Below are 68,403 nucleotides of genomic sequence, written 5' to 3'. Positions count from 1 at the left end.
ATTTAAAAATCAAATATTATGATTTTGTGGAGTTCAATGACATGATGTTGTGGGGTTCAATGAAATGAAGTGAAGTGGAATTCAATGATTGGTATACATATATGTTATTTGATGTTTGTTTGTGACTTGAGTACAATGATAATCTCATACATGCCTGTATAATGAATATTAACATGCTATGAATATTACATTTTATGCATTGCATGATCATGTAAGGTAGAGTTCACCTAGGAAGAGGAGTAGTAAATTTAAAATTCACATGGTAAGGCTTCCATCAAAGCTTGATAGTTTTCTTGGATTTGTTTATACTTATTGTCTCACTTATTCGATGAGGGACTGTCCCACTTGTTCTATGAGGAACTTGAACCCATTCTAGTTTCCACATATTCGATAAGGAGGCTAGTTTAAGGAGAATGACATCCCACAGTGTGAAATTTAGAAGAAATCGTGACCCACAAGTGAGTTAGGCAACCTTAGTCGGGTAGCGCCTCATGCATGAATGGTTAAGTTAGTCTTATTTTATAGACATTCCTAATGCGTTATAGCCCACAGCTTCTGTTAGAGGCATATGGAGGGTATAAAGGAGTTGTAATCATGCACATGATGATATAAAGAGCACATGGTTGTCTATATTGTGACCCTCATGATAAAAAATGTGATTAGTGGTATAACCTTGTGAAAATAAGCTATTATATTATCATTTCCCGATTATATGCTTGTAATGATGTAAAATATGATTATATGCTTGAACATGTTGCAAATGACATGTGTATGACAATGATTTGCCACTTGCATTTACATTGATTAACATGCATTAGTATAAGTTAGATAGATCTTAGTTACTGAGTGGTTGTACTCACCTCTTTTCTCTCTCTTTAATATTACAGAAACTAGCTCATCAAGGCAAGACTAGGGAAAATATATTGAGGCTTAGGATTTTGATCCTAATATTGTAGGCCTATTTTATTTTGAGTATTATATGTATATAATCATTGATGGTACTTCCAATTAGGAGTTTATATATGTACATACTTGCATTATGTACTAGTTAATATTAAATTGTGTATTTTGGGCCTTAGGTTGGACATATGTGTGAATTGTAAAATCTAAAAAGGGCCAAAATACTAGTGTAAGTAAGACGTAAGTAAAAATATGATTGATGTGGATTAATTATGTTAATTGTGATATTGATGCTTCCTTTTCTATTTTTATGATTAAGGGGTAAAGCATTGAAAAATGTGTTAAGGTGTTAAGTTTATAATGTGATATATTGCATAGGTCTACATTAGTCCATTGAGCATGGTTTAAGTTGTATTTAAGGCATTTGGCACTTAGTATGAAATTATGATACCAAAGATGTGTTTAATTTGTGAAAAAGAATGAACTGTGAAATGGGTGTCTAATTTTTAACTGAAAAATAATTTGATTATGAAATCAATACCATTAGTCAGAGCTAGGAGAAAAGTTTCTATGGATTATTAGATTGCCTCATTCAAACATCGAAAAAAGAAATGGGACATATTAAAAGTTTGCCCCTGTTGTTGTCAAATGACAGCAGCAATACTAAAAAAATGTTCAAAACATCGCGGCACATGGCACAAAGATAAATATGCCTCGACACATTGTCTACTTTCCTACATTGTTTTGTTAATTTCACTTATTATGCAAATGCTTTAACTTGTAAAAGATCCCATGCTTTCACATATCGCTATTACTGTAATTTTTGAATGGTAAATACATGTTGCAATGCTTTAAATTTTCAAAACTTGAGATCCCTATTTTGTAAAACTTATAAACTTAGTAATTTGATTTTAGAGTTAATCTCGTGATTACTTTGAATTTGGAGTTAATTGGAGAATAGTAAGGAGATTTTACACATCTTCAGATGGCCTACCATACAATGATGGAAGGTTGTTCAATGGTGAGTCTTAAGTTCATAGTTTCTAGCTTTGATGCTCAACAAGATGGCTAAAGGGTTGGAATTCATCTGAGGAATAACAATATCCTTCCATCGAGGTACAACAACTAGCATGTGATCCTCTATTGGTGTCTCGGTGTTAAAGATTTCCTCTAAAGACTTTGATTGATTAGAGTTTGCTTGCTCAAGTTGCTCTTGATTTTTCTCCTACCTTTTCTTTTTCTTGTTGGTCCTACACAATCATTCAATTTCTTTATTATTAGGATTCAATTCAGCGTTAGAGGATTTTTTAAAGTGTCTAGTTTGCATAAAAAAAGTCAAGGAAAAAAAATTAAAAGTAAAGAACAATGAAAAAGAAATAACAAAGTTATATGTCTTCCTTGGCAATGACTCCTTAAACTTGATCGACCTCACAGGTGTAGGAAATTGATATAGTAATAAATCCAAAGTATTCTAGGTCAAACCTAGAGGAAGATATAAATATTTGTTATTTAAGAAAAAAAAGTAAAAGATTTAAATTAGATAATTAAATAAAGCAATTAAATAAGAAAATGATAAACACGATGAGAAGATGAATCAACCAATCAAACAAATGCCAAGTGTCAAGATTCACATACCAAGATGAATTATCCTAATTCAGTTAATTATCTTCTCTTCTTTTATAAATCTCTAAGGTTTCCTAATTACCTTTAAATATATTAGGATGTATTTAATTAGAGTTAAATTTGGCTTTCACTAAATTATACTCTCTAACTAAACTATCAAGATACGATCTAAGCCACCACAAATTCCTAAATTATTCCTAATTTAGTTGTCTATGTCTATCTCTCTAGGTTTAAGTAAGTTCTTCATCTTTCAATATTAGATAGGGAGGTGCAATAAAAAATTAAATTTTTAAAATTTCTATCCTAATATGGATTGAATGAACTTATTTATGTTAAGGTAGATAGAAGAGTTACCTTTTAATTCTTTGAACTTGACGCATGTTCTCTTCAAAAGTTTGGATCTCAGGAGCTGACAATATTGATCTACTCCCTCTACCGGTATTCACAAGAATAACTCTCTAACTTGAATAGCGTACTAGCGCTCCCAGTGTCCGTTCTTCTTTGAATGTTGGTTTTCCTTTCACTAGGGCATTTCATGGCTCTCCAAGTGTTTGGCCGTCAAAACTTTTCTAACTTTCTCTCTACACGTCCCCTTATATCTATTATATATAGATTAGGGTTTTTGCCTTCCTCTTGAAAAGCCAATCGAAATTTAGATTAAATTTATCTCATAAATAAAATCTATATTATCATATTTAATTTGAATTTATCTTATAATATCATATCTTATAAATTTAAATTATAAAAATGATATGATATTCTTTCATATCATGTTAGTTATTAAATTTAAAACTAACACAATACAATACAATATATATATATATATATCGCAATATGTATATACACATATATTTCAAATATATATATATATATATTTAATTTTATATATTACACACACACACACACATCAGATACACGCACACATGAATATATATATATATATATATTTCAAAAATATATATACACATAAAATTATATTTTGAATTTTATATTTCATATAAATATATATATATTTTTATTAAATAAATATTCAAATATCTATATATATATATACATATGTATATATATAATTCATTGAGCCTATATTAAATTCATTGAATCTAAACATATTCTAGATTCAATGAACTTAGAGATTATAACTTGAGTTAGCTGTTCTTGTGTGCGACCCTGTAGACCCATATGAAGTTGGCATTAGGCTAATTACGCTATTAGCCCACAAGTTACAAGTGGTCTCTAGTAAGACATTGCAACTACCCAATTTATATAGAGATCGATGATCCGATGTAACATATCATGCAACCGTATCACATCCACTTTGTCACGTAATATTTCGATCAAGTATAAGACATAGAATTATCATTCTCCTTTACCTGATCATTACTTTCTCAATCTCTGAATGGACTGATTGTAGCAATGGAAAAACTCTTCCCATTACAGTAGGGCCATATATTTCCTTAATCTTACTCATCGAGGGGCCTAGTAATATCTCTCACTTAATGTGAGGGATAAATTCTATCTTAACCACTCATATTCCTCTACCCGGTCAAAGGTAACTTTTGACGAAGTCAAAGTTCAGTAGTCATCATGTAGAAATCCATGATAATCTCAAGTCAAAAAGCTTAGTGATATAGTTACATATGAGATAAGCTTATGACTTGCATCATGTAGCTTTCTCATAGAAGGTCAGTCCAGCACCTTATACTCTTTCAAGTGCCTATAACTTTGATTTATATCTCTATAATTAATCAAAGTCATACTAGTCTTATTTCATTTATGATCCCTTATAGATAACCGACTAGGAACATTTAAGACAGTTACTATAGTTTGTCAAAGGATACAGTTATCATAGTGAACATGCAATTGATATGATAAAAAAAGAGAAAATCATTAAATAACAACATGGCATAATACAATAATTGACCCTAGGGCACAATTTCCAATATTTAATTCATCAAACCACCTACAAACAATCTATATACTAGCCATATATATAAAAAGTGATTAAAATGAGAGAAATAAATATAAAAGAAAACATGAATTCTTATAGACAAAAATCAATGTTCAATGAAGAAATTAATTAAAACCAAATAAAGAACAAAATCTATCACAGTCGGGCTATTCCCTACCCTGATTGAAAATTTAGCAAGAACTTATAGATTCAAAACTACAATCTCAAATAAAAAACAAAAAAAAGAATTTAAAGAAGAAGAGAAAAAAGAGAGAAAACTCTCAACTCGAAAAACTCATCCAAACTTCACAATATACCTCTTAGCCTTCAAATATGAGATTTGATGTGTTGAGACAATTTTGGAAAGTTTATTTGTAATAAATTCAACCACCATAGACTTAGAATATATCCAAATCATGCCTTATCTCATTAGATATGTGATATCAAATATACAATATTTAAAATATTTTCTTGCCTATTTTTCTTTGTCTGTGTGTGATTGTGCTCTATTTTGCCTTGTCCAAATGCAATCAAGATTTTTGTCCATAGGCAAATAAAGGGTGTGTATTTTCATCCACAGGAAAATGAATTGGGACTCTACAAAATCACCAGCATATGCTTTGCCCATGCACGGTTGGGGCCTTCATAAGCTTGTCCATGTGTGGATAAGTCAATTTTGGTTTGATTCCTTTGTCTTTGACTTTAGGCTTCACATTTTAAGGTCTTTTTCATGTTATTTTTCTCCTCACCCTAAAAATACACCAAAATCTCTAAGTGAGGCATTTTATGTCATTTTATTTTCAATTCATGCATTAGACAATCAATATAAGAGTAGAAATGATATATAAATATGTGTAAAATACCCTCTTATCAATCATCAATAATTTATAATCAATTTTTAGCTATTTACAACTCTATCTAATATGATATTATTAACATCAGGTATCTTTTTAATTATAATAACTTATTTTTAACAATTTACCAATGTTAAGAAAAAAACCAAATTTGCCAATAAACTGATCAAGGTACTAATTCATGATTCAATAGTCAAATGTGGTTTGAACTGTGGTCCAACTGGTCATGAATAAATTGATATATTTAAAATATTATATGTTTAAAATAAAAAGAAATAATCATATATAGTAACAAAAATGAATGTTTAAATTTCAAACAAAATAATATATAATAAAAAAGATAATATCCATAAATATTATGTTTGGTTCAACCGATTTACCTATCATTTTTACAAGTTCGGGGCTAGTTTGCTCAATTTTTAAAACTTCCAAATTCTTGCAATGACCAAACTAAACTTAGAACTGGTTATTAGTTCAACTGGTTGAATTGGCTAGTTCGATCCAATTTTTAGAACACTACAATTTACAATTGATATGTAAGAATTTACAATACAGTCCTATTGAGGACCCAGGTCCCACAATACTTCTCCAAATTCTACCTTCATTCATGTGTTGGTTTTTTAATTTCAAGGTCCGTCGACATCATTTCCCATTTTTTATAGGTCATCCTTATTACAAAATTTTACAGTTTGAAGATATAACCATTTTTATAGGTCCTCACTATTAAAAAAAATACAAATTAGTGAGAGACTTTAGCGAGAGATTGTCTATTCCTCTCTAAAATATCAAATTAGTGAGGAAATTAGTGAGAGACACTAATTTCGTAACTTGACTTAAAATTGGCAAAGAAAATAGTGAGAAACTATCAGTCTCTCTCTAAAATAAGAGAATTAGTGAGAGATTGTCATTCTCTCTCTAAAAAAAGATGATTAGTGAGGCAAATAGCGAGGGACTGCCAATCCTTCTCTAAAATAAGATAATTAGTGAGAGATTTAGCGAGGAATTATATCCCTAGCTAATTACTACAAAAAAAAAATTAACTTTTGACAATGACTTTTAATTATATATTTAATTATTTTTATTTAAAAATAAAAATTAAATTTAAAAATTAACTAAAATATTCATAATAAAATTATTTAATATTTAATATTTTCTTTATTTTAAGTTGATTTTCATTAATAAAATAATATTTTATTAAAAATAAAATATAAAGAATAATTTAAATAAAATATAAATATTTTTAACATATTAATAATTGAAAATAAAATTTGATATGTATATATGTGTGTATTTTTATAATATATTATTTGATATATTTATGTAGTTAAATAATATATATTTAATTTCTCATATAATAATTGCAGGTGCCTTTCAGTTCAACTGGCAAAGAAGGAGAGCATAAGACTTAAAAGGCATGAGGTCCAAGAGTTTAAATCTTGGCTTTAGTATAAACATAATGAATTTATGATATGGTAAGGAGCAAATGACATGGCGCGAGGTGGATAATGACATGTTATGAGTTGTCATACATGTGGAGGGTGATGAAGCATAGGATGGTAGGTGACATGGCGGTTGACAATGGCACAAGGTTGTTGGTGACATGTCACAAGTTGACACACACATGGCAGGTAATAATGTGGCATCACTATTTTTAAATATAGGCATATTTAGTGAGGGACTAGCGATGGACTAATCTGATGCTAAATTATTGAATTTTAAATAGTATTAATGAGGGATTCAGTCTCTTGCTAATTTTAGCAAGAGATTTAGCGAGGAAAATATGATCTCTCGCTAAATTTAGTGAGTTCTTTTTTAACTACGAATTTAATGAGAGACAAAATTTCTTACTATAAACGTAATTTAACTAGAAAAAATGGCATTTAGTGAGGGATTTATTCCTCATAAATTCCATTTTTCTAGTATCCTTTTACAAAATTTTTGCAGTTTGAAGATATAACAACACAAAAGCAAATCTATATGAGATCCAGATTCATTTCTACCTATGTGTCACCCTATCTTCCAATGTTACTTCACAAAAACTTAACAATAAAAAAAACTTTAAAAATTCCTTACATCATCATTCTCTTAAATAATAATGATTCCAAATAATTGTTTCCACCAAACTAAATCAATACAAAAATTAAATTTCAGTATTATGTTTCTGGAGCCCTTTCTATACATGTTGCTATATAAAAAATTAAATTTACTGGTCTTCCAATTAATTTAGTGGCGATATCATTCATCTGGTGGTTGATTTCTTTAGGTCAATTATGATCCCTAGTCCATGCATTGGGATGATTATTTTAATTTTAATTATGACTGTCTTACAAAGTTTAATTTATTTACTAGCTGTAACATTGATCCTTATAATAGTATAGAGCACATTCATTACATGAATTGATTAGTGTGTGTAGATCATATTCTTCTGGATAAGTTAGTGGAAGAAATAGTGACACCCTGTGAAAAGTAATTTGATTTTTCAGCGTAAAGACACTCCATTTTATTGATTCTGATCATCAGGTGCGATCTTTTTGTATGTTACGTGTGCTTTGCGGATAATAATGACCCTATCAATTTCAGTTTTGATTTATATATAATAAACATGCTTAATATTAGGCTGGGAAATAGGGGGGGGAACATGGCTGGGCTCAGTGGTTCTAAAAGGATGTATATAAGCGAGTAGGACATCATAGAACCTGGAGGCATTGAATTTACAAATCTTTTTTCACTTGTACATCTTCTCTAGCTAGTCCAATCTCTATCCAATAGGAGACTTCTCTCACCACACCAAAGTCAAATCCACTTACACTTGACATTCCAAGAATATTTCCCCTTCAAGTGTAAGTCCACCTTTTACGGTGCTCACCCACATTTTAAAAATATTTATCCTGCTATGATAGTTTAGCCCAATAACATCTATGAGCTTTCAAGACTTTTTAATCATTTTTACACTATGTATATAAGTAAATATACGATTGCCATTTTAACTCAAAATCTGAAGACATTAAATTTATTAGTCTTTTTCACTTATCTATACACAACTCTTTTTCAATTCAAACTCCATTCCAATTTGGGCATTATCCTCACTCCAAGCCCAGATCATTCAATCATATACTTGACATTTCAAGGTTTAATGCTCTCTCTTTCCCTCTATTAAATGACTATATGTTATCTAGCATTATATGTTATATGATAAAGTTGAGTATTTGTTAATCAGTTAAAGTTGGTGTGAGTGATAGGAGCTCTCATTACTTAAACAAATGGTTGGAGGTCCAAATCTCAATTGAATTGTATGTAACAACTTTGTTAGGAGAGTTTTATCATTCTCCTTCAGATTAATAATCTGTGTCTGCTGTCGGCAGCGAAGCCTAACTCCTTTTGCCATCAAAGTAAATTTGAATATTATCGTCAAATCTAATTAGATTATCCACTAGGTTTGAAACATCGACATTATATGACTTATGAAGTAATTAATTAAAGTGAGTCCGTTTCACTTAGCTATTGGTGTGAATAAATCAGAAACACGAGATAATTAAAGAGAGAAAGAAGAGGAAGAGGTGACTTGAATATCTCCAATGGAATTGAAAGACGAAAAATACACGGCAGGCATGTGAGGTGGCTGATGAGAGAATTTATATATGATAGTGATAGCTAACAAAGTGAATTTTTCTGATCTCTTTTCAGCTGAAACCAAACAAATGTCATCACGTGCATCAAAGAGACAAAACACACACAACTCTAATCATTCTTTGAGACTGTCTGTGAAATATAAAATTAGAGCAAATATAGATTTGTGTTGCGCATGTAAAGATTCCTACTTTCTCATCAGCAACCCAATTCAAACACCAAACCACCTTTTTCTTTTTGTTTCTTTCTGATCATCAACTTCTCAAATCAGATGTCCCGATAATATATATAATGAGAGGTTATATATATACATATTAAATTAAAGGCGTTAATTTAATTTTGTTGGAGATAAAGAAAATTAAAGGAATTGCTTCATTAAGCAGTGGGATTTGTTTTGAATGGAAAAAAGGTAACAAGTCAAGTCCTATCTTTACTTGCGATCTGTTGATGTACTCAGTTAGCTCTCATCCTACTTTATCGCACACTACTCATATATTATAAATATATACGACTTTCTGTGTTTAGCGTATACCCTACTTATTCTACTCCTACCAATTGCCCAACCTTTACTTCTATGCATCTTTAATTCGTGTGTCTATGTTTGTGTCTGCTTTTCTTTCTTTCTTTCTTTTAAAAAAAAAAAAAAAGATTATGAGAATCATAGTATACATCACATAAAATTATAGTATTGAAATTCAAGTCAACTCAACTAGTTAAACAAATAAAATGTTGAACCAACTAACCAATTCAATAAAATGCTTCATTCATAACTAATCTAATTACAATTCAACTATAATTTTGACTATAGTATGAAAATCTAGGTCAAACCTATTCATTTGAATCGGTAAATCATTAAATCAGTATCTTAACAGTTTAATAAAATATTTTTTATAGCTTGTTTGATTACTTCAATTATATATGTTTTTTTATTATTATTAACCCCTAAACCAATACTTTGACCAATCCGGTTTTTAGTACCTTTAGTTTTAATAATTAACCCATGAATCAATATTTTAACTGGTTTAGTACTTTGCATAAAACACATGGTGCTTGATATTTTGCTATAGTTTTCTTCATGGATGTCCAATAACAAAGAATAGAAAAGAACCAGGAACTTGTGATGGCCGGCTACATTATTGGCTGCAGATAACGTTAATTATCCATTCGGTTCTGGGTTTTAGGTATTGATATACATACATATATATATATATATATATATATATATATATTAGTTTATTTGATTGATAAAAAGAAAAGAAAGGTGAGAATAAATTTATATATATATATATATATATATAAGATGGAAGGTGTGAAGGATAAGCCGAAAAAATTGGAGAAGAGAAATGTTTTGGTGGAAGTGGAACGTGGGGAACCCTAAAAATAATGTGTCTATATAAGCAATGATTGCTTTCCAACTCACTCTCTCTAACCTTTTCATTCTCACATCACTAATCATTCTCACTATATTCATCATTTCCATTACAATAACGCCACACACAAGAAAAAAATACTCGTGTTGTAAGTTTATCACAACATTTATAACTCAAAAATAATAAAACTTGTTAGAACTTTTATACTCCTTGTATTTAATATTATAAGACACTTTGAACTGATATCTTACCCCCATTAATAAGTTAGTTTAATTATATTGTCTTTAAAGTTACACACTTTTGTTATGTTTACCCGTATTTAATAGGATGTCTCAATTAAAAAAAATTTATTCAAAACACACATAACAAAGGTATTTTTAAAAAAAGACATTATTAATTGCACCTTAAAAGATTTAAAATATCTTATGTTTTTAATATCTTATCTAAAAAATCATTTATTTTTGAATTGAGGGAGTATTATATATAAAATGGTCATAAAATGCTGAATTAATTAACAAGCTATTTTATCAATAAATCATGCAAGGGGATTCATCATTGAAATTTAATGTAACGTATGAAAAACCATGTTTAGTTATAGACAAATGGAACTCTTTTATGAGACCTTTTTTTTCAAAGGATCATGTTGAAAAATATAAAGCATTTGTATCTTTGAATGTGTAATTAATAATTTTTTGAAAATACCCTATTAAATAAGAGTAAACCTAAAAATAATATGTTATTTTAAAGATAATTAACTAATTTTTTTATGATTTAATTCAGATAAAAATACTTTATAATACTCAACGAAGAAAGTATGACTTATTCTAAAATAGACATATCTAATTTTAAATTAAATAGTCATAAAAGATTGAATTACATGGTTGTTATTTGATGGCTTTTGAAATTAATATGTAACACCATTTGATTTGAACAATTAGAATTAGAAATTAATTTTACTTCTTTTTAATGTAACACCATCTATTTTGAGTTTTGCACTAAGAAAAGAACAAGGCTAACAGAAAAAGACAAAGGAGAAAATTCCGGTGCTAGATAGAAAAAAATTCTATAACTAAGTATATACTCAACTTAACACTGTACCAATGGGATCGACTCCAGCAAGAAGGGTTAGTTTATTATAACATGATGAATTAAAATTTAAATTCTTATAAAAAAAAAGTGCCCACTTTTAATATTCAACTATATTTTTAATAGGATTGTATTCAATGAGAAAATTCATATGAACAATAAAAAAATATATCACTTAACACTCTACGATTAGATATTCATAAAATATGTGTTTGAGTAGTGGTGAGTATGACTGAGTCCATCTGCCGACCAAAAAAGTAAAGAGAAGAGAGGATGAGAACTAAGTAGAGGGAATTAATAATAGTTAGATATTTATAAAAAAATTAAAAAATAAATTACAATCTATTTAAATAATTAAAATAAAATATTTAAATTTTAAATATAATTCTCAATTTGCAATTATAACTCCTTTATAACTATTTGAATTAATATTTATAACTTATTTTTAAAAATTTTTTGATAATCTAATAACTATAATTTTTTTTATTTTGAGACTTTATTATTATTCTCTCAAAGAAAAAAGGAAGAGTGTCAACCAATATTTCGAAAACCGCACTTTCAAACTAGTCAAGGTATATTAATATATTTTAAATAATATTTGATTAGTATAAAAAGAACCAAAATAATATGTGAGTGTTGGGGGGTAACATCTATCAATATTCTATTATTTTCATCCAAAATTTATACACTTATTTTATAATTTATAACTTATGGTGTTGGAACACTTACACACACGAATATATATATATATATATATGAATATTTTTTGCATGTTTATTTATTTTTCTTCCTTTTTCCCTGCTTATTTGATACAAGTAAACATAAATTGAACCTTAGAAATATAAATTTAAACTAAAAGTTAAAAAAATTAAATGGATGGTTTAACCGATCTAGCAATCGGTTCTCTAATTTCCTGTTTTCAATTTCCTCTTGTTCGGACCAGACATTGGACAAGTTTCCTATTCAATCGGTTTAGTTGACCCGGCTTGTCAACCTTGTCCGGTTCTCGTAATAGTAGGAAGAACTGGGCTGAAAACTATGGGCCGTGGGGCCCAGAGTCCACAGAAGCAGAGTACTATATTGTAATTAGAAGGAGGATTTACTTACTGAATAGTTTTTTTGTGAAAAGGAATACTAATGATGATAAGGTATTGATGAGTAATTAATTTGGTGTTGGGGGAGGAAAGGAATGTTGTATTTGGAGAGGTGTCGCTTTCGTATTGTCCAAGGTCGGTCCTTGTGGGGCCCATCCCCGTGCAGGCTTTTGGACCATTCTTCATTATTCCCAACCAACCAGAGACCGCGTGCGGTTGCTGCATCTGGAAATCTATTTTATTAATTATTAATAATAATATCATATATTATTATTTATTTATTTCCCCACTAAACCTTAACACCACTTAGATTTGAATCTGATGAGCACCTTAAATAAATTCATTCATTAAGTATTTTATATGTCATAATAATAATATTTTAATTTAATCAAATAACTATTAAAGATTGTATAATGTAATAATACTCAAAAAAATATAAAATCTCAAATTTGTTAAGAAGATAATATGAGTAAAGAGTGTTTTGATTGGGATGATTTTTTTGAATTTAATTTTGAAAGAAAATATACCTTGATAATTTTTAAATATTAATAAGATCTAACGGTTATAATTAAAACACGTATTAAGTCTAATTAAACTACTAACTAAATCAAGTCCTAATCCACCCACCTTCCACCGTCCCCAGTCCCTGCTTTATTTACTTATTTATTTGCACTTTTTCAGTACAAACAACCTGTTCCTTTTTTTTTAATTAATAAATAGAAAAAATTAAGAACTTCCCTTTAATTGCCTTGGCTTATTTTCTCAGAGCAAGTTATTCGCCAACCATTTACACAGTTTTGGTTTGCTCACGGCAACACAGTTACAGCCTACAGGCCTGCATGAGTGACACACTCAATTATTTTCTATATATAGAAAATTCAAATGTTGAAATGGTCAGAATGTAATTACATGTCAACAAATTCAGATTAATGAATTTTAATTAGCTGGCTAGCTGATGATGTAATTGTGACGATATGGTTAATACAAAGAGTTAAAGGTTACCATGGTTAATATAAAAAATATAACTTTTAATTCCTGAATTTTTTTTAATTATCAATTTAATTTTTAAATTTTGACTTATGATGATGCGATCTCTATAGTTTACTAACATAAAACTATTGAGTTTTTATAATTATTTTTAACTTAATACAACTTAATTTTATAATTTTTTAATTAAGTCAATAATAATTAAATTGTATCAAGTCAAAATTTAAGAGGTAATGGATAGATAGTTCCGTAATAGAAGTTATAAAGTTATATTATCCCTTATAACACAATTATATCTAATTCAGATTAATTAGATGGGAAAGAAACGAGAATGCATCTAGAAGAACCATCCTTATTAGCATGATTACAAATTTACCATATGCTAATTAATTAAATCTGATCGTGTACACCACGCAGTGTGTGGACTCGAGAGGGGAAAAAAGGTGACGAGGCTACAGTGAAGAACCAGAGGGAGAGAGAGAGGGAGGAGAAGAAGAAGAAGAAGAAGAAGAAGAAGCTAGACGAGTGACTTTAGGTGGGAGGGAAAGATCCATGTGTTGTAACCTACAAGAGTCACTACCAAAACAAAAATATCGTTCATCCATTGCCCATCATCATCATCATTATACACATACATTATATAATTATACTACTATATATATCCTATACATTTTTTTTTAAATTTTTTATCTTAGTTTTGTCCTTTATTAAAGACCTTCCCATTCGTCTTCATCACCGTTTGATCTTTTCCTCTCACTCTTTTTCCATTACATCAATCCTTCTCTCTCGTCTCCATCACTTGCTGGTGGCTGGTGCTACACTTTCACATCTCTCTCTCTCTCTCTCTCTCTCTCTTTGTGTGTAACTCACACAGATAAGGAGAGAGAATTACACTATTGTTGAGAAGGATGGATCACTAGGTTCTTCTTCATCTTCTTCATTGAGCTTTTGCTTCCTTACTATTTAACCCTACTCTTCATCTTTCATTTCCTCATTAGCTTTGCCTTCTATTTTTGGTCTCCCTCGGGATCTGATCTCTCTCTTTCTTTCTCTTTCGCTACTAGCTACATGCACAGGACTCCTGAAAGCAAATAAGATTCAGTTCAATTCCCGAGGATATATACCACTTTTCACTTTATTGTCTTCTTCTGTGTCTGTTGTGGGTTTCATTCATTCCCTGTCTTTCTTTCAGTGCTTTTGGTTTTTTGTCTGTTTATGTTGGACTCCACCAAGCTATTATTAAGCTTGTCGATGCGATTGCGAAGGCAAAAACAACGTCAGAAAGATTCTCTCCTATCCACCCATCTCCATCCTGCGGCATATCTTTAGTGCTTCAGACGAGGCTGTTTAATTTTCATCAGATCTGCTGAACAATTCTATTTGCGAAGGTCGTTATTTTTCTTTCTTTCTTCCTTTCTTTTTTCTTTTTTTTTTTGTGGTGTTATACACGCACGCACACACACTTGTGGTCTCTTTCTGTTTGCATCATCTGGGTTTCTCTTCGTGATTCATCATGTTTACTTATTTATTTACTATCTTCTGCAAATGCTTTAGCAAGCGTGAGCATGGTGGATGAGTTTTGTTTGTTGAGAGTCAATACAAAGATCAAGTCTAAGAGACAACTAAAAGACAAGAGGGAAACCCTAGTCAAATGCTAATTAATGTGTCACACATAGAATCTTTGATATGACTTTGATCTGAGTTTGGGTTGTGGATTATATATATATATATATCGATCTCATCATCAGCATACCAACCTCTATATCATGTTTGCTTTCACTTTTTCCCTCATCTTTTTTGGGTTTTATTACACCAAACATCATTAATTAATTTTGTTTTATATTAATTGATTTCAACAGACCATTTTGTCTCTGCGCAGAGTCAGGTGAAACTGTTTTCCCCCCTCAAATTAAATCTGCTTCCAAACTTCCGAGTTATGTTTGATTATTTTCATGAGTCTGATAAATGTTTGATCGATCCTTATATTACAGACAAGTAGACAACACAACAGGACTCTCATTACACATTATTGCATTACAAGAAGTGGACATTCTCTATCCTCTATCATGTACCATATATATATATATATATATTTATATAATGTAGTTTTAGTTTTCTTCTTCATGGGAAAAAAAATAGAATCTCTCTCTTATCTAAGTAGTGATTTCTAATCATTTCTTTTGTAATTTCATTCTCCTTTTCTCTCCATCTTTCTTTTTCTTTTTCTTTAAGGTCTCGAGCATACCCGTTTACCAGCAAATGGACGTCTTATGACGATAAATTGCTTTGATTAAACGTCCAACATGTGAAATAAGCTCTTTTTTTTTAAAGTAAAAAATCAGCTTTATATTTGTAAAATGAAGTCTAGTTTATCTGCTTTCTTTCTGAGAATAAATCAACGCTTCGGTACTGTCTTAGCAATGTATGTTATGAAATCTTCGTGAAGACAAGCTTTTTAACAAAGTCCTTGTTTGGTGGTTAAATCTTAATTATATTAACCAATATTCAATATATCAACTTAAATTTCCATCAATCCTATATATATAACGCAAGATCATACATACATACATACATACATATATATATATATATATATATCAAGCAGTGCTAAATTTTTCTTCTGCTATACCAAATCCAGGTTTTGAAACTCATCAGACAGCAGACATGAATACATTTTCACATGTTCCTCCGGGGTTTCGATTCCATCCCACTGATGAAGAACTCGTTGATTACTACCTCAGAAAGAAGATAGCTTCCAAGAGGATTGATCTTGATGTAATCAAAGATGTCGATCTCTACAAAATTGAGCCATGGGATCTTCAAGGTACTTCTTAATAACTTCAGATTTAATAACTAATAAATAATAATAAAAAGGAAGAGCCCATAAACTTGAGTCTTCATATAGTTATCCTTCCACTACTCTTGTCCATCCGTTCTCTTTACCTGTTTCTGGATGGTTGCTTCCCGTTCCTAATACTATAAATTCACATACATGCTCTTGGGGGATGATAGAGCTATGCAGAATAGGAAGCGAGGAACAAAATGAGTGGTATTTCTTCAGCCATAAAGATAAGAAGTATCCAACAGGAACACGCACGAATAGAGCCACAAAGGCAGGATTCTGGAAAGCCACTGGAAGAGATAAAGCAATATATTCAAAGCATTGTCTGATTGGTATGAGAAAGACTCTTGTGTTCTACAGAGGAAGAGCTCCTAATGGACAGAAATCTGACTGGATCATGCATGAGTATCGCCTTGAAACTAATGAAAATGCAACTCCTCAGGCAAGTGTGTGTGTGTGTGTGTCATTAATTTCATTCCTTCTTCATTTTCTCGCCTATTAAGTACGTCCTTGTTTTATATATTATTATAGTATTGCATCTTATAGTACAATAATGCACACAAACTAACTCGGTCAAAGCCTTCAGATCTCAGATCCACTCCCTTTTATTGATATCTGTATTTTTGTATCATCAGTTTATGATTAAATTATTATATTAGTGCATCTTATAGTTGGGTTCATTCAACTTCTTTGGTTTCATTATTTCAAAAATTGGATTTGTAATTAGGTGCACAAAGTTTTAGAAAGTTTTTATTTAATTATTTATATGGTTAAACTTTTTTTGATACATTGTGGGGTTAAACTTCTGTGGGTACCTGGTATGTTCTTTATGTTAATAAAAGTAAAAGTAGACCATGAATTGCAATATATAGACATCAACTATCACTAAACTAAAAAAAATGCTACTCAATGTATGACTTATGATCAACTTAAATAATTTAAGCGAGTTGACTTGAACTGCCAAGAACGAACATGTAGTTGACTGGTCGTCGTAGAACTAATTTCAAACTAAGATTTTAATGGTATGAATATATTTAATAAACTTTGTCAACTGTAGTGACAAAATTAAAATAAAAGAAAAAAGAAAACAAAAACTTAGGTAAAAGAATAATTTAACCTTTTCACAAAGTACAGAGAGCATTTTTTTTTTTGACAGTCCTAATTTATTACATGTTTTGCCAAACTATTCAAAGTTAGGTGGAATATATGTTATCCCAAACTATTCATAGTTGTAACCCTCTCTTCCCAGATTTCCACATATGCCTAGCTAGCTAGTTAATTAATAATTATTATGATTAAAAATCCAATTAATATAGTTACTAATCTCTATGATCTATCATCTACAGGATATTTAATTTACCTGTATGTATATAAACATGCATTTTTCTTTTCCAGGAGGAAGGTTGGGTTGTATGCAGAGTGTTCAAGAAGAGAATTATGACGACAATGAGAGAAGTAGGAGAATATGAATCACCATGTTGGTACGACGAGACAACCTCGTTCATGCAAGACCTTGATCATCAATCTCCTCGACGTAGTAATATTTCTCCACCTAATTACTACGCATGCAAGCAAGAGTTTGAATTCCAATACAACATCATCAATAATCTCCCTCCTCACGATCATACTGCTTTCCTTCAACTTCCTCAGCTTGAAAGCCCTAATAAAGTCCCTATCTTCGGTAATAACGCCTTTGATCATCATCATCACAGAAACAACAATATCAGCAGTAATACCATGAACTCATCATCAACATCGTCACTACTGTATGATCAGGCAGCAGCAGTTTTAGTGGATGATCAAGTTATTACTGATTGGAGAGTGTTTGATAAGTTCGTTGCTTCTCAGCTGAGCCAAGATGATCATCATCACCAACAACAACATGCTGCTTCCAAGGAAACCACTTTTGATAATTCCAATAATAATAATAATAATAATAATAATAATAATAATAATAATGTTGACGTGGTTGCTGTCCCTGAACAAGTTACTATGATATTGGAGAATCAGTCGACAACGAGGTCGTCGGAGTTGGAGCAGGAATATGCATCAGCATCCACCACCACTACCTGCAACAATATTGAACTGTGGAAGTGATCATCATCAAAACATGCAGTTTTCACATACTAATTAATCATAGGATACTGCAGTTTAACGTTGGGGAATTAAGGAGGGGTTTCGAGTATGATATGTATATATATAGCTCCATCCATATGTTTCTATGTACATAATAAGACCCAACGTATATACATATATATAGTTGGATGATTGGAGCTCTGGTGGCCCATGGTTACCCTTACACTAGGCCATCAGATCGATGCACACCATATATGATATATATGCTTATATAGGTTATATGGAGCTAATACATCAGTGCTTCTCTGAGAGAACTACTGTGGGGTCCTCAGTGTCGATGGATATGTAGTGATATAATTCTGTGAATGCAAAAGGTTTTATATATATTCTATATAGTTTTTGTTGTTTTCCATTTTTCAGCCTTTTATGTATACATAGCTCCCCCACGAAAGTATTGATTTTGTCTGCTTTGCCAACATTAAGCAACAATTTGAAGACTCTTGGATTGGCTAGTTTCAAATTGTTCGACCATGTCCATGTAACAAATGTAAAAATATGATGTTGAGAATGAATACACACACTCCCTCTCCTCTATATTATAAATTTTTCTCTCTCACGATAAATGAAGTTTTGGAGTAAAAGATCAGAGAAATACAACATTCAAGGAGCCATATAGATACACTAATTAGAAATAAATTCTCCTCTTAGAAATTGAAAAATGTTAACTAATAACTAGCTTACATTAAGGACCAATAAATTTTCCTAGAAAATGCCTTATAATAAGAACAAGAGAGAATGTATATATGTGTAGGATCGCCACTCAGTACTTGGTTAATTAGCAACTCGTTGGGAAAGTAATTTTGCAATTTTCAGGTAAAGATATTTTCGTATTATTTTGGTTGACCAAATCCAACTGATTTCCAAACACACATAATCAAAACTATTTAGTGCCTAAAATAGATATATTAATCATCCAAATTAATTGAAAAGGAACCTTTTCTATATTTCAATCATTTGTTATAAGTTATTGAACTGTCATATGTATAACCTATTTATTGTATAGTATATCACAAGTCTTTTTTCTTATAATTTTACAGAACATATTTAATTTGATTATTTAAAAAACTTTTACTATTTTTTTGTTATTATTACATTTGGTAAAATGATATTATCATTAGTAAATAAATATCATAAGTTTACAGTTTACTAGATATCTAGCAAATATATTAATACATGGAATTTCGTGGGTTATATCAACGAAGAAATATTTAAAAAGGGGGGTGAAAAAGCAGAGGGCGAGGGTGGTAAAACTTTTGGGCTCTTGGCTATATGTTGTATTAAATTTGAGTCTCGTCAGGGGAAATTAAGGGTGAGAAAAATGTTACGACGTTAACATTACGAGCCGATTATTTTAATTAACAAACAATCTTGCCAGATAATCAATAACTTACAGCTTTATTACTGCTTCGAGACGAATTTCTCTTCAAGATATAGAAGATATATAGAATGAAAGGAAAAAGATCTCATCGAAAAAACGAATGAAAGGAAAAAGAATAAAAAATAAAAAAAGATTTTATAAATGTGAAATATTTATTTTTCCCTTGAGTTAACAAAGACTAATAACTAAAAGAGATATTGATACTAAGAATGAATGAATATAAAAGATATTACATATCACAATGCAATGAGATTTCCTTTACGTTGACGCTACCAAACTGGTTCACCTACAAAATAAGATAATCTCTAATCATATAATTAAAGAGAGACATTTAAACAAAGTAAAAGATCCTCATATATGTCAAATAAATTAAGATCCTCATAATTTAAACGGATATTAATTTTCTCTTCATAGTAAAAAGCAGAAAATTTGACTTGATTACAAAGGACTTTGAAAACCGATCAAAAGAGTTCAACTCACATTCATCTTAAAGCTTTGTTACTTAATCAGCACGAAGAATTAAGAAATGGGAAAAAAGTATAATTTTGCCTATAATAAAAACTTTCCTCATATCTGCATGTTAATTATCTCTTTTTCTTTGTATGAGTTTACCGGTGCCAACCCAAGCCTGAGGATGCAAGGGACACCTCGTGATGTTAATACCAGAACGTTAAACAAACAAACAAAAACAACATTCAAGTTTAATTCTGTGTTGTGCGTCTGATGTTGTGCTGCTATATATATAAGCTTAAGATGCTGGACAAAACAAGCAATAATGCAACAGTACGCAATGGCTAAACTAATATAATTAACAAGGAAGAACAATACCTGTATGTGAAGAAGAAGATGTCTTCTCTGCTGCAGAATGAAACATGAACATACATGTCTGTAGCTACTTGATAAAACAACCCACTTGTACCTATTTCTTTTGAATTCTGATAATATGGAAGCCGTGGCGCTCACTTATGTAGTTTTGTGGTTATTGAATTATATTACTTGGATATTGGACTTGTGAGTATATATAATGCTGACTTGCAGGAACAGTAGAGCAGATATCTTAAGAAGGAGCAAATGAATATTGTACGAGGAAGTGTAATTCAAGGGAAACAAGAATGATGAATCATGAATCAAGTAGATAATAATATCATGTGGGTGTCATTAAATGTAGTAACTATAGTAGCGAGTGAGAGTCAAAACTCTGAATTATCCTTTAAAGCAATGGCACACTCATTCACGACACAATCATGAGGCGTGCTCCTTTCAACTTATCATTCATGTTTCAACCCTTAGCTGAGATCTCTGATCAGTCTGAGATTGGCAGACACAGAGAGAGAGAGAGACCATCACCAGCATGCTTGTCAAAACGATGATTCCATGCATGGTTCAAAAGGGCAATTCAACCCCTTTACAGTTCAAATTTAACCTAGCTAGCTAAGTACATAGTTTGACTTCTCTCTCTCTCTATATATATATATATATGTATATATACACACACACCTCCACTCTAGACTCTATCCAATAGCCTTTCTTTGATAGTATTCTACGTACATTCATCTGTTCGTATATTTAGGCAGAAAATAATACAGAGGAATATGACTTCGTGTGCGTGCGTGTGTGTGATGCACACTAACCTTTTTTGATCTGTAACAACCATAGAGCATGTGTACTAGTGCTACATTTGAACTTAAGTTAGAACTCAAAATAGGATATAGTTTTCATCCAAAAAGGCTTAAACCCGGAACATTTTCTACTTTAAGCATGGAGTTATTTTCTGGGCTCAACCTAACAAAGTTGATGAAAATATATATTTGTATACTCGCCCAAGTTTTATATATACTCCCTCTATTAATTATTATAAGGTACTTTTAACTTAATTGCATCTCCCGATGAGCTAGTTCATTATCTTTAAAATAATATAATCATTTTTATATTTACTCTTATCCCTTGAATAAGGATATTTTTAGGAAAAAAATCTTATTAATTGAACCTTGAAAGACCCTAACATGATACTTTGAAAAAAAAATGCTTTATAATATTGAATGGAGAGAAGAAGTCACTTTTAACTATTCACTACAACCAAAAAAAAGATAGTTAAATCATTACTGTTGTCTGAAAAAGAAATAAATCTCCTAATTTATCCTTATTATATGTATCATTTTTAAAGAAATTTTCTTTCTTATATCTAACATTTTAATCAACTCATAGAAAATTGTAATTAAAATTTGAAGAAAATAATTAATTATCCACCTTTTTATGAAAATTAACTTACGATAAAAACAATTTCAGTTTATTCTAGAAGGTGACTCTACTTATTCTCCCTTACGAGCCAAACTTTGAAAGCCTTTTCATGTCCTTTATATAAAGCAAAGTTAGAGCAAATTAATATTTTTCCAATTTTACCTATTGTTTATTTATTATCATTTGAATTTCTAAAACAATTTATTATGATTATTAATTACAAAAAAGTGTAAAATTATGAAGTTATATATTTTAACAATTTTAACAATATAACTATCAATTCTTAATAAGCATAAGGCTAGTTAAATTTGCTTTATATAAAACTAGAGGGAATATAATAGAAAAGAAAAGAGTATATATTCTCTTCGGTGCAAGATATAATCAAATTTTAGAAAAAACTTGCATATCAATAATATCCTTATTCTAATAATATATATATATATATATATATTTATTTACTCTTAATTTTACTTATCAATGCACTTCATGATAAAAATAAATAAGCAAGATAAATTTATACAAGAATCCAACGAAGTCACTAAATACAATAGGTAAAACTAAAATAAAAAAATAATTTTATATATACTAAATTATTTATATTTTAAATTAAGATAAAGTGAAAAGGAAATGTTAGAGAGAGAGAGAGAGAGAGTTGAATGACTTTGGGTCTGAAAACCAAAACAAAAGGACCATTCGCCATGCCACATGGGAGACAGGGAGCGTGAATGAATAATTGGAGGAATTAAAAAAAAAATTGTTGTTTGATGAGTAAGATAACATTATTAAAAAACATGTGAACCTTAAACCAACCACATCATTATCAATCAGTTTCTTTAGTTTCCAAATCCCAAACCTCCATACTTCCTGGATTCCCACTTCTTCTCCTACTTATGTCCTTTCTTTATATATATATATATATATATATCTTTTCTGTCTTAATCACAATTACAAAAGGGCCTTTGATTTTAGTCCTCAAACAAACATTAATTCTTATGATACTTCGACATGTACAATACATTCAGATGCTTTCTATTTCAAACTTTTATGAGAAATTAGTCTTTTAGTCCTCCAACTTTAATTCACTTATAACTCATCCCTCAACTATGACTCGCTGTAACTCAGTCCTTCAATTATGACTCGCCTATAACTCAGTCCCTCAACTTTTGAATCACTTACAATTTAGTCCCTCAACTTTTGTTAATTTTTTTTTCATGTTAGTTTAGATCTCAATTAATGAGCAAGAGGAGGATATTTAGAATAATATATAAATATTTTTTTATCCCTCTCATTTGATAAAAAAATTTTAAAAAAAATTAAAAAATAAGGATCAAATTATAGGTGAATCAAAGTTAAGGGACTGAGTCGCAGCGAGTTATAGTTGAGGGACTGAGTTACAAGTGAGTTAAAAGTTGAGGGATTAAACGATTAATTTTTCCAACTTTATCTTTTTTATCGATATTGAGGTGTAAGTTGAGTAGGGTACGTTGCCCAAAACGCATTGCAACAATCATTGTCGTTATTTTTGTACTATACCACAGTATACATCATTCCATCAATAAGTCTATATATAGATATATATATATATACTTATCTCATCAATTGATGCTCCCCTGTTTCGTATTATACGATACTTTTTCTGAAGTATTCCTTCTGTCATAATTTATAAAATATTTTTAATAAAGTTATACATATTAATAAAATTTATTAAATATAATTTACAATCTTAATTTTTTTTATATACTTTCAAAAATATTGTTTATTAATAAGAGAGAGGGGTAATATTAACATAATTATCATTAATAAAATCTTTTTTTCCAAATGTCTAATATTTTGAAATAGAAAATCACCTCAAAAACTTCTAAAATGGAAAGGAGGGAATATTGTGTTAAAAAAATATATTTATATATATATAAGCTATTTTGGATCCTTCAAAGTGTACTTAATAAGATTTTTTCCAAAAAATTTTATTTAGGAATATAATGATAACATTTTTAAATTGAGATATGGATACTTTATTAAAACAAATATAAAAAAATGTATAATTTTAAATATCATTGACTAACCTACCAAAGTTGTAAATTAGCTAAATATACCTTATAACTCTAGACAGGGGTATATACTTATTAGTTATTATATTTTAACTAGTGATCTCGATTTTAAGGCCTAAATTTGTAATCATGATTTAAAAAAAAAACTCATTGAATTTGAAAGAGTTTCGTTACCTTTGTGGTTGTATATGCCCAATTCCTTTCAAATTAATAAGAGTCCAATGTGTAACTTCCAAATACCTTTGCTAAAGTAGATACACACACCATTGGCAATATACATAGTGAGGTACGAGAAAAACAAACAAATCAGCAACGTAGAATGGCAGGAGTTGGAGATTTAGGACATGTTGAAATTATTTTTATTTTATTATTATAAAATTATTATTTTACAGAACATGGTTTGAAAATTAAAAAATAATGAAAAAGTATATATTTTTTTTTCTTCCTTATTAATAACTTCAAACATTTAAAAGATTTTTTTTTTTCAGAACAATAGTTTATTTTTTTATTTTCAAAACATTTTTTAAAAACACATTACCTAATAAATTTTTTATTTTTTTATTTTGAAAAACAAAAAAATATTTTTAAAATAAATTACCAAGTAGCCTCTAGATTCTTTGAACTAAGAGTTACAACACAATTATAACTAGTAGTATTGATCAAAAGTGAGGGGCACTAAATGATGATAGAGAAAACTTTGCGGTGACGAAAGCACATGAAGTGTCGGTGTTCATATTTCAGGCCTGGATCATCATTCATCATATATATCATCAAAAGATGCACCAATTAATTAAAACCTATGTCACGCCAACACTACACATTTTTTTCTGATTCCAATGTCTTGGAAACAGCCGTAAAGGGAACAAGAGAATCTCAGTTTATCATGTCATGTTTCATCCTTTTTTGGTTATGAGTTTGTGGATCGACCGGAAAAGGGTTATTAATTCAGGGGTACTGAAATTACGAGAATCTCCTTTACAATTCAACAAGGCAAAGAAAAGTAAAGAGCAAGCAACTTGATTGATTTCTTCAGGAGAGGTTCTTGCTTGTTTCGAACATCGATCACTAGTTTGTGTGTCATGCCAATAGTTATCAGGTCGTTTTGTTACCTTCTCTTAATTTGAGCTTGGCTTCTAAGGACTCTCTTGTGTGTATCATCACAAGTTCCTACAGAAAGTCCAGCGGATTTTAATGAACACTCACCACTTTATAAGGCTCCAAAAAGGGATCTGACATGATCGATAAACTTGCAAGTTACTCACCTTCGGTCGTTGATCTAAAATTATGATGTGCCTTAATTAATCTTTCGTGTATATATTACTGATTGATAAATAACAATACATGTATTTATCTAGCCCAACCAACTATGTCTGATCTCTTGACACTGTTATTATCATTAATTACCTGAGAGAGACTTGAGGTAATTAAGGTTATCAAGCTACACCCATATGCACTGAATTTTCTTCTGGTGTTATCTTGTATTTCAGCATCAAAATCTCTCTTCTACAATTACAACTCTCTCTCTCCTCTCTCTCTCTCTCTCTCTCTCGTGTTTTTTTTTCTTATTTAGACGATAAAAAGCAATTATATTTACATGTTATTAACTTCTTATCACAAGTTTTTTTAACTCCCATGAAATGTTAGTAAGATTAAAAAAAAAAATGTTACACCCCTATCTCATTTTATGAGACATTTGTTGAAGTAATTTAATGTCCTAAAATATAAGACGTTAATTGAAATCCTTTCCATATTATATCTCATTGTTTCACTCTTTATCTAATTTTCTTTCCTCTCACTAATGAAAAATATTATTAAAAATTTATAACAAATTTAAAATTGTAAATTACATTTAATAAACTTCATTAATGTAATTTTGCCAAAAAAAAATCTTATAAAATTGGGATGGTTTGAGTATTAAAATATGTATTTAATAAGGATAAAATTAAAAATATATTATATTTTTAAATAAAATTTATGACTTTTAAGATTTTTTCCAGTTTCAATTAAACAAGTTAAAATTAATTTATAAATAAGATGAAAGAAACTAGATTTGGGCTGTTTGAAATCAATCAATGTGAAATGTGAGACTCTCAAGAGGCCAGGAAGCAAGACATAATTTGGCTTCCAAAATTTCATATATAAAAGTTTGTATTATTGTATATGCTTCCACTATCAAGTCCCTAGCACCTAACAAACAGAGACTCCAGGTTGGATGAGCCCCATTTGTCTCTCTTTTCACGCAACAAAGAGAGACTGGTGGACCCTAAATCCTAATTAAGACAGTAATAAACAACACAAACTCTACAAAAAATCAACAAGTATCTCAGTGGTTTCAATAACGGTAGTTTGATTAACACGCACCATTATTACAGTGGACATGATATTTCAAAGCCCTCAGATGCTTCAATTGGGATCTCTAACAATACATACGTATGTACACAATATGTGTATTGCCGCAAATTAGTATAATTAATGCTCCAATCAAACAACTATTTTGCATCACAAAGACCCGTTGATTCATCACAGAAACCATCTCGATCGAGCAGTTTCTGAGGCGGCGCGCTTAACAATGGAGAAGATGGGGAACCATATGCACTTCTTCTTTTGTTCCCACAACCTAAGCTTGCCCTCGTGCTTACTCCTGTTACAGGATTTGTGCCGCTAGCATACTTGCATAGAGCCTACACAAAAGCAAGCATGCTATTCATTAGTTGATTCCTTGTGGGCCGGCTTGGTTGTTAGAAAGGAAGGAAACGGGATGGATCAAAGAAACAAAGGCAAAAATAAAACGACTAAGATGTGGATGGAAATAAGTTAACAATGTTTATGAATAGGGAAGTATAATTTAGTTTATAGTGCGATGATTCCCACATTTATGTCATGTGGTATTGGATTTTATCATTCTTGTTATGAGAGGAGGGGGTAATTAAGTTTATTTTTGTTTTCATTTATTTAACTCATTACATTCATATTCTTTGAAACAACCAAACGGCTCCTAAGTATCAAAATGCCTAAGAACCAGCACGATCAGAAATCTGGCTGACACATTTCAAATCAATTGCAATGGACTCTTCCATAAGTCAATGGCATTATATGAAGCAAAAGTGGGAGCCATGAATGATGGCCAAACAGTGAAAGTACAGTCAATGGCGTTACCAGCTTTTGGGGAAGGTCCAAAACAGCATCACTAAAGTCAGCCCCTTCAACGACGGCACCTCCAAGATCACTACGTGTGAGGACTGTTCTAACTAGAATGGCATTTGTGAGATTAGCTTCATTGAGAACCTAGAGACCCCAGAAAATCAGATAATTAATTCAATACACACACACACCACACACACACACACATAAACGAACATTGATAAACATAAAAGTTTAATGCCAGATCAACTCACCATTCGATCCATCAATGTATCACTTAAATCAGCACCTGCAGGATATCAAAACAAAATTTAGAGTCAAGATAATTCATTGTTTAGGTAACAGAACTTGGAAACACATACCCGCACACGCAGGATCACTACATGTATATGCATATGTACATAGAAGAGCACTGAAAGGAAAAGGTTGAATATTGAAGCATGATTTCCTCATCAACCAAGGCTTGTCATCCCTCAAACATGTTTGGCGGATAGATAGGACGAGAGTCAATAATTGAAATTCTCTGATGTACAGTTAATAACCCAAATTTCTCACCACACTCAGTTTCCCAGCCCCAGCCAGTTCAATCCTTCAATATTTCACATTCACAGAGGAGACGGCCCGGTACCTCCGGTACCTCTTCCTACAAATCCACCATTTGCATCTTGAATATGAACATCCTGGTCACAAGCCCCACACAAGAGAGATGGAGTAGTATTTGTTGGCAAGCCTCAGTTCTATGAAGCACAAGGCTTTGGGAGGGAGCGAGCAAGAGCGTGCACGCACACACGGGAGAAGGTGTAGCATTTGTTGGCAAGCCTCAGTTCTATGAAGCACAAGGCTTTGGGAGCATGATGTTGGTTAGGAGTGTTTGCAGGATGGGATAAGACCAGGACACTCCTGTCCCATGTCCTATCCCAAAAAATGACCTGCCTAAATTTTTATCTCGTGTCGCATCTCGAAAGTCGTCGCACAAGGCTTTGAGAGCATGATGTTGGTTAGGAGTGTTTGCGGGATGGGACGAGACCAGGACACCCCTATCCCATGTCCCATCCCAAAAAATGACCTGATTGAATTTTTGTCCCGTGTCGCATCTTGAAAGTCGTCCCATCCCGTTAGGAACTAGGACAAAACCGAGATGTTGGAACGTCCCACCGATTCAATAAAGCAAACAATGTAAGAAAAAAACCTAGATAACATTTATTAAAATTTAAAAAAAAACACCACAACACCGAGTACATAAATCACAACAATTTAAAGTCAATTATTAAATTACATCATCATAACTATAAATGTATAACATATAATGATAGCAATTACAAGTAATCTCTAAACTATAAGAGCAACAACAATAGATAAGTCAAACACGATATCAAGTTATTATTTTTCTTCTTTAATTAAGATATATTAAGCTAGTGACTCTTTTCAAAATAAAGCAAGATGTGTGATATAAACAAAAGTTATTAAATAAATAGATATACAAATAAATTATATTAATATAACGAATATATTATAAAGAAAGATATTACCTTATATTGCTTACTCTATGTCAGTGAAATTACCAATATAAAAAACTTTTAGTTTTAAACAAGAATTGCACATATTGAAATTATAATTAATATAAGTATAAATTAAATTAATATCATTAATATATTAAATTATATTTTTTAAAATAAAAAATAATATATTAAATATATATATAATATTTAGGGCAGGATGGGACAAGACATTCTGAGGGCAAACTCGTACCCCATCTCACAAAGTCTCGTCTCGATTATTTTTAAACAAGGACAAGACCTATCCCAATATGATCGAAATGAAATCAGGCCTATTCAAACAAGTACAAGTTGAATGCCTCTTTTGGTAGTGGGATCAAAACAAAGTGGTCGAGATAGAGCACATGGAATTTGTTGTGCAATGGATTGTAATTAAGACCTTGCAAGAATAGAGGATATATTGAGGCACTTGTTGCACAGATGGGTGTTTGAATTTTGACTGAGCAAGTAAGGCACATAAAAACAAAAACAAGAAGAAGCACGGCACATAAGTGGCAAGTGTTAATCATTCTATTGGACATATATGAATGGAGTTAACAAGGAACAGAGAAAAGATTTAAAGGCAAATTTGAAAAAAATTTTAGGACAAAAATCAGTTTTTGGACAATCTCTTTATTGGGAAAAATATACAAATATTATAATGATAAAGAAGTAAAGGGAGACTTATACTTAGGTCTCCCACAACACAATTAAATATCACAAGCTCCATTAACAATTTTGGTTATCCTTTCGCTAACTTATCAATGAACTTTGTAGTATTTAATTGTGTTATGAAAGACTTAGGTGTAATTCTTCCTTTTTATAATGATCATAAAAGATGCGTTACTATCTCTGTCCGTCAGCATACTTCCTTTACCATTTGGTGTGGGAATGAACGAAAGAATCTTTAAGCAATATTATCAATTTTCATCACTCTTTTTGTATTCATCCTTCCTCGTAGTTTGGTTCCTCCCAAGTCATCCCACAACCCAAAGTCATGTTACAGTTTTTTTTTAATACATCTTACATAAATATTACACACGCACACATATTTACATGCATGTATGAAGCAATGATTCTTGGGAAGCTGTTCAAATATGATGATGAAGTCACAACCTTTTATTTACAAAAAAGCAGTGTATACCTGTAAAATTTGCCTTGTACGCAACAGCTTTCTCAAGATACGCACCATTAAAAGTTGAACCGCTGAAATCAGATTCCCTCATATCAGCAGCTGTGAAATTGGCTCTTCTGTATCAGTCATTTGGAATGATTATAAACAGGACTTCACTAAATTCCCACTCTGTTGGATTCCAAATAATATGCTGTAAATGTGATTGCTAATAAAAGTTGGCGTATCTCACTTTTCTGTTCTGCTGATCATATATATATCCCTTGATTCTTTTTGAAAATTTGTTTGTGTTTATAAAATTCAATTTTAAAATAATATCCCTATATCTCCTAAAATTCTAAATCTATTGCATATACCCAATTCATTCAATTTACACATACAGTTCTTTCTATTATTTGGAATTAAGCCTTTGAACCAATTAAATCCACATATATACTTTCTTCTTTTTTACTTTTAATTTTCTCTTACAAGATCCTTTTTGTCCCCAGTTTCCTTTTTATTTTCATTTGTAGATGCTTTTGAGCCTCCGCATCTACTTATCTCTAAATAATAAATACCAATAATACACGGCAACGACATGCTTTCAGTTCTCACTCTTAACTTTGAGGGTGCTAAAGAAAATCTCTCTTCATAAGAATGTTAGAAATAAAGTGCCTTCAAATTTGGGAGCTCAATGAGTCATTTTAATCTTAAATGTCAAGTTGCTGATTTGTCATTTTTCAATTGTAGGTAAGCGTTAGTTATTTTAAAATATTATCATCTACCGCTAACATGAAGTAAAAAATAATAGGTAAATTATTTGAATTTCTAATACTTCATTGAATTGTATATAGTAAAAATATACTCTCTCTGGTCCAAATTATAAGCAATTTTTGGGGGGGGAAAATACCACATACCAATACAGTTCAAAATATGAGCAGTTTTTGTGAAAAAAAAATCCATATACTTATAAAGTCCTCATTCCCATTAACATATATATTGTTTCTCTTTTTTACCTTCAATACTAATTACCAATGCACTTTATAATAAATAAGAGATATATTAGCACAAACATCTAGATTAATAAGTATAAGGGATAAAATGGAAAAAAATTTACATATAATAGGTTGCTTGTATTTTGAACTAATATTAATTGAGGAAAAATGCTTATATTTTAGAGTGGGGGGAGTATTCAATAAGATACGAAAAGAGGGGGAAAAAAATTACCCTTCATCTAAACATCAGCATCTAGTATCCTACATCAAGTTTCATGATAAAACAGAACCCTTTAAAACAAGAATAAATTGGGATTAATTTAAAAATTTGTTATGAACCTTAAAAAATTTTACTCTTCCAATCTAATAATCAAGAAATCATACAATAAACTTGCCCCCAGCTAGAGTCTTGACTATATCACAATGGCTGGCTGGATCATTTACCTGAAATTTTCGTTCACATGGACAGCTTTCCTGCAAAAAGTAAACACAAATCGAAGCGACATATTCAGAAATTCTTGTTTCACATGACACAAAAGAGGAAATAATCCAGAATTTCTCCAGAAACGAACTTGAGGTCAGCAGAACCAAACTGAGCAGCAGATCCAATCCCAAATTCACCCGTGTTTCAGCCTCAAATTTGTTCAGTTCAGCAAGAGCTGTTAGGTCGGCGCCGAAGGTAATAACCGCCCGCCGCCGCCAACGTGGCGGAAACCAGTTTCCCCCCCCCATTTCTTTGAATCTGCAATATCAGAAGGCAATCCATTCTCTCTTTCAGTCTCAAAATCAGAACAATCTCTTCCTATTTTAATGAAACTGGACAAATTGAAAACAAAATATTGCAAATATGTCGTTATTAGATGTACTCACCAGTGTTTGAGTTGATTTGGCAGACAGGAGAAAAGGGCTTTGAATGAGACTTTAAAGTGGAAGAGACGTGAAGAGATTTAATAGATAGTGGAGATATTGAATTCAAAGCCATGGCGACAGAAGAATGGAGGAAGGTGAAGCGAGGTGATGGCAGCAGTTCACTGCTTTATCTTTGGAGGGAAGGACAATGGTGAAATGGTGGAATGTTGATGAAAGCGTCGCTACGTTATCTGGTTCTAGAGATGCCACGTCACTCTTTTTTTGGGCCTGTGAAGCACATCATCAGCCCAATTTATAGTGTGAGACTGTGAGCCCATTAGCTTGGTTTCGCTACACGTGTTTGTGTTGTGTGTGAGAGCCCATTAGCTCGGTTTCGCTATACACACGTGTTTGTGTTGTGTGTGAGAGCCCATTAGCTCAGTTTCGCTATACACACACGTACGCGTGTGTGTGTGTGTTGGGGGGGGGGGGACTAGCTTCCCATGACCAAGCCTACGCCTTCATCACTGAAAAAAACAAAAAAAAAAATCTAAAATATGCAAATAATAAATAAATAAATAAATAATACCATGTGTGATTAGAAGCATCAATTAGAGCTGGTTCGGTTTTAAAAAGAACAGCCTTTGAAGGATGAAGGCCTAAACGAGTTAACCTTGTAAAGCTCGATTATACTTCAGAGCTCAATTTTGATCAGCCTGACTTTAGCCCTTAGAACCTAAGCCCTATATATTTTTTATTTTTTAATTTAAAAATCTAAAAAATACATTTAAAATTCTAAAAAATTTATTACACATAACATTAAATTTATAAAAACAAATTTAAATCTAATAAAAAACAACATCACAAAATTAATATCGATAACAATCAAACTTTGCTGCCATCATTAAAAAAATCTTAATAATTTTTATTATCATCAATATCAATATAATCTTATCACTCTCTTTGTGGAGTTTTAATAGTGGCAAAGAGATTAAACTCTTCATATATTCTTTCTTCATCTCCATGAAATGAGGTTAAGGTTTTAAACTTAGTGTAGTATTTAATTTTTTTAATATTAAAATATAAAAAAATTTAAAAAGGGTTGGCCTTTTTGTTTTAGGATTTAAAAGATCAACTCTTTTAAACCTAAATTATTATTTTACACTCTAAAATAGCGACTTGATTATAAATTTTTGTTGACCCTAAAAGGGTCGTCCTAATGAGCTTGACCATAATTAACAACTCTAATTGTAATAATTATTTTGTAGCTTCTTGGGACTTGTTTGGCATTTTATTTTTTTGCAAAAAACACATTTGCCCCCAACTATTAAAAACGATAGCAAGTTAAGATTGGGGAATGGCTATTTTATTTGAGGAAATGAATAAAATAGAATAGAAAATAGTGTCTCTTTGTAAATTTATATATCAATGAAATACTGAGAATCAGTGACAAGTTAAGATTGTAAGATGACTACTTTGTTTAAGTAAAAGACTAAAACGGAATATAATAAACGACAAGTGCCTCTTCGTAACTTTATTTATCAATGAAATCCAACTAGTAAAAATCTGTGACAAGTTAAAATTGAAAATTAACTTTATATTGTGAGAAATAATTAAAATGAAATAATAAATGACAAGTGTCTCTTTGCAAAAAAATTTATTAGTACACTCAACTACTTAAAAACAGTGATAAGTTAGGATTACGAAATGACTACTTTTTTTTTGAGATGTAATTTAAACAAAATAACAAATGACAAATGTCTCTCTGCAATTTCTTTTATCATGAAATCTAACTACTAAAAATATGTGACAAGGTTGAGAGATGACTACTTTCTTTAAAAAAATGACTAAAATAAAATAAAAAATGCTAAATGCCTTTTTGCAAATTTATTTATAAGTGAAGTTCAACTGTTAAAACTCAATGACAAGTTAAAGAGTGAGAAATGACTTTTGTTTTTTCGGGAAAAAGGACTAAAAAGGAATAGCAAAATGTTATGCAGTTTGACAAGCGTTTTTTTTTTTTTTTTTTTGAAGGGGTAAAAAACTCCTACGCATTAAAACTAGATGATCAAGAAGCTAAGTTCTCAGGAATTACAAAATAATTATTACATTTTGTAATACTTATTTATTATTTGTTTATTTCAAACATATTTTTTTGTCATTCTAAAAAAAATTGATCTAAGTGGTCGAAATTTTTCATTTAAGTAAGTAAATAGCTAGGGGTTTAAATCCTAGCAATTGTATATGTAATAAATTAGTTAAAAAATATTTATCATTTGATCTTAGTACTTAGAGGAGATAATACTTGTTATCGACGGAACACACCTTTTATTATAAAGGGGAAAAAATCAAGAAGAGATTACATGGGAATTGGCTCAGCGGAATGAGCCAAAAGGAGATGTTGAATGCCAATGCTTCCTCCAATTTAGTGAGGAGCAATTAAGAGACTCCTTCATCAGAAGTAATAGGTAGTTACAGACCGTGCTTACGGAGCTAGTGAGCAATCGCATTGCCGACTGTTTGCTAATTAGGCATCAATCAATTGCCTTGTTGCACACCATGACTCTGTTTTGAGTAAGGTGTATTTCATGAGGATTTCTTGTAGTTTTGTCGATTTATTTGAATCTTTCTCATAAATAAATATGTGTTATGAGAATTTTCTTCAAGCTTTTCTTAAGGCTCATTTTTCATGAGAAATCTGAGGTATAATTTTTGTTAGGGATTTTCTTCAAACAACTTTTTTTTTTTTGTTTTTTCCCATTTGGAGAACAATTTATCAAACTTATATGTCTTAGTTTTATATATAATTTTTCAGAACATTTATTCAAACAAGTGTTTTTCTATTTTTTTTCCAAAACTTGTTCCACGAAATACAACAATTTCAAACAAGCTATGTCGTTTTGGCACGGATGTGTTTACCTCTAGTCTATTAAGATAAATTATCTTAACCAATAAGGTTGGGTCTAGTGAAAGGAACTAATCCTTCATAATGAATTAATGTTTAAATTCCTATGAGGAGAGGCATCTACATTTAGTATCCAATTGTATCTCAAACAAGATTGTCTCTAATAAAAAAAAACTAATGATCAACACAAGAAATTAAGACAACCCATGTGAACACTGTATTCTTTTCAAACATTTTTAATAATAATAAAATAAAAAAATGAAATTTTAGTAATATAGATAAAATAAAAAAATTTTAATAGGGTTTGATTTTATTTTAACTTAGATGATTTTTTTGTTAATTAAGATTTTATTTCTTTTAATTCATCAAAACCACCGAAAAATATATAAAAAAAAAAAAAAAATAAAATTTAATTCTTTTTAAGATTATATTTTAAAATAATAACAATAATAATAATGATCTAACAAATTTTTAAAATCTTACTTAAATTTTAAAAAATCTCTCCCAAATTATCTTAACTATTTAAAAATATTGAGAATTAATTTTAAAAGTTAATTTTTATTTCTCTCCTTAAATCTTGTTATTTTTTATTTAAAAAAATATGTCTGTTAATTTAATTTTTAAAATCAATTAACAAAAACATTAAAAGGCAAAAAAAAGGGGGTCACCAGATGAAACGCTAATCCCTAGCCTAAAAGGCTTTTCCCTCAGCAAACGCAGAGAGCGCACACACACAAGTCAGGGCAGACAGGGATAGAGCAGAAACGTAGAAGGTAAACGCCACTGGATGCAACAACCTGAGAGGAGTGAGAGCACACAATCAGTTTTCCATCTCCCACACAAGCCTCTGAAGCCAAATTTGGTAATGAATCTGGTAAGATTTCAAAGATTAATGGCAGTCTTCATCTACAAAAGAGGGTGAGAGGATTTTCAAGCAAAAAAAAAACGCACAAGTAAGGGGGTTGGGTTTGAAGAGAAGAAAAACTGAAAGATTGAGGAAGTAAGGAGGATTTTCTGGAGATTGACCAAAAAAAAAGAGGTTTTGAGTGATGGATTTTCTGGAGGTTGAGACTGAAAGAAAGGATTTCTAGGAGAAGAGATTGAGAAGTTTCTTAAAAAAAGGAGAGAGACCGAGAGTTTAAACCAAAGTATTGAGAGGATTTCTGGGAGAAGAGATCGAGAAGGGGAGGAAGAGAGACAGCTTGCGGAGAGTCTAAGGAATAGAGACCGAAGATCTAAGGAATTTCTAGGAATTTTTCAGAAGAGAGGCAGAGATTGAAGTCTTTGTTCATTATAGTACGTTCGAATTCTATGCTTTTATCCTAAATATTCTAGTTCTTCTTGTATCATATATCATAATGCTATTGTGCAGAATAGAGATTTTCAAATCTATAGAGCTAGAAATTACATGGAAGTTATATTAGTTCTACGTATACCTGTCCTGTATCTTTGTAGAGATGTTGATCATTTTATTGGAACATATAATGGTCAATCAAATTCTTTCCTTTATGATTTTCTATTTGTCCAGCTTATCTAATCCATTGAATCATGCGTGCCTTTAAGTGATTTCTTTGCTATAAGGTTTTTGATTTTCTTTTTTGGAATGACTTGTCTTTTGAAATTGCTATGGATTAATAGTAACTCAAGATAAAGGATTTCTACATGTAACCTTAATTTTTTTTTATGAGGGAATCTTTGTTGTAATGAGCATGAGATTTTTGTCTTGAATCCTGTGATAGAACTATGTGTATTCTTGAGTATTCTTGTTGATGTATTGGTTAGAGAGCCACACATCATTTCAGTTTATTCGGTGATGATAAAAATCATAGTTAAATCAATTTATTAGCTATCATACGTTGATCATGTCTCAATATTAAGATTTCCTTGTTCTGGACATACTATTTCAAAAATGAGAAAATAGTGGAGAAAAATGTAGTGATGATTGTTAAAATGAAATGAATTTCCAAATGAAAACTTTGCTTGCTGTCCTAATTAGCTTGATCTGATTATCAATATATTCCTACCATGGATTTGTCTCTAACAATGAAGAAGTTATCCTACTTATTAGAGCATGCATTTGAGTTTGATTTGTAAGATGTGTTTAGTATAAAAGATCTGCTAGTAGGTGGCAGTAGAGTTTTGATCCTTGTGTCTCTTTAAGGGGTCTTTTACGTAGATTACCACTGTGTTTATTTTTATAAGTTTCACTACGCCTTCCTTCATTATTGTGGATTAATATGCTATTATTTGAGCTTTTCTTATAAAAGGTTGAGGAGGGAATTCGATTTTTAAGGGGATTTCATTTTTACAATTGGAATACAATACAAATATATATATATATATATATGAAGGAGAAAAAAATTATTCATTATTTGCTGTGTGAGAGTTTAAATATTTCTGCGAGCATTAAGAATGATCTCATACTGTAAAAATCAATAAGATTTTGCAAGTGTGAAGATCAATTTTGTGTACATTAAAAATGGGTTCCAATGACTCACTATTAAAATTAACTTTCTTTTTATCATCAATAAAATATTTAAGTTGTATGTGAGATTTTAAGAATTTTTATGTAGACTTAAATTAATCACATCATCATGTGGGATAATAAGTCTTTATAGATGTTTTGATTAATTTTCATATATTAAATAAATAAATGATTTTTGTAAATAAAATAGTAAATGTTTTTTTAATGTATTTTAAATTATAATTACATTCACTAATGACATTTTTAAGTCATGTGAGATTTTTAAATTTTCATAGACCTTTAAAATAATTATATTACCACGTGAATTAATAAAGTTTCGTAGGTATAATGATTAAGATTTCATATAAAAAATATATTACATGCATAATAAATCTAGTAAATTAATAAAAATATATTTAAATAAATTTAATTTTTTTATCGTGTGAGATTTTAGAATCTTCGCAGATATATAGAATAATTATATTATTGTATGAATCAATAAGGCTTTGTAGGTATAGCAATTTAATTTCAATCATAGAATATAAAAAAATAATAATAATTTAAACCCTTTCCCTTATCCCAAAAATTTAAAAATAGAGAAATTAATTAAAATTAAATCACTTTTTGCAATTTCAAACATACATATCAAAATTTTAGAAAATTATTTTATTTGTAAAATGAGGAATTATTTTTAATTAATTTCTCTTTAAAAAAATATTTTTACTAAAAAACTTATAATCCCGAACTATGTAGACTTTAATTCCAATCACAAGGTACGTAGATCTCAAAGTTAAATTTTGAGTCAAGTTCTCCCTCATAAATAAATAAATATTTTTCACTTAATTCTTATCATTTTTATATCAAACACATGAACATAAAAGGAATAATTAAAATAATTTTAAAACTATATTAATATAGTACGACAAATTTCAGGTAACCGTTCTCACGAACTGGTGTTGTGGGGTGTCTAACACCTTTCCCTTATTCCAAAAATTTAAAAATAGAGAAAATAATTGAAATTAAATTACTTTTTGTAATTTCAAACACACATATCAAAATTTTAGAAAATTATTTTATTTGTAAAATGGTGGATTATTTTTAATTAATTTTGCTTCAAAAAAGATTTTCACCAGCAAACTTATAATTTCGAACTATGTGGACTTTGATCCCAATCGCAGAATACATAGGCCTCAAAGTCAGATTTTGAGTCAAGTCCTCCCTCGTAAATAAATTAATATTTCTCACTTAATTCTTATCATTTTTATATCAAACACATGAACATAAAATAAATAATTAAAATAATTTTAAAACTATATTAATATAGCACAACAAACTTTAAATAATCGTTCTCACGAACTGGTGTTGTAGGGTGTCTAACACCTTCCTCACACTCAATCGATTCCCGAACGTATTTTTTATTTTCACAGACCATTCTTATCCTCCTTTAATTGGTTTCCTAAGATTTTCTTCAAAATTTTAGTGGTTACTCACGTTCCATCCGGTTCCTGCCTCGAAGGCCAGAACCTCTGCTCGCGTGCCATCTGTGTCACATTTTTTGGGTGTGACAAGCCACCTTAGGCCTCATATATTGAGAATATATAATGAGGTTAATTGACAATGTAAACCTTAAACTCTATTTATTACATTTGGAATCTTGAACAATTAAATTTGGAGTAATTTTCCCCTACAATTAACATGTGATAAATGCCAATTACTTTTTTTAATAGTGGGACACATCATCATCATTCCTCTCTCCTTGTCTCTTTCTCCACTCTATCGCTCTCTCTCTCGCTCTCATTCTTCATCCACTCTCCAGTCCAATCTATCATCAACTCCTATCATGTTGATGCCATTGTATCTCTACCATTAGCTATTGGTTGCACTATCATTATACCTCTACTATGGGTTACTATTATTTTTGAGCCCATTGTGTTGTTTTTCCTCTCAAAGAGATAGACATAGCTTGCTTGTCATTGCATTTCCTAAGCCTTTCCTTGATTGTTATAATAACTCAAAGTAGAAGAGGAGGGTTGAGATAGCTACACCTTGTTGGCTTGTTATATAATCACAATATGATAATGCCAAAAAAAAAAGTGAACAAAGATCAATAAGAGCAAAGTGGCTCCACACAGTTGCTTCAACATTTACATTGACACGAAGAGGTAGAGATTTGTAATCAAGATTGAATTTGGACATGTGTCACCATACGTCGTGGCTCGCTTATCTGAATTTTTGTTGTCTTTTTTACAACAAAGTTAACGAACTTCTAATGTGTGCCATTTTCACATATGATGTCCGAACGAAATGATTCAAGCACTTACATGTAGCTTAACTCATAAGCTAATTAATGAGATAGGTTTGGACTAACGGCCTGATCAAAATTTTACCTGAATGTAAAAAGTCACTTTTTTAAAAAAATTTCCATACCTAAGCACTCAAATCAATCCCTTTCTCTCATTAAACCTCTCTAGGCCTTGAATCAAGTCCAAAAGGACCTAATACACTTGATTGACCTCAATCCATCATAATCATACACAATTATTAAAATTTGACCCTTCTATGGCCAATTTTCATATTTCACAATTTCACACAACTTTCCAACACTTGGCATAACTTAGCCCGCTTAGCTATTTCTAATTACATTTATATACATTCACATTCATAATACAATCTTAGCTTCAAATTACTCATTTCATCAAAATTTCTCATTTGAGCTTAAGACTCACCACAAATCACAACAATTTCAACATAAACACTTAAATCATAGCCTCTTAATTCATTTCATCACATACGCATACAATTGGACTAAGATTCCACAAAATAACTACTCAAATCATGCATGAAACCCTATGGCAACTCATTTACACATATATACACAAGATCTTAGTTTAGTTCATCATACAACTCCGAGTATACATAGCTTCTCAACCTAAGCTGGTCCAGACTCTCTTCTTTTACCTCGATCACTACCCAATCCTGTAAATATATAACCACGAGGATGAGATAAAAATTTTAATAGCAGAATAACTTACTTCTATTGACTATCACATGCAACAATATAGAAGTAAAGTATAATATACCATTTAAAACCTCATTAACATAACATATATCACATAGTCACTTAAAGTCACATTAATGTTTCATATTGCACCACTTGCTCATATATAACATTCCGTAGAACCTCATAGCATCTCATAACATCTCACAATATCATATAGCATGATCACTACCAACCGAATCTCCAAATTACCCCAACGTAAAACCATAGGCTCACCTTAGACTAATGCACACTCTCAGCCTTGAGCTCACCTGCAGTGGTAGAATCACCCAGCCAAAGATATTCTAGTACACATACGGACTATGCTTTTCCCCAATACATGTAATGTAGTGCCGTTGACCCAACACCATATCGCAAAAACACTAAGGAGTCTCATATCTCTAACACTACACCTCAATAGGTACTAAGGATATCATCTCCAATATTGCACCTTATAAGGCACTAAGAAGAATTGTTTCCAACACCACACCCTGTCAAGTATTAAGAAAACCTTGCCATATAGTCTTTATCACCACCTCTACTTGGGTGAACTCACACCCCTATGATCATACTTTTCAAACCATTTAAGGTTCTCATTTACTATTTTACTCATTTTCTCATACATAGCATATACATTAACATACCTTTGAAAACACTCATTTCAATGCTTTATTTCAATAAAAAGCTTTCTCATGAAACATTCACATAATGCTATAAAACATACTTAATCCAAAACAAGTTCATGCATTACATAACATACTAACACACAGTTACAATAAACAGTCAAACAAAGGAAATTATTTAGTTACCTCAACCCTTTTATCACTAAAAAGGTTACCTGTGAATTTCAACTACCACAATAGCTTATCACAAGCTTTCTTTTTCTACTTACATATCTAATATGCCAATTTAAACACATTGGGCACATTTCAGTCGTTTAGTTCATTTTGACTAAAAACTCATATTTACTACTTAGAGCTATATTCATTTGTAAACTCTTTTTCATTTATCCATTTTAAGTCCATTAGTAATTTACATCACCTCAACCGGTCTTATTTCACTCAAACATGATTTTTGCCCTAACATTTCTCTCTTTAAAGCTAAAATTGAGCTTACGAGTTCAAAGCTCTACTTCTTAGCTTTAAACCAATCGTAAATCTTCAATTTAACTTCCAAAAACCTTTTTATTACTATTGGGCAAGAATCAAACTCCTTAAATTTCACCGATTTAATTTTTTTATAACTTATTTTTAGAGAAATTTGTGTGGAATGGCAGGTAAAAGTTATATGTAGCTTACTTGACAAGTAATCGATCCGAAGCACCTTCTAATGGCCTGAAATGGCTTGCCCTACCTTTTCAGCCCTTTTTCTCTCCTCCTCTCCTGTGTTTCTAAATTTTTACTTCTAAAAATCACCAAATTTGATTACTTAAGAATTCATTTTTTGGTCCATACGCTGCGGTGCATGTAGCACAAGCCACGACGCGAGGCATAGTGAGATTTCTTCTTACCACACACACTTGCTTCAACCTGAAACATACTCCTTTCACTCATATCTGCTCATATAACACACCAACAAGTTAAATCATTAAGTAATCATTTGAATCTCTAATCCCACACAAATTATTACTTTTATCCTTAATTAACCACTAATATCGGGATTAAAAAATTTAAGACGTTACACCCTACGTGGTTCCTATATAGATGACTATGAATCTAACCTCTTGAAGAAGCTGCTCACGAAGCAAAAGATGATCCTGCTTATAGTTTTAAGCAACTTCTTCCCTAACCTTTGCTAGAAGCTTATCAAGCTCGGTTCTAAGTACAACTCTTGACGAGTCTCGTGGAATTGGTCCAAAGTATTCCTTGAGAGAAACTCCTTTTCCTACCCCTTAACACAAGCAGGATAATCTAGCTTTTGAATTACTATTGCCAAGATATCTATTCTTTTACCATATTGAAATGAATATTAGGAAGCTTGTTCCTTAAGTGAATCCTACAATATACAGTTAATGAATTTATCTAAAAAGACACAATCTAAAATTTAATTTTATTCATTTAATATAATTACTTACAATGTTTTGAGCTATTTTAGCAACCTCTTTAGTGATATATTAGCCTTTCTTGATTCTTGTCTCTTTCCATTTTCTTCAACAAGTTGGAGGAGTTGGGGGATGAACAATAATATTAGGATCAGATCTTATAACTTCCTCCAATTGCTTTAAATCAGCTTCTCTAAGCTTCTGGTCCAGCTTCTTATATCCTCTCAAAACAAGTAATGTTGATATTTGCTTTTAAACTATCTCTCTTTATTTGCAGCACTTAATTCCTATAATTAATAAAAATAAAGTAAGTCAAATGTAAACTAAACAAAAATTAAGTAAATCAATGATTAATTATATCAAAATTTACTTAAAATTTAGGATCATCGAATGACCTCACAAATTGTTTCCAAGTGTCTTCATCAATGAAATTATATTTCAAATATGGATTGTTGTTCTTCTTTTCTCCTCAAATGTATTCCCTGAAAAGTGATAACTTGAAATCTTTCTATCAATTATGTACCTGCTGAAGCCCATACTTCTTTTTCTCATCAGTGGGAGGGGTAGCATAAGTAAGTTGTGCGTTATAATTATGAAGTAAAATAATAGTATCTAATATAACTAAAAAAAATAAAAAATATGCTTACCAAAAATCATTCCAGATCATGTCCTTCATAGTTTGTGATACTTCTTACCAATTAAGATACAAGATGCCAACTTTACTCCAAGCCATGAGCCCTATACAACTTACAAACTTATCCCCTTCTGGACCAAGTGATCTTTTACCACCACCAAACTCTAAATACACCCTCTCTATAGTGCATTAACATAAAGCCAACTCTTTCAACTTTATGCCACCTCTACCTCTTTTCTTGTAAGATGCATTAGATGTGTCAACTACATCTTTACTAGAACCCTTCATCTGCTTGTTAAAATCAAAAAACACGACACGTAAATAACTTTCATGATAGTTAAATATATACAAATAAATAAATAAAATAAATATATAAATGTAAAGAATCAACTACTTGAATTTTTTATAAATTAAGTCTTATTTTATTCATCCTCCCAAATTCCTTCACAATGATCATCTCTAACTACATATTTATCATTGATCAAATCTACTTTAATTGATCTAGGTTGATTTGTAGTAAAAGGTGGGGTTTCATCAAGGTTAAAAGTTGAGTCATCATCCTCCATATCAATAATATGTTTTTTTTTTACCTTTTAGTACAATAGAACACTTTTTATTCATTGGATCAGTAACATAAAACACTTGTTTTGCCTTACTTGCTAAAATGAAGGGCTCCTCTTTAAAACGAAACCTCTTGATATGAATTGAAATAAACCTAAATTTCTTATCTATTTTAATAGCATTAAAGTAAACCCACTTGCATTTGAAAATATGTATTTTGAATTTAGTTTAGTTTACCTCCCATACCTTATTAGTCACTCCATAATAGTCCATGCAAGACAATGATGAATTATTATCTTTTAAATTGAAAAAATGTTGAGCTTCAGCTTCTACCATTAGCCCATTATTTTGTATGGTACTTTTATCATCTTGGGTTTTTGTATAGAAGGAATATCCATTTATATCATATTCACCCCAACACACAACTTCAAAATGAGGTCCCTCATCTGATCATATTAATTTCAGACACACCAGTCTCACTCATAACCTTTTCCTTAAACCATCTTTTGAAAATCTTATTGCACTCATTAGCAAGCTATATCTCATTCTTTCTTAGATACCTATCTTTCAACAACTTTTTATGAGCATCTAAATAAGGTTGAACTTCTTTCATGTTATTCAAAATGCATAAATATGCTTGCAAGACTTCTTCACAAGACATACACTTCACTCCGACTACTTGTGTTCCTTTACCAATAAGTCTTGTCCCCCATGTCGAGTTTGAGAGACTCCAACAACCTTTAACACTTTTAGATATGAAGTACACAATTCAATAGCCTCTTCTGCTACATATCATTCAACAATTAATGCTTAAGGCCTGTATGAATTTTTAGAATACCTTTTTAAGATTTTCATGTATCACTCAAATGGGCACATTCATCTTAGATAAATAAGACCATAGAGTTTTACTTCCCTAACTAAATGAATTATTAATTGCATCATAATGTTAAAAAATGCTGGAGCAAAGTGCATTTCTAATTAGTATAAAATAATGTAACCCTTATTTTTTAATTCATCTAACTTGTCAAGGTCAATGACTTTGCTACATATAGCATTGAAAAACATACACGATCTAATTATTTCATCCTTAGTCTTACTACTTATGCATAAAAGCATACTAACAAGACTATCACACACATTTTTCTCTACACGCATCACATTAAGACTATACTTCACATCTAGACTCGCCAATATAGAAGATAAAAAAGTGATCTTTTTTTAACAAATTCTTCTCACTTGCATTTCTTTTATTTTTACTAAAAATGACATTGATTCCTTCCACACATTGATAAACTTTCTCTCTGTTAAGGCTTTTGGAGCCATTTAATACTCTTGTGAGCGATTAAAAGCTTTCTTTAATCTACATTAAACGTGATACCGATCAAGAAATATTTGATGAATAAGGTAGACTATTTTTCTTCCATGCTTAAGCTAGTGATAATATATGCCTTCTTCACATATAGGACATGTATTGTGCCTATTAATAATATATCCTGACAAGGTTTCATATATAGAAAATTTGTTTATTGTCGTAAAAATCATGACATGTAACTTGAAGTACTCTTATTTATAAGTATCAAATACATATACACCTTTCTCCCACATCATTTTCAAGTCCTCAATCAAAGGTGCCAATTAGATATCAATGTTATTTCTTGACTGTTTTGGTCCCAAAATTATCAAAGACAACATAATGTACTTGTACTTCATACACAATCAAGAAGGTAGGTTATAAATAACTAACAAAACTGGCCATGCACTGTGTGTGCTATTAAGATTTCTATATAGGTGGATTCCATTCGTACATAGTTCAAGCTGAAGGTTTCTCGAATCGCTATCAAATTTAGGAAACGTGTGATCTACTATCTTTTATTAAAGAGAATTAGTCAGGTATCAAAATTTTCCATCAAATATTTTCTCATCAAAATGCTATCTCAAATTCTTTGCTTCTGTTAGATTAGCAAATAAATGTTAAAACTGTGGTATTATTGGAAAATATCACATCACCTCCGCAAGAGGCCATTTAGTTATGATCTCATCACCATCAACATCTTCATCCTTCTTCACTTTGTATTGCAAAGTCCTATATTTTGGACACTTATCTAGCCCTTCATACTCATTTCTATATCGTGTGCAGTCCTTAAGACAAGCATGTCTCCTTTTATAATCCATACCTATTAGACACAACATTCTCTTTGTCTCACACATTCATTTTGAAAGAAAATTATAGGTTGGAAGCATTTGACTCAAGAATTCAAGCAACTCTATGAAGCTCAAATCTATCCACCTACTTCTTAACTTTAAGTTAATAAATCCCAACATAGCTATCAAGAGTGTAAACTTATTACACCTTGGGTATAAGGGTTTCTCTCTATCATTATGCAAGTTGTCATGTACAAATGATTGTGCAAATGATGCCATATTAACATCATGAATCATATCCTTTATTCTATCATCCAAGTCATTCACAAGTTGCTCATTCTGGGACTTAAAAGTTGTTTATATTGTAATATCCTCGATTGTAAACCAAATTTAATAAGCCCAATCAAATTAATTAAGTGTATTAGTGAGGTGTGTGGCTAGAGAGGCCTAACAAGCATGTTTGGTTTCAATTTTAGCCCTAAAAATAAGCCCACTCAGGAATGAAAGAGGAAGAAATTATGGAAGAGCAAAGTTTTGTGCCATGTGTCGTGGCTTGTGGAACAGGCATCGTGGCATATATATGTAAAATACCTAGGAAGCCCTCTCTGTGTCATGTGCCACGGCACATTATGTGTCCATCGTGGCACATTATGCACCCATCATGGGGCATCGACATTTTTCTACAGAAATAGACTTGTTTACAGCTCATGAAAATGAAGAGAAAGAGAGATTTTTGAGACAGAGTCTAAAGAGTCGTGCTAGGGCTTGAAGAAACCAACTAGTGGGAGTAATTTGGAGCTTATAAAAATCAAAGATAAGCTTCCTCTACTCAAATCTTTATCTCTTCTTCTATTTTTTTAATGGTGGAAGTTAAGGTTTGATTGATAATGGTTATTTTTTATCGATAAAGGCTATGGGTCTGAATCCATTGATTTAAATAGAGTTGATGGGAGTAAGTTGAACTGAGTAAACTTAGTATCAATGAATATATGATGGTTGGCGGTTGAAGGACATTAAATGTCTAAAAGTCCTCATAAATATATTAGCTAAGAACATTATGGTCCCATTAATGATCATTAAATAGCTCAATGCTGTTAATGAGAGTTAAAGAAAGCTACGAAATCCTATGAGTACTTTTATATGAGTCAAAAATGAATTGATCATTAAGAAGTGTTGAAGTATTAGTAAAAATTAGCTCAAATATGAATATTAATGAATTATATTGTCATTGCTTATAAAGCAACCTTATTAGCACCATTAAAGCTTCTTGAAAACTTTGGGAGTGAGTATTTGAGGAGTGAAATCTTTGACCTCTCAAAGGTTTAAAGTAACTGGAGGAATTCTATCTTGCACTTTTGAATATTAATTAGTTTATCGATCAATATTTGATAATGGAATTGTATGAGATTTGTTAAAATGAACATGTGGCTTATTTTGTTTGAAGAGCTCACTATTAAAGTGGTAATTTAATATAGTCCAATGATTTTAAAATTTTGGAATTCAATAATTTTCAATGAGTGAGGTACAATGATTATGAAAACATGGAATATAATGATTTGTATAATTAGGGTTCAATGATTTAAGTAGCTAGGAGTTCAATGATTTTGAAATTTATGGAGTTCAATGATTGTGAATGTGTGAGGTACAATAATTTTGAAATTTGAAGTTCAATGAATTCTTTGATTTGGAGTTCAATGAAAATGTGTTTAAGGAGTTCAATGATTTGTAAAATAGTGGAGTTTAATGAAATTGATTATGTGAAATTCTATGAATTATGTTAAATGTAAATTATTGCATGAATATACATTACATGATCATAAGAGGCAAGAGTTTGCCTAGGAAGAGGAGCGAAGAATTAAATTCACATGGTAGGACTCCTATTTGAGTTGATGGCTTGCCAAATTGTTTATATATTTATTGTCTCACCTATTCAATGAAAGATTATTCCACTAGTTCAACAAGAGATTTGAATTTAGCTAACTATCTACTGGTTCAACAAGAAAGCTAGTTTAGAAAGTATGACACCCTATAGTATGAGAAAATGGGAGAAACCATATTTCACAAGTGAGTTGGGTAAGCCTTGATCGTGTAATCCCCTCACAAGTGTTTAGACTTAAGAAGTCCCAGATTATAGGCTATCCTATTATGATATAGCCCATAGTTTCATGTCAAAGGAATAAGAAAAATATAACAAAGGTGTGATCATGTATATAGTAAGAAAGGGCACATGGTTGTTTGTATTGTGACCCTAATATGAATACCCATGAATTGAGTCTTAATCACTTTCAAATATATGTCATTTGATTGTGTGACAAACTCTCTCCTATATGAAAGTTGTTAAAAAGTATTATTTTCCAAATATGTGCGATTATGTTTGGAAATATGAGTTTATACTCTTAAACGTTTTATGTGGTTTGGAGAATTGATTATTCATTCCACTTGCATTTAAATTAATTATCATGCATTAATATAAGTTAGTTAGACTTTTGTTACTGAGTGGTTGTACTCACCCCCATTATCTTCAATATTATAGGAAATAACTTAAGAGGATCGAATAAAGAAAAGCAACCAGAGGCTTAGGACTACAATCCTATTTTAGTAGGCATATTTATTTTTTAGCCTTTATGTATATTTGACAATTTAAATTGCCAACTAGAATTAATCCATTTTTTATTCTTACTTGCATCATGCATTTGTGATTTCTAAGTGTATTTTGGACCCTAAGGAGTGAGTTTGTGAAGTATCATATCTGTACTAGGGATAAAATACTAATGCAAGTGAGAGTTTGGCATATTATATGTTGACCATAAAATATTTGTTGAAAAGTGAGTTGAACTTCCCCTTGTATGTGTTTAAGATTGAGGGGTTGAATAATGAAATTGTGACATAAGTGTTTAATGTGATATAGTACATTACGCGAGTTAGTTTTGAAAAAGGAGGAGGATATTACACCTGCTTTCCCATGCCATATTTATTTTATATACCTCAAATTTATCCCATCATAAATTAAATGCTGTTTTATTTCATCAACACCCAGTACACTCTTATTCAAACAGTTGATAAAAGGACAATAATACTTCTCATTTTTTCTAGAAATATTTCTTTAAACAAATTTAAGAAATTGGTCCATATCATTCTTATATTCCCCATTTGTTCTCCGAGCATTCATCTAACTACAATCCATTCTATTTTTATCTAATCAAATATTTACCTATTAAAAGTTAGAAAGTATCAAACTTAAGCATATCTAACCTCAATTTCTAAAAAATTTTGGCAAAATCTCGCCTTAAAAGTTTGACATCATAAAATTAAACCAATAAAAGTATCAAGTAATTAAACAAATATTTACCTTCTAAAGTTTAAAAAAATATCAAACTTAAGCATATTCAACATCAATTTCTTAAAAAAAATTCATTAGAGCCTCCCTTTAAAAGTTTAACATCCTAAAATTTAACCAACCATAATCCAATAAAAATAGCAAGAAATTAAACAAACATTTTCCTACCAAAATTATAAAAAATAAAACTTAAATATAACCAAACTCAATTATATATTTTTTGAGCTAGCATCTACACATTATATTTTTTTACCTACCAAAAAATTGTACATACACATTAAGCTTGCACATACACATGCCATTTAATTTACCAATTTTATTATTTCTTTTAATTTGGTCTTATTTATATACCAATTTTCTTTATCATATACCATGTATTTTTGTTAATTTTTCATTAATTTTTTGCAATTTTTTTCAATTTATTTTGAGACATATGCATTTGGGGAAAAAAATAAAATTGGTATAATTAAATAGCAAAATCAAAAGCACAAGATAACCCAACAATGAAGGAAAATAATAGCCATAACAAAATACATTATCTCATAGAATAAAGAATGTCCAACTCGATGATTAAAATAATTTTGGATCAAATTTAAAAAAAAATAAAAACAAACCTGGATGGAGAGGAGACACAATGAGAGAAGAGAAGAGTAGTGTCTTTGCTGTAAGCTTCTAAGATAGGAAGAGAAGAGGAGAGAAGAGATACTATTGAAGTTGGGCTTTGTCTTCGTTGGGTTTTAAAACATCAAGAGAAGAGAGGCTCACGGCAAAGAGTAAAGGAGAAGAGATGAGATGCTTAAAGAAGTATAGGACACCGCCATCAACTTTGTCTCTGTTGGAGTTGGGCTTTGCCGTTAATGGCTTGCTTCTATAAGGGAGAAGTGAGAAAGAGTGAGGGAGAAAGTGAGAGAGATAGAGTCAGGGAAAAAGTAAGGGGGAGTGAAAGGGAGGGAGAGAGATTGAGTCACAAAGAAACATAAAGAAAAGTGAAAATTTTGAGAAAGGGTGCAAGTTTCAAAATTTTGAAAAGTAATTTAGAAATCACATCGCCCATGAGAATGTGATGTGGATTATGGAAGCCACATCACCCATCTATATAGGCGACATGATTTCATATACCAGCCACGTTGACTTACAAAAACACGACGTGGATAACAAAAGCCATGTCATCCATACTCAAGGGTAACATGGTTTAATGCAACAAGCCACATCGCCCTTTTGATATGCAATTTAGCTTGTTGTATTTCTTTAAAATTAGAAAGAATCCACGTCATCCAAGCATATGGGTGATGTGGTTTTTGATCCAAGCCACATCACCCCACCTTTCATGATATGGTTAAGTTAAATAAGCCCTGTCACCCATCGGCAAGGCAACGTGGCTTATAGAACATTTTCTTTTTTTTATTGTCATGAAGCCATGTCACCCTATGTTTAGGCGACATGGATTGAACTATCTATATCCCATTTATGCAATTGTAATGTAAATAGTTTTACTCATCATCACTTATTTACAAAATTGCTACTTTGTCTAATTTTTAACTTCATGTGTAAAATAAGTTATGTGAATTACTGTAATAATAAGTGCTTTTGTAGTAGTAGTGAGCTCGATTGGATTATAAAGGCTTATAAGGCTAAGATTGTTGTAAATTATGCTCTAAGGCCAATCATTGTACTATAAATATTATTATTTATAGAATTTTTCTTTTGTTATCATATTAATTGCATGTTCACTATGATAATTGTGTCCTTAGATAAACTATAGTAATTGTCCTAAATGTTCATGGTCGGTCATCTATAAGGGATCATAGATGAAATAAAACTAGTATGACTTTGGTTAATTATAAAGATATAAATCAAAGTTGTAAGCACTTAAAAGAGTATAAGATGCTGGACCGACCCGCTATGAGAAATCTTCATTGTATAAGTCATAAGCTTATCTCATATATAGCAATATCACTAAGCCCTTTAACCCGAGATTATCATGGATTCTTATATAATGACCACTGAACTTTTACCTAATCAAAAGTCACCTTTGACTGGATGATTATAAAGGCTATGATTGAGTTTAGTGATATTCATGCAAAGAAATATGAGTAGTCAAGATAGAATATGTTCCTCATGTTAATTGAGAAATATTATTGGGCCCCCTCAATGAGTAAAATTGAAAAAATGTATGACCATACTATATTGAAAAGAGTTTTTTCATTGTTACATTAGTCCACTCAGAGATCAAGAAAGTAATGGTTAGGTAAAGGAAAACGATAATTCTATATCTTATACTTGATCAAAATATCATGTGACAAAAGGGATGTGATACAGTTATATAATAGGCTACATTGGAGCAACGGTTTCCATATGAATTGGGTAGTTACAATGTCTTGTTAAAGGTCACTTGTGACTTGTGGGCTAGAAGCGTAATTAGCCTACTACTAACTTTATAAAAGCCTACAAGGTCGTACACAAGAATAACTTAACTCAAGCTAAAAAGTCTAAGTTCATTGAATCTAGAGTGTATCTAGATTCAATGAATGTAATGCTTTATCTAAGGTGAATGAATTATATATATATATATATATATTTGAATATTTTATCCAAATATATGTATAATATAAAATTCAAAATATAACATAATATATATATATATATATTCAAAATATATATCTGTGTGTGTGTGTGAGAGAGAGAGAGAGAGAGAGAGAGAGAGAGAGAAATGAAAAAAGATTGCTATGAAGAAATAAGAAAAGTAAAATATGATACAAAAAATTTAAAATATAATATGAACTTAATAAAACATAATACTCAAAGAATAATGAATGCTTTAAGAATAAATTGTAAAATAGAAATAGAAGTGAATGTTCACAGATAAATATGATAAAAATAATTGAAGTAGAAAATACGAGTATAACTAAAAATAAATTAATAAACAAAATATGGATAAAAATATAAAACAAACAAGAATAATAACAGAAAAATTACAAAAAGATCAAGAAGTTATAAATAATAACTTATGAAAAATATTTGAGCAAATAGAAATTTTAGAAATTGAAAATTATAATGAAAAACATGGAACACAATATAAAATAATAAGAGAAAAACCAAAAATAGAATTAACAAAAGAACAAAAAATAAATTAGGAAGAAAATAATAGACTAGCAGAATTAATGTTAGAAGATTATAGTATATTAAAAAAAATCAAAACCAACAAAATGTTAATATAAATATGGCAAAAATAATAGATGACATAAGTGAAATAGATCAACAAAAAATAGAAGAATTGATGGAGTTAGTAGCAAAAGAAAAATAAAAGAGTTAAAAAGAGAATATGGTCATTTATTAAATAGAAATTATGATGATGCATTAATAAATATGGAAAATACTCATATACAACCATTTTGTCTGTGTATCTATATTTTTTTCCTATTAATACAATTAATATGATGAATAGAATAAAAGATGAAGCAGAAAATAGTAACAAAAATAATCAAAATAAAAATGATGAATATGATGAATATGAAGAAATTATAAATGTAGAAGAAGGAATTGTACAAAAAAGAATAACATTTAACCAAAAATAATATGATAAAATAAAAGATATAAAATTAAATTTAAAACCAAAGGAATTAAAAAATGAAACATTTATGAGCAAAATAAATAAATTAATAAAATTTAAAAATAATAAAAATATGCATGTATAGTGTTAGAAAAGAAACATCCTATAAAATTAACTGTAATAGAAGGAGTATTTTTTTAGTACTTCTTTTGTTAAAGTTAATTTTTAGTACTTCTTCTGTTAAAGTTAATTTTATAGGATGTTTCGTTTTTAATACTATATAAGCATATTTTTTTTTTTTTTTTTTATTTTAATTTATTTATTTTTCTCATAAATGTTTCATTTTTTAATTCCTCTGGTTTTAAATTTAACTTTATATCTTTTATTTTATCATTTTTTTAGTTAAATGTTATTCTTTTTTGTATAATTCCTTCTTCTGCATTTATAACCTCTTTATATTCATCATATTCATAATTTTCATCCTGATTATTTTTGTTACTATTTTTTGCTTCATCTTCTATTCTATTCATTATATATATATATATATATATGAAATATAAAGTTTAAAATATAATTATATATATATTTGAAATATATGTATTCATGTTTATATATATATATATATATATATCTTATATGAATGTATGTATACATATGATATATAAAATTTAAAATATAATATAATATAATATAATATAATATATATATATATTCAAAATATATACACACACGTGTGTGTGTAAAATTTTCATGTACACACACACATATATAATATAATATGTATATCTAATATATTATATTATATTATATTATATTATATTGTGTTATTTTTAAATTTAATTTTATATAATAGATTAAATTTAATAACTAATATGATATAAAAGAATATCATGTCATTTTTATAATTTAAATTTATAAAATAAATTTAAATTAGATATGATATTATTAATTTTATTTATGAGATAAATTTAATTTATATTTTTTGTTGGCTCTTTAAGTGTAAGGCAAGAACCCTAATATATATATATATATATATTATATAGATTAGGACATGCTAAAAAAAAGTAGTGAGAATTAAAAAAATCCTAACAACAAAACGCATTGAGAGCCACGAAAAATCTTAGAGAAGAGTAGTTTGACGTTTAAGAAAACGGATGGACGTTTCGAGCACTACCACACCATTTGAGTTGAAAGCTGTTTGTGTGGATATTAGTAGAGGGAGCAAATCTACATTATCAATTCTTGAGATCCAATTACTTGAAGACAACACGTGAGGAGCTTGGAATTAAAAGGTAATTTTTCTATCCACCTTAATTTAAATAAGGTCGTTCAATCCATATTAGGATAGAGATTTAAATTTTTAATCTTCTACTATGCCTCCCTATCTAACAATGATATCCAATTCATGGATGGCACCATGTGGATGCACCACAATGTTTGACTCATTTTAGAGATGGTCATCGTTGATGGGGTTAACAGTGATAATAAGTCAAGATGTGCTCCTCAACAAGAAACCCTTCCTCCTCCACCTCAATAGTCACTACCACTATTCATTCACCTCCTTCTCTCCTTAACTGGTCCCATCACCACCAACAACCACCACTCTTCTCTTTTGCAACCACTTCCATTATCTCTTTCCTCTCTCACCAACTTTCACAAAGACCAAATCCATCTCTTCCTCCGCAACCATCCCTCTAACCAACCTTGCCTATTGAAGGGCATGAAAATGACCTTAGAAGATGGCAGAATTGGATGTCGTTTCTCAACCTAGACTTGAACCCAAGTATTATAGTGATGTGTCTATGATTTGTTGATTGCGGAATAAGTTGAGGTTTTGGTGGTGATTATGATGATGATAATCTCTTCATTGAGATGAAAGGAGGGAAGAAGCTAGCTTGAGAAAGTGCAACTTGAGAAGAGGAGCTTGAATGCCACCACCAAGTTGTAGGCCCAAAGGTTGAAAGATCATTGTTGAGGTTTGAGGAAGAAGATAATGATAAAGTATAGAGAAGGGAAGAGAGGTCCAGGGGGTCAAGAATGTGGGCACAGAGATAGGGGGGAGGAGATATATAAAGATGCCTTGTTATATTTTAAAGGTAACCACCATCAGTTTTTACTTATTCAGGATTTAAAATATATTAATTGTGAGTATAGGGTTTAAATTATCTTTAGACTTATAGTTTAAGATTTAAATTATATATTAATTCTCTGTAAAATATTATTTGTTGTTTCTATTGGCAAGATTTTATAACTCATTCATAGGAAAGTCATAAGAAAAAAAATGATTTTGTATATGCTTTGAAATTCAACAACTCAGCCTCCATAATAATTTCCCCTTAGGTCTTCAAATTTCTTCATAATTATCATTATTATTATTATTTTGATAAGATATTAAAAATCAGATCTATCATCAAACTAATTAAGGCATTAGTTAAATATTAATAATTGTAATTATAATTATAATTAAACTGTGATCATAATGATTATAAATAAAATATTTTATTAAATTGGTGAAATTTTCAGTTCAACTGGACAGGAGGATTTGTAACTAAAATGAATTGACAAGAAAACAATAATAACATGAAGTAGAGACAAAAGGAAAAAGACTTAGGATGGTGGATGACTTTATCGGTATTCACACTGTAATCTTGAAATCAAATCCGGAGGGTGACATTGATTAGAGAGACCCTGAGATCCCACTCTTACAGTAGCCAATATCTGCCTCCCTTTTCGAGCTTTTAGAGAGTTCTCTCAAGTGACTATCTCTCCCACTTTTTCATTACTTCTATTTAAAAATATAAAATATTTTCATTTTTTAAAATATAATTATTATTTTTTTTTAATATTTTAATTTATAAATAATTTTATATTTATTATAAAATATTTAATAAGGGTGAATGAGAAAAGATAAAATTAATTTAAAAATAAATAATTATTTTATTGAGAGTTAAAATTTAATTAAAAATACCTTACATCTTAAAATTTTCTTCTTCTTTTACATCTCTCTCTCTCTCTCTGTGACAAGTAATGCTTCCCTACTTAGGACTTATTTGGAACCCACCAAAAGGGCAGGCAAATGGAACCAAATAACCCATGAGAAAGTATCTTTATTCCACTCAATTGTTTAAAGTGTTTGAATATACTCATGTGATATTTTTATAAATTATTTTTACTAATTTCATTGATATTAATGCATAAAAATATGAGGAATAAAATTGGATAAAATTTTAAATATATTTCTATGTAATAAATTTAAAAAATGATATCATGTTATTTTTTCTTTTCCATAAAAAATAATTTTAAAAATATCTTTTAAATACTATCTAAAAAACTACACCGTAATTTATAAATGAAACTAAATAGACTTTTTAAACCTTACCTTATAAATGGGATCGGAAGAAATATTTAAGAAGAAGAAAAAGAAGTAAAGTATTTGAAACCGAATAAGTTATTGCGGTGAAGATAGTAAATCAAGTGCCAGTGGTTTAATAAAGGATTAACTCAAAGGTAAATTGATCTCAATTAAAATAATATAATTTAGTTTATAAACATAACAATATTCATATTTGAATACAAAAATAAATATTTAAATAAAAAAATCATTAGTTATGCTCAAACAACCCAACAAAAAATTAATAAAAAGAGAAGAATATTATACATATAGCCACAATTGCAACAAAAATTTTTGTAGACTCAATAAAATTTCAATAAAAAGTTAAATAATTTTACTCAAATAACTTAACAAAAATTTAATACAAAGAGAAGTAGTCTCTATCACAACTAATATTTAAAGATTATCCTGTAATCTACTTTACAAATATCTCACATAGCCTTCTCATAGCTACTAAATTTATTAAATACACCATTAAAATAAATGCATTACAATAGATCGGGCTGGTTCAATTTAACATTGTCTTGAATTAGATCATAAACTAGACTAGCCAACAGGTTAGTTCACTTGATCATTGGTTGAACCGATTAGTCCAAATGAAACTTTTAGTTATTAAAATTTGTTTTAATTATCAATTTAGTTTCTTGAATTTAATTTTAGTAATACAATCTCTTGAGTTTTTTAAAATTTATATTAGTTTTCCAAGCTTTGAAATACAATTTATAGGTCTAAAAATAATCTGATATACAAAGTAAATGGATTGCTTGACATTTATATGTGGTTGAATGAGAACAAACCATCAGTTTTATATGTTAATTTCTCTGCTTAATTACTTTTTTCTTTGTTCATCTTAATTTTCCTTATTTTTTATGCTCATTTTGCTATTTTATTTTTTAAAAATTACAAGTTTATTTTTTTATATAAATAATTGTACTTCTTTTTTACATGACTATCAACTTAATATTTATGTTAGCTATATCATTAAATTTTAACAATGTTATCCCCTCAAACAATAAATACTAAATTAATAATTGAAATAAATTTAAATATAAAAAAGGAAAATAAAAACTTACAAAAGTTTTTTTTTTACATCAATAAAGCTAAAAGTTTTAGTGTTATACTTCAATTCTCTTTATAAGTTATTTATATCAATATTATCAATATTAATGTAAAATAAGTAAAATGAATAAAAATATATAAAATTTTAAATATATTTTTATATAATAAGTTTGAAAAATGAGGTCATGATATTTTTTTTTATGAAGAATAGGTTTAAAATTTTTTTTTAAATACTCTCTAAAAAAATGAATAAATATTTTAAAATATGCGTGACATGATGGAGTACAAAAGGCAGAATTGCGGAGGGCGATGAAGAGACATGTGAAGCCTGGCACCACTGTACGACGTACTAACATGCTCTATGGATACCAAAGTACGAAAAGACAAGGAGGGATCTCTACTTTGGGTTTGAATTGAACTGACATTGTATTTTTTAAATTTATTTTGATTAATTTAAATTGTTTAAATTCAAGAGAGAAAAAAAGGAGAAAAAAAAAAGGGGGATAAAAAGAGCCCCCATCTCCCCCCAAGACGGGCGTATGATGATAAATTGATTATATTTTAGTCCTCTAATATGAAGTTAAAGTGTATTGTTAATTCTTTAATTTTATATATTTTGATTTGCACTTTTATAAAGTTTTTTTTTTAGTTTTTTAATTCAAATATTGCTAATTTTATCAACAAAATTTTCACACTTAATTTTTAAATATTTACAAAAAATTATCAAATATTAATATATTACATTTATTTATTAGAAAATAACAATAATTAAAAAATAATTATTTAAAATTAATGGTGTCGAGGTTTTAAAATTGAAAAATATTTTATAAAATTAAAAAATTAAATTAAAATATTATATAAAATTATAGGATAAAAATACTATATTTTTAACCAATGTTTTGAAACCCAAAATGAATGTCAAATCGGAAAGAAGAATGTATTGTAATTTTTATGGCTCAATCAGTTAGATTAACAATTAAATAGGTGACATAAAAATTAAATAAAAATAATATTTATGTATATAAATATATAAACAAAACATTAATATGTTGATTGTATTTAGGATCTTTATGCCAATGGCTAGATGCTTGAATTACTAGGGCTGAAGGTAAAGACATGTTGGCATAAGCTCACAATTTCAAAATAAAATGTTAAAACTAGAGGCATACCGTTATGTCATGACTTACTAACTTTTGTTTTTAATGTTAAAGGTTAGATCTTTGAAATTTGAAGCAAAAGTTAAAGGAAAGGTCAAATATTAAGTCTAAATCATAGAGAAAAAATTAGATAGAAAAGAAGAGAAGATATAAAAGAATTGGAGATTAAAGAAAATAAATCACGAATCTGAACTATTTAACTTAAAATTTTTTTATTTTAAATTGGGTTGATCCGTTTCGATTTTTGAGTCAAATCTTGATCTTTTAAAACCAGCCGGGTGAACCTGGTCCAATTGCTGAATTGATCTAATTGTTTGAATTAAGCTATTTTAATCAATAGGTGACGGTCAAATCATTTGGTCGAGTTCGAATTTCAAAATACTGTTTTAAACATCTAATTTGATCACGATTTCAATAGTAGTGTTTCATAGTAAATGCTCTTGTTGACTTTATATGGCTGTGAGTCTTTAGTTTAACTTTTTCTTAATGCGTGTGTGTTTATATATATATATATTTATTTATTTATTTAAGAAAATTAAATAACGTAGAGTTTTGATTTTGACCACCTAAGCTTTCCGTGCAATGGAGGCCAGTTACAGCACGGCCAGCCTCAGCCTAAGCTAGAGTGGTCTCTACAGTGTAAAATTAAGATTAGGGAAAATATTATCTAAGGACCCCTTAACTTTGTAATTTGAAAAATAAGGCCTTAAAATCTAAAATATCACTGCACTCTCTCCCTGACGCATATCTGAAAGGAAGTTTTGAAAGAAAAAGACCTATTTACTTTTCCAGCATTTTTATCCTTGTAACGTTTTATAAGTCTTATTTAGATAACGACAACAAAACATTCAATATTCAATAAATTATCGTATGTAGTAAACAAGTGTACATTTGCTCATCAACAAGTTATAAAAAACTTATATAGCCCTAGTTTATTGTTTATATCAAAGCACAATTTGTAAAATTAAACTAGGTCTATTAATTTTTGCAACTTGTTTATGAACGAATATTCACTTATTAATTAAGTATGATCTCTTGTTAATACTCAAACACTTTGTTATTTTACAAGGATAATTAAGTTTTTCTTTCTTTAAAATCTAAATTTTAGTGTGTTAGGGTTGAATTAATATTTTAAGATTAGCCGTTTGATGATATTTTTGTTTAATTTGATGGTAGGAAATTAGGTTTATAGTGTAGGTCCGTGACTTAGCAGACTGTCGTGGATCTACTAGTCTACTTCATCCTACGTTACCCTCTATGGTGGCTCTATCAATCCTCTCCGCAACTACCTACTGTTAGCCTAGTACGTTGTTGTATGTAGGCCATTTCGCTTATGCTCCTCTCTTGTATGCATAGTATTGAAAACCGGACCGGACCGGCCGGGTCAACCCGGAAACCGGTGAACCAGTCCCCTATCCGGTCTGGGTTTGCACTTAACCCGGTGAAGAAGTGAACCGGTGTAACCCGGTCAACCCGGGTTCAACCCGGTATAACCCGGATAACCCGGTGGGTTGACTGGGTTAACCGGGTTAATATTTTTTCAGACTTTTACCCCAAAACGACGTCGTTTTTGATTTTTTTTTTTTATTTTTAATTTTTCACAGCTCTGAGTTCGGAAAAAAATAACAAAAAAAAGTAAAATTAAAGTCAAAAAATAAAAAATTAGAGATAGAGTATGCTAAGTCCAAAAATATAGTATTTTATTATTGTTAGACTTTTGAGTGGTTGGATTTGGTTGAATGTTTTTATAATTAATGTCTTTTTATTTAAATTATATTATTTTAATCATGACCGGTTTGCCACCGGTTCAACCCCCGGTTCAACCCTGATTGAACCACTAACCCGTGACCCAGTGCCATGACCGGTTTAATGACCGGTCCGGTTTTACGTACCTTGCTTGTATGTTACTTACCTTTTAAAAATATAATATGATTTACTTTATAAGTCTAATGAAATTGTTTTATTTTAAATTAAAATCTTTAAATTATTTTTGAAAAATAAGAGAAAGAAAAATAAAAAAAATTATATTATATTATTTTCTTATCTTTTGTTTTTTACTTTAAATTTATATTTAAAATTTTATTTTATTTTTATTTTTTATTTTTTTTATTATATTAATATTGATAAAATTATTAAAAATAATTTATAAATGAGATAGGAGGAACATAGTTCGGTTGGCAATGCAACGTGGATGTGGCTTCACTTCGTTGTGTTTAAATTCCGAAGTCCTAACTAATGTGGACCACTCTAGTCTTCATGGATGAGTTTCTTAGGGAAAATGACAGAAAAAGACCCTCACCACACAAAACTAAAAGAGAACCGAAGGGAGAGAAGACAAACTGGATTTCGCCACTTCAAATGCCATGTGTCATGTTTTATGAGACCCATGATGATAATTAATGGGAGAATAATAGTTTTATAAACTTTTTAAAAAATAAGTTAAAAATATTAATTCAAATTATTATAAATTGAGAAGTTTTAATTATATATAAGTATTTAAATATCAAATATAATTTTTATATTGTAGCAAAAATTTCTATTTGTAGATGTGTGAATTTATATTTATAATTCATGTTGTAGACAATTTTATCAATGATCTAACTATTATTAATTTATTTTTGGGTTAAAGGTCACTTTTACTCTTGTATTTATTTTTAAGAAGTGTTGAGTATCCTATACTTTTGAGTGGGGCAAATTTACATTTAAGCTATTTTTTGGAGGAGAAAAAACCTCCTTCCATTAATCAATCGTTAATTTTTTCTTTTTTTTTTTTGCTGATGTGGCATGTGTTTGGGGTCCATGCACAGTGACATATAATAAGTGACCCTTTTTTTTGTACTAATTTGCCTCTGAACTTTTTTTGTTATGAGCGCTAAGCACCCTAAAGTGTTTTTCTCAAAACGCTGGGCACCCTAAAATATGTTAAAATAAAATTAAATAAATATTTTTAAAATATTAAGTATTTTCATATTATAATTTAAAAACACTACATCACCCAATTTAATATTTTTATATTTAAATATTATTTTTGCTAGCATATTATAAATTTATAGATGATTTTTATTTTTTATATATCGATCTTTGATCTTATCTTTGATACAGTATCGAAATTGTTATGTCTTTTTACATGTCAAACTTACTTATATTTTTAATATTGGTTAAGTCTTTAATTTTTTTTGGTCAACTAATGATCTTCCTCCAAAGTATTGCATTACCCAAATTTAATATTCTTTATACATTTTTGTATTAATAGTAAAATAATAAACATAACAAATCAGGAGCAACAATATAATAATAAAATATTTAATTGAAAGATATTGTTTATTCCATGAATATGATACAAAAAAAGTTACTTAATAAGAGAAAAATGAAGAGATGGAAAGAAAAAATTCCTTCATTAACTTGGAGGTTTCATTTGCTTCATTTTTAATACAAAATTATAAAATATTAAAAATATTAAAATATTAAATTGGATGGTATAATGTTTTAAATAATAATATTCAAAATTATTAAATATTAAAATACTTAATATTTTAATAATATTTATTCAATTTTATTTTAATAAGATTTTAGGGTGTCCAGCACTTTGAGAAAAAAATTTTAGGATACTTAGCGCTTCTAAAAAAAGAGCTCATGGGCAAATTAGCACCAAAGGACATGCCATGTGTTACATGTAACTGTACATGGGTCACACGCACATGCCACGTCAGCAAAAAATAAAAAAATTGACAACTGATTAATAAAAGAGGGTTTTTGCTCCTGCAAAAAATAGTTAATAGGGGTAAATTTACCTCACTTAAGAGTATAGGATATCCAACACTCTTAAAAAATAAATATAAAGATAAAAATGATCCTTAATTTTTTATTTTTTTGGAATCTAACTATCATTTTCTCAACAATCAATCTGTGTTATCGAAAAAACGTATTGGACATTACCATATGCTTATAATCAACGAGGGTATATAGTTGTAGAATAAAAGTAACTTTTAATTCTTTATATGAATACCTATGTGTTGATTAATTAGGGAAACTGACCCCCAAAAAAAAACTCTTAAAATAGCCATATAACCAAAAAGGCTCATGATCACTTCTTGTATACTCTCTTTAATTTTTATTATAAAACATTTTTAATCATTTCACATTTAAAAAAAATTAACTATTTTCTTGATGTCATATATAAAAAAGGATATATTTTTATTTTTACTCTTAATCTTAAATAGTAATATAATTATATTAAATACCTTTATCTTAATTAAGAAAAGGTAAAATTAAAATAAGTAGTTTAATTATTATAAAGTATTTTATATTTTTGATCAAAAATTATTTTTAAAAATATCCTACAAATAAAAATGGAGGGAGTATTAATATTTTTGTGAAAAAACTCTACCCTCCTTATATTAAACTTTTTAAAAAATAAACTTGTTTTGCCACTTGTCATCAGATCTCTGTTTCTGCTATCCACCTAATTAGTGGGAGAGATGAATTACATGGAAATCAATGACTATTTTACTTTGAAAAATAACAACTTTAATCATATGAACTGATTCCAAAACCATGATCAATGACAAATATTCGGCTTCTAAATTTTTAAGATAGTAGTGAGACTTGTAGATCAATATATAACAACTCTACTCGTATGAAATGATGACATGCAAAATTAAGAAGAGCCTTCCGCTGCGACAACTGACTTAAAATTCAGCTTATAGGTTTCAATTAAAGTTGTCACTACATGTTCATTGTGTTTAAATTTCAACTAATGTGGCCCTACATAGTTTTTATGTAAATGCCTAAATTATGAATTATGGTTGGGTGTTGAACCGAAGAAATTAATTGTATTACCACACATAAAATTGAGATTATTCGAATAATTATTTAATCAATGAGAGCACGAGTTTAGTCATGAGAACACTTTAGTTTTTACATAAATGGGGAATTGAAATAGAACAACTAAATAAAAGGGAAACTATAACTTTTAATTCATGAACTTTTCCTCAATCATCAACCATTCCCTAAATTTTGACTCAAAATACAATTATGTCTCCATAGCTTTCTTGAGTTGAAACAACTCAATAATCCTTATAGTTTTTTTTTTTTTTTGACTTAGTAACTTTTTTCTTATAATTTTTTAACTGAATAAATTATAAGGATGGAGGTGTCCTGAGTTAAAATTAATATATAGTTGAGAAAATTTAGGAATTACAAGTTATATTATCCCTAAGTGAGGTAAGCAAAAAATTATATTTTGCTTTAGTTTGATGAGTTTAATTAAAATGTTAAATAATAAATAATAAAACTTTACTCTCTTTAATTCAAAATATAAGCATTTTTTCTGAACTAATCTTAGATCAAAATATAAGTAGCATAATATATGTAAAATATTTTTACACTTTACTCCTTATATCCATTAACTTAGATATTTGTGCAAATATATTTTTCACCCCTTATAGAGTGTATTGATGATTGAGACTAGAGGTAAAAAGAAAATATATATATATATATATATATAGAATGTAGACTTTATTAGAATGTGAATTTTTTTTCAAAAACTGTTTATATTTTAGACTAGAGGTAGTATGATACTCTCTCTGTCCCAAATTATAAAATACTTTTAAATAAAATTTCACACACTAATAAATCTCATTAAATTCACTTAACAATTTTACTTTTTTAAAATAAAAATATAAACTTTTTAAATTACCCATCATCTAATATATTGAAAAGAGAAGTGATAGAAATTAATTATAAAAAGAGAAATGGTGATATTGAAATTGACGCATTTAATGACACCTTAATCTACTCAAAGTATTTTATATTTTAAGATAGCAATTTTTTTTAAAAGTGCCATATAATTTGAGATAGAGGGAGTATTATTTTTTTTATAGGTAATCAATATATATAAGCTAGTGGAAATCATGGTATTCTTATTCTTTTTTCTTTTTTATATTTGGAAATCATGGTATTTATTGATGAAGATCAAGGACACGGGGGCTTTCAGCTGCCTTGAACTTAATGAAATACACACAAAACCCACCTATTAGTCAGTTGATTGTGAAGAGCCAAGATTAGTGTAGGCAGTGAAATAATCATGCCCATGTATAATTAAAGTTTACTGTTTAACAATTCGTGATATCTTACTTTTAAGAATTAAATTAGTTATTAATGATGAAAGGTATTTAATAAATAATTTTTAGTACTTGAAAGAGGGCTACTCCTTAAATAAAGCTCATATTTCTTGAAGGATTATTTTTACAATTGTCGCTTGTGTGAATATCTTGGATAATCTGGAAAAAAAAAATTCATTATGTGCGCAAGGTATGATTTGTAAAGACTTGCTCTAAATGGGATTAAAATGATTTATCCTAATCATGACTTGAATTTTGAGTTGTGATAAGTAGGAGTGTTCAAATAAGATCAGGACACCCCTATCTCATGTTCTTTCTCAAAAAAAAAAGATTAAAATTAAATTTTTATCTCATGTTTCGCCCCATCTCATCCCAAAAGTCGTCCTAACTTGTTAGAAATTGAAAGGGGATCGAAACAAGATTAGGATGTCTCATTATCTCAATAAATTGGACAATGTAAAAGAAAGGTGTGGATAGTAACATTTATTAAAATTTTAAATTACATAATTTATTAAATTTAAAGTCAAAACAATATGAATATGTAAATCATAATAATTTAATATCAATTATTACATTAAATCAATTATAATTACAAGTGTATAACATTATGATAGTAATTATAAGTTATCTCTAAACTATAAGAGCAACAACAACAAACAAGCTAGGCATAATATCAAGTCATTATTCTTCTTTAGTTGAAATATATTAAGTTAATTACTCTTTCAAAAATAAAGCAAGAAGTGTGATATAAACAAAAGTTATTAAATAGATAAATATAAGAATAAATTGTATTAATGTAACTAATATATTATAAAGAAAGATATTACCTCATACTTCTTACTTTGTGTCATTAAAATTATCAATATAAAAAAATTTTAGTTTTAAATAAAAATTGTAGATATTAAAATTATAATTGATATAATTAATATATAAGTATAAATTATATATTTAATGTATATTTTTAAAATAAATAAATAAATATATATATATATATATATATAATATTCGGTATGGAATGAGATGTTTCGATGACAATTTTATGTCCCATCCCGTCCTGATTGTTTTTGAACTAAAATGAGACCTGTCTTAATATGATCAGGATAGAATCAAATCAATTAAAATGGGTATAAATTGAACACATCTAGTGATAAGCAATTGTGCGTTGCGCGCTTATATACATACGTATACATATGTTTGTGTGTATATATTAGATAATGATTCAAGTTAAAATTTTCGTATACGGGGGTGGGTAATTATAAGAAAAATCGATCTGGAAACATACGATAATATCACAACAAAATTAACAGAAGTTAAGGTGTATTCTTCCTTAAAAAAAAAATTCAAAATAGTCACGAGCATCATAAAGAAAATTACAGAGTGACGTAGCACATTTTTTTTAATAATTGGTGTAATGTTAATTTTTATATACTCCATCCAATTAAAACATATAATATCTTTTTCTGAAGGGTTATATATTAAAAAATATAAAATATTTTTAATATTTTAAAGTATAATCGTTACCTTTTTTTTAAGTGCCCCTAATAAATAAATTGCTTTATATTTGTTTTAAGGAAAAATAGCATCTAAACACTACTATGTAAAATTTATATCACATAAAGATTAAATGATTTCATATTTGCTCTATAGTCCTCTAGTCCTTCTTTCATATTAATTTCATAAGTGAAATGACATAATTGCTCCTTATGTTAAAAAACTAAAAAACAATAAATCCCCACCATCGCTGATCGTTGGACTATCACTGACGGCAACATAGCCGGAGCCCTTGCTACAGGCAAGGTTGTCGGTGGCCTGTTACTGGAGCTCCAACACCAGTAACATTTTATTTCAAAGATAATTAGTTTAGGTGGTCAAGGAAGGGTTTGATCCCATGACCCTTAGTCATCTAAAAAGCTTGATGGCCCCTTTAATAAAACATACATAAAAAATATAATTAATAAACCAAGCTCAAAATTACTTTGTAATTGTCCATGTCAGATTAACAAGTAATATTTATAAAATAACAACAATTCATTTGAAATTAACAACAATCTATTATAATTTTAACAAGTTAGAAAAATTAATAGGAAGGATTTAGTTATACATGTTAGTCATTCGTTAACAAGTATTTATTTAATTTTGACAATACATTAGGATGTTTAACAAGTAAAATGAGTCAAGTTTTAAAGCCCTTAATTTATAATTGTCCATGTTAGATTCACAAGTAATACTCGTACAATAACAATAATTCATTTGAAATTAACAACAATCTATTAAGGTTTTAACAAGTTAGAGAAATTGATATGAAGGGTTTAATTATACGTGTTAGTCATTTATTAACAAGTATCTGTTTGATTTTGATAATAATACATTGGGACGTTTAATAAGTAAAATGAGTGAAGTTTTAAAGCTCCCAATTTATAATTATCCATATTGGATTAACAAGTAATATTTGTAAAATAATAAGTTTCGTTTAGAAATTAACAACACTCCGTTATGTTATTATATGGAAGTGATTTTGAGGTTAGTTTATAACTTATATTTTTTTTTGGCTGCATGTTATCAAAGGGTTTAGTGGCTTAATGGCCATTAAGGTTTTTAAGTGGTTACGGGTCAAAGGATCAAACCTTCCCTTAACCACTTAAACCAATTATCTCTGAAATAAAATGTCATCGGCGCTGGAGCTTTGTTGACCGGCTTCCAACGACGAGAGTGGTTTGACGACCAACGATGGTGGAGATTTTTTTTTTAGTTTTTTAACTTGAGGGATAATTTCATCATTTACTTATGAAATTAATATGAAAGAAGGACTAGAGGATTGCACAGAAAATATGAAATCATTTGGTCCTTATATAATATAAATTTTACATAGCGATCTTTGGATACTATTTTTCCTTGTTTTAATGTGAAATACCCTATTAAATAAGGGTAAATATAAAAAAAAATATTAATTTAAAAATAAGTACTATTTTATTGGGAGTGAGATTCAATTACAAATACTTTATAATACTCGCTTTGTCCCAAATTATAAGATATTTTTAGATAAAATCTCATATATCAATAATACTCATTAAATACACTAAACAACCTTATTTTTTTAAAATATAAATATAAATTTTTAAAAATATTCTTCATTTAATAATCTTAAATTTACACCTACTTAATATTAAATAGAGAAAAAAATAAAATTAAAATAAATTTATTTAATAAAATTTTAATTTTTTTAAAGTGTTTTATATTTTAAAATAATAATTTTTTTAAAAAAATATTTTATAATTTAAAATGGAGAGGACATTTCTTAACTGAGAAAGCACATGTCAAGCCATTTGTATAGGCTAGTAGACTTTTTGGGACCTAACGTTGACCTAACACTAAAAGTTCAAGAGGAGCAAAATTACAGCAGTATGATGTTAATTTAAGCACTAAATTACTTCATAATTTTATAGAGGACCCATAGCTTCTCCGGAAATAAAAAATGCATTTTAACTCTATCAATAAATAATAAAGAATTTAAATTCTTATAATAGACTGAGACATAATTAACCTTTATTCAACGACGTTAATAAAAAATATACACACATGGTAATGTAACACAAAATTATTATAGTTATTTATAAGTCATAAATAATACAAATAAAGTTTTACTTGATATATATGCTGGGGCTTTACTTACAGTTAATTTCATATTATAAGAGGGGCTTGATTCAATTAGTAGAGTAATTGAATTATCTCATCCAAGAGTTTTGAATTTGAGTATTGCAATGATATGCAATTACATTAAATAAATATATCAAAAATATATCTATAATATTGGCATTGGTAATATCAGTTTCTCATTATGAGAATCGGATTAATTTACGTGGGAATCAGTTTAATTTAGGTCAGAGATAGTAATATTTCAGGTTTGTAAGGGCGATGAAATAATTATTTTTTTTCATATTATATGAAATCATCGTTTATATATATATATATATATATATGTCTCTGACTCGTTTCTTGGATCTCAGCGCCGATAATGCGGCTTTCCTTTAAACGAGTTTGATGTTAGGTAGATTGAGATCGAACAGGACGATCTAGCTGATGCTGCTTCTGCTGCTGCGTCGTTTGTGTCCAAAACCAAAAACTGTACATTCAATAAACAAACTGAGACGACACAGACGACCCTGCGTTTTTGGGGAAGAGGGAATCCTTTTCTTTCAATTTAACCCTTTCATTGATAGCGATGCTTCTGAGTCTCTTCCCTC

The 68,403-nt window shown here is 29.5% G+C and overlaps 2 protein-coding genes and 1 long non-coding RNA gene across 4 annotated transcripts; 1 reads left to right on the top strand and 2 right to left on the bottom strand.

Annotated features, from left to right (window-relative positions):
- Positions 1 to 14,264: 14,264 nt before the first annotated feature.
- On the top strand, positions 14,265 to 18,798 carry LOC129310687 (NAC domain-containing protein 7-like). 2 transcript variants are annotated; one of them, XM_054952605.1, is made up of 5 exons: positions 14,265 to 14,877; positions 15,349 to 15,374; positions 16,128 to 16,313; positions 16,502 to 16,773; positions 17,727 to 18,798. In XM_054952605.1, exons 3-5 carry the CDS (start codon positions 16,154 to 16,156, stop codon positions 18,426 to 18,428), a joined length of 1,134 nt encoding a protein of 377 aa, XP_054808580.1. In that variant the 5' UTR covers positions 14,265 to 14,877; positions 15,349 to 15,374; positions 16,128 to 16,153; the 3' UTR covers positions 18,429 to 18,798. The 2 variants fall into 2 exon arrangements, with proteins under 2 accessions (XP_054808580.1, XP_054808579.1); XM_054952604.1 differs by lacking the exon at positions 15,349 to 15,374 and having other exon boundaries at positions 14,266 to 14,877.
- Positions 18,799 to 19,963: 1,165 nt separating this feature from the next.
- Positions 19,964 to 20,896, bottom strand: LOC129310688 (uncharacterized). Its single transcript, XR_008593167.1, has 2 exons — positions 20,674 to 20,896; positions 19,964 to 20,131 (listed from the first exon to the last, which is right to left on the bottom strand). It is a non-coding gene; the product is annotated as an uncharacterized LOC129310688 (long non-coding RNA).
- Positions 20,897 to 26,431: 5,535 nt separating this feature from the next.
- On the bottom strand, positions 26,432 to 31,973 carry LOC129311765 (thylakoid lumenal protein TL20.3, chloroplastic). The gene is given in 10 exon segments (XM_054954217.1): positions 26,432 to 26,812; positions 27,288 to 27,416; positions 27,527 to 27,561; positions 29,952 to 30,058; positions 31,358 to 31,387; positions 31,486 to 31,540; positions 31,543 to 31,606; positions 31,608 to 31,640; positions 31,642 to 31,655; positions 31,784 to 31,973. Coding segments are annotated over 10 exon segments (771 nt in total). The 5' UTR covers positions 31,896 to 31,973; the 3' UTR covers positions 26,432 to 26,620.
- Between the last annotated feature and the right edge of the window lie 36,430 nt (positions 31,974 to 68,403).

Source organism: Prosopis cineraria, unplaced genomic scaffold (genome assembly GCF_029017545.1).
Source record: "Prosopis cineraria cultivar Desert tree isolate PC_DT_omini unplaced genomic scaffold, ASM2901754v1 PC5, whole genome shotgun sequence".
In the NCBI taxonomy this organism is placed as follows: Eukaryota; Viridiplantae; Streptophyta; class Magnoliopsida; order Fabales; family Fabaceae; genus Prosopis; species Prosopis cineraria.
Note: the sequence above shows the minus strand (reverse complement) of the source record. Positions and strands in the feature narration are given on the sequence as shown.

What these genes read in the sequence shown, in the direction of transcription:
- LOC129310687 (XM_054952605.1), top strand. Translation starts at nt 16,154, where the DNA reads ATGAATACATTTTCACATGTTCCTCCGGGGTTTCGATTCCATCCCACT. An exon ending in TGAGCCATGGGATCTTCAAG is followed by an intron (nt 16,314 to 16,501) that starts GTACTTCTTAAT and finishes GGGGGATGATAG; the next exon opens with AGCTATGCAGAATAGGAAGC. An exon ending in ATGAAAATGCAACTCCTCAG is followed by an intron (nt 16,774 to 17,726) that starts GCAAGTGTGTGT and finishes TTTCTTTTCCAG; the next exon opens with GAGGAAGGTTGGGTTGTATG.